Genomic DNA, 67120 nt, shown 5'->3' on the forward strand with positions numbered 1-67120 from the left:
AAAAAAATAAATACCTTAAACCCGGCTTTAATCAAGAAACAAGGGGAGATAACCCTTGTGCTTCAAGCCCCAAAATCAAACCGAACTGGACTAGATCTCCCGGCTCAAAGAAGGATTACACATTCAAAATTTTATACTTGGAGAGATTCTTTATTTAGAGAGAGAGAATTAGAAAAAACCTTCATGGGGCCATATTCCTTCTCCCAAATTTTCTTCTCCCCCCTTTTGGAAGAGAGGAAGGGTTATTCTTATAGCTTTGGGACTTGGGACAATTCTCTCTTATTTCCGATGTGGGACTAAAAAACTAGAGAGAATCGTCCAAAAAGGCTTACTTTTGGACAAAGGGGTTTGGGAGCCATGTGGCACTCTTTGGTTTCTCGAAATGGAATTTGATACCGAACTTTGGAGTCAACTTTCGGGGATCATATCTTTCAAACCGTTTGTCAGAATTCGACGTAGAATATTTCGTTAGAAAGCTCAGTCTAAGCACTATCCAATGATGTGAGACACGATTGTAGTCTTGACCGGGAACCTTTACAAAAATATGCATAAAGTAGGGACCCAGATCATATAATGAAAGAGAGAATCGGATGTCGATTCGCATAGTTCTCACATCAAAGTGTAATGTCTGACTTGAGGGAACAAACAACGATAATCCACAACATCAAATTCTAATTTTTGAAAACATTTTCTCTTGAAAGTTTATAGAAAAAAAATGGTCATTTTCTACTCTAAGTTTGAAAATTCTCCTAGCCTAAACTATTCAACATGTAATCCTTCATATTATCATCATTGCCGGGGGGTGACAAAATTTGATGTCTACAGATTGCCTCTCTTTGACCGAGACCTGTGTAATGGTCGAAAGGCAAAGAAAAGAACACACCATTTTGTCACCAAGAGCAATGTACTGCCGACATCCGACTCAAGGATGGTGGAGGTGCAAATGCAAATGCAAAAGCAAAACGAGCGATAAGACCAAAGGGAGGAAATGTCGATCAACAACACATGCGAAATCAGGTAGCGTGTTGATGCTACTATGATTGAAAACCTTCCGCGGTTGGTCAATATAGAGGTAATGCCCAAACTGTGTGACGCCGAAAATTTGAGTTTCTAGCCGTGTGGCTGTCAACCTTGGGATTCTCTACAGGGGTGATTGCCCTCGCACAGCGATGCTCAGCTGGGATCAACAACGGTGCTCGATTGTGATCCTAAGGACTCTCAAAAAGTTAGTGCGGATAGTCCGTATTGGCAGTTGTGCAAGACTATGAACCTTGGGATTCTCTGCAGGGGATGATCATCCTCGCACAACGGTGCTCAGCTGGGATCAACAATGGTGCTCGGTTGTGATCCTAAGGATTCTCAAAAAGTTGGTGCGGATAGTCTGTATTGGTAGTCATGCAAGACTATGAACCTTGGGATTCTCTGCAGGGGATTGTCATCCTCGCACAGCGGTGCTCAGCTGGGATCAACAATGGTGCTCTGTTGTGATCCTAAGGATTCTCAAAAAGTTGGTGTGGATAGTCCTCACACAGCGGTGCTCAGCTAGGATCGATAGCGGTGCTCAGCTATGATCCTAAGGATTCTCGACAAATTGGTGCGGATAGTCCACCTTGGCAGTCGTGCACGACTATGAACCTTGGGATTCTCTACAGGGAATGATCATCTTCGCACAACAGTGCTTAGCTGGGATCAACAACAGTGCTCGGTTGTGATCCTAAGGATTCTCACAAAATTGGTGCCAATGATGTGTTTGGTTGTGCACCTACATTGGAATTAGCAAAGGAAAACTTGGGAGATTCTAGATCTCAAATACCTGAATAAGGACATGAAGCTTGGCAAAGTTAGCAACAAAAAACTACATTGAATTTAAGAGATCGCAATGGTGTTCAAGATGCCATCACATGCCGAATCCACGAGAGGTCTAGATCCGAAAGCCAAGGGGCTTGGAAAGAGCACCATCATACGAAGATTAGTGGTTAGTAAAAACACACAAAGCCCATATGTTCATGAAGGAGAATGTTGCTAGTAGATTGATCATCATAAAGGACAAAGTCTTTTCATTGAAAGGAAAAAAAATGGCGCCACGGCTACTACAAGTTTTGAAAAGCAGAAAGGTGGGGAACGACTCCTCAGTAAAGCTGCCCAGACCAAAGATCTTCAATTTGACAACCTTAACCTAGGCGAGCCAAATGGTTCCACGAGGCTGAAATGGAATTCACCAAACCTTCTGTTAAAGCCTCTGTAATAGGCGCGGTACCCACATCCCCTAGAGCACTCTAAGGTAAACCGAATTGACTCATGAAGCAAGCCGGTACGTAGAAGGAGGTATGGGATATGCCTAACAACCTGACATAGTCACAGCTAGAAGTGTGTAAAACAGGGTTCCGAACTGACCACCAATGGACTTCCCACCTGATGCTTCGCTCCGTGAGGGCTCCCAGTCGCTCAGGCCAATTTGTTGCATCGTGGTAGCTAAAGGTCTGAGATGACCGCGTTCATGTCTGGGCCCAAACCCTAAACTAAAACAGATGTTAAGACACACATACTGAAGGAAACTAACCCGATGGTTCTGCCACAGGTAGAGTAGGGATACTACTTTGGATAGCGACCTCACGAGAGGGATCACGCTGACTAAAGAAAAAGTTAAGCTAAAAGAGGGGCTATTGAAAACTCTTGGGAACCGTCGAATAGGAGAACTGTGGATGGAGTCTTTGAGCCAGATGAAGACAATTATTTGCAAGGATGACGAGCTCACAGGAGAAATCACGTCAATCAAGATAGTCATTTTGAAAAAAAGGACTAAAGATGAAAACTCTTTGGAATTCGCCGAATTTGAGAGACGGTGGGAAGAGTTCTTAGTCAGACTCGATCACCTCCTGATGATAAGAGTAGCGAGAAACCATTTGTCTGAAAGGGGAAAGGGATAGCTAAAAATGGAAAATTAGGTCCAACCCGCTCTGAGGTGTGGCAGAAACTGACTGAGCTCAATTTTAACTTTCAAGCTACCTACGTATCCTAAAAATTTAGGAATCAGGTCGTGCATAGTTCATGCCTCAAAGGCAGTTTTCCTTCATTGCATTCCTTTTTTTTTTTTTTAATGCGGAGGCTAAACATAATACTTTTTCAGCTGATCTAAGTTGGTCAGGTACTACAGTTCTTGACCATCAAGATCTACAAGGCGTATTGCCTTCCCCGGGAGGATTTCCTTCACCGCAAAAGGGCCACTCCAGTTTGGCCTAAACTTGCCCCTTGGGTCATGAATGGGTGCTCTCTGCCCTTTTAAAACCAAATCTCCAACTTCCAAGGAACGTGGGTGGACTTTTTTGTTGAAAGCCCTTGCAACTCGCAGTTGATACTTCTTAATGTTGTCCATTGCCTTCATCCTTTTTTCATCAATGAGGTTCAACTTCTCATACCTTGACTTGAGCTAATCCGCTTCTGGAATCTGACTCTCCATAAGGATTCTAAGAGAGGGGACCTCTAGCTCAACCGGTAGGACTGCTTCCATCCCATATACTACAGAGTACGGAGTTGCCCCAATTGGAGTTCTAATAGAAGTCCGATAAGCCCATAAGGCATAAGGTAATTTGTCAGTCCAATCATTGTTCCTATCAGCCATCTTCTGGAGTATGACCTTTATGTTTTTGTTTGCGCTTCAACCGCTCCATTAGTTTAAGGGCGATAAGGAGAAGACATTTGCCTTGCAATCCTGAATTGGTCACATAACTCCTGTATCTTGCCCCTAAAATGTTGACCTTGGTCAGAAATCACCTCATGGGGCATCCCATGTCGGCAAATGATATGTTCTTGCAAAAATTTGGCCACCTTTGCCGCTGTGAGTTTTACGTATGACTAAGCCTCTACCCATTTGGTGAAGCAATCAATAGCTACCAACACAAACTCGTGCCCGTTCGAAGCTTTGGGGTTAATTTTTTCGATCACATCGATACCCCAAGTGGAAAAAGGCTATGGAGAACTCAGCGTGTGCAATTCTGTTGGGGGCACATGGATGAGGTTGGCAAAAATTTGACATTTATGGCATTTCTTCACAAATTCTGTGCAATCAGCTTCTAGTGTATTCCAAAAATACCCTAAGCAGAGAATTTTCTTAGCCAACATACGGGCATTCATGTGAGGGCCACAGATTCCCTGATGTACTTGGTTCAAGATTGTCTGTGCTTGATCTTCATCCATGCACACTAGTTGTACACCATCAAAAGATTGCTTGTATAAAATATCTTCGTGTAATATGAATTGGGTGGCATAACGCCTCAGGAACCTTTTATCTCTTTGGGTAGCATCTGCAGGGTACTTCCCCTCTCTGATAAAATCCACAATATGGGCAAACCAAGGCCTACCATCTACTGTCAGAGCATTGATGAAGCCTTGATGTGAAGGATGATCTCTCCGATCTATAATGAATGGTTGTATTTGCTCACCCGGACCAAAATCAACCATTGATGCGAGAGTAGCCAAAGCATAGGCAAACCTATTATTGTCCCTCTGGAAATAGTCAAAACTAATTTCTGTGAACTGCTTCATTAGAGACTCTACACATCCTTGGTATGGTTTTAACTTTTCCTCCTTTGTTTTCCACTTACCTTGGACTTGGCGTATGACAATCGACGAATCTCCATATACTTCCAATCTTTTGACCCCAATAGAGATGGCTGCTTTCAATCCCATGAGGCAAGCTTCATACTCGGCCATATTGTTGGTGCACTCAAAGTCCAACCTATATGCCATGGGCATGTTCAACCCTTCAGGAGTTATAAGTAGAACTCCGGCTCCTCATCCTTTGTGATTGGCGACTCCATCAAAGAACATTTGCCAAATGCCAACCTCATCTTCAATCTCAATAGAAACTACATCTTCATCTGGAAATATGTCATTCAAAGGCCTTGTATCAACAACTGGATGTGCGGATAGGTGTTCAGCGATGACACTACCCTTGATGGACTTCTGGGTGACATCCACAATGTCGAACTCCGCTAAGAGCAATAACCAACGTTCTAATCTGCCCGTCAACGCGGGTTTCTCAAAAAGGTACTTGATGGGATCCATTCTGGATACTAAAAAGACTGAATAGGTCAACATGTAATGTCTCAACCTCCTTGTTGCCCAAACCAAAGCTGCACAAGTCTTCTCCAGGGTTGTGTACCTTGTCTCATAGTCTGTGAACTTCTTACTAAGGTAATAAATTGCTTGCTCAGTGTGCCCATCTAGACCATGCTGAGCCACCATCGATCCCATGGAGGTTTCTAACACAGAGAGATACAACAACAATGGCCTTCCTGGAGTAGGGGAATGAGGATTGGTGGGTTTACCAGGTAGCTCTTGATGCGATCAAAAGCCAATTGGCAGTGAGGATTCCACCTCTTAGGTTGATCCTTTTTCAGTAATTTGAAGATCGATTCACATATCGCTGTCAGTTGAGAAATGAACCGACTAATCTATTGGATCCTTCCTAAAAACCCTCGAATTTCCTTCTCCGTTTGAGGAGGTGACATTTTTGTTATCGCTTTGATTTTGGATGGGTCAATCTCAATGCCTCTCTTACTTACTATGAACCCCAAAAGCATACCACCTGTCACCCCAAATACACATTTTTGTGGGTTCAGTCTCATTTTGAACTCCTTGATCCTCTCAAAGAAAACCCTCAAAGCCTTAAAGTGCCCTTCTCGATTAATCAACTTAACAGTCATGTCATCTACATACACCTCCACCTCTTTCTGTATCAAATCATGCAAGATAGTGGTGGCGGCCCTTTGGTAGGTAGCACCGGCATCCTTCAAACCAAAAGGCATCACCCTGTATCTATAAGTGCCCTAATCCGTAGTGAAAGACGTCTTGTCTTTATCTTTGGGATTCATTTGGATCTGATTGTAACCAGAAAACCCATCCATGAATGATAGAAGCGCATGCCTCACAGTATTATCCACTAAAAGATCGATGTGTGGTAAGGGAAAATTATCTTTGGGGCTCGCCCTATTAATGTCCCTATAATCCACACATACCCTGATCCCACCATCCTTCTTTGGTACGACTACGACATTTGCCAACCATTCAGTATACCTCGTCACCTCAATGAACCCTACACTGAGTTGCTTGGCAATCTCTTCTTTTACCATCAAAGCCCAATCCGGACGCATGTGCCGAATCTTTTGTTGGAACGGCTTTGCATCAGAGAAAAGAGGGAGATCATGTTGAACTATACTGGCATCAATACCGGGCATATCGACGTATGAACAAGCAAACACCTCCTCAAATTCTTTTAAGAGCTCGATTAATTGGGTTGTCTTTTGCTCATCAAGGGACATGCCAAGTCTAACCTCCCGGGGATCATGTTCTAACCCCAAATTTATCAACCTGAAATCCTCACAGATAGGTTTGGCCTTCTTTTCCTTTAAAGCTTTTAATGATTTGAGAAATTCATAAAGGTCGATGGGTAATCGCAACATTTAGCATCAGGAGATGGAGGGGATAGGGAAGAGGAAGAAGCAATATACTTGGAAGAATTCATTTCATTAATAACTGGGACAATTACATCAGACTTAGCTCCGACCGGAACCAACACTGCATAAGTGAAATACCTTCTCCGACATGGAGAGAAACAGAAGGAGAAACAACTAGTGGACTGCCTACACACTTAAAGGACTTAGGCCCAGACATGGCCGACACTTCAGGTACAAATTTCAGCTCCTCAGGGTAAACAAACTCATCCAAACAGCTCCAGTTAGGAATGACGCCCTCAGCACGATGAATCAACAAGTGGGATGAAGGTGTCTCAGATTCATTGGTCCCACCAATCATCATAATCTCCTCATCGAAGAGACCGCTAACATCTAGGTCTTCCATCAACTCTGACTCTACAGGCTCTTTTAAACTATAAGTGACAACATCAGCCAGAAGGGGGAAAGTAAATCCGCTAAGATCTCCAACGTTGGTCGTCTCTGCTTGGCTATTCTTCACTGATAGAGAAATGATACTGGAAGTCGGGTCAAAATTTCCTAAATCTTCCTGCAAGGCATTAACTGTTCGATGCTGAGGAAGGGGATTTGTGGCAACATTGAGTCGTTTGACCCGGATTTTGAACTTCCTTGCATCAAGCATATCTTGTATTGCCCCCTGCAACTTGTAACATCTATCTGTTGCATGACCTTGCTGAGAATGGTAGTCACAAAACAGGTTTGGATTGAACCAATCAGGTTTCCGCTCAGGTAAGAGTCTAGGCTCTGGCTTGACTATAAGACCGGCCTGAAGCAAACGATTCAAAATTGAACTCAAAGAAGTCCCCAAGTCAGTGAACTAACTTCAAGGACGACGGGGAGCGGGGTTTGCATCTTGTTCAATCATAAATGGCATTGCTAGAGTAGGCAAGGCCGGCGCTGTGGGAAGAATCGCCATTGTGGCATTAGACCCTGAATTCCTCTGTTGGGTAGGAGGTTTTCTGTTGCTACTAGCCTCCTTAGCAAGTTTGCTGTACTTGGGGAGCTCTTCTTGGGCGAGGGCATCTTCGACCTGTTGGGCTGCCATTCTGAGTCCATCAAATGTCAATATTGCCTGGCCAAACAACACATCCTTGTAAGTACCACACATCGACCTCATGATCATGGCAATCTGATCTCGCTCACTTGGTCGATCCCTCTTCATGGATGCTTTGTCACGGAAACGCCTCAAATACTCGGTGAACCCTTCATTTGGCATTTGCCTTGTCGTTTCCAATTCTCTTCTTGTTAATTCCTCTTCAGTATTGTAGCCATACTGTTTGGTGAAAGCTCTCATAATGTCCTCCCAAGTGCGAGAGGATGCCTTGTCTAAAGACATAAGCCAATGGTGAGCCGCAACGGTTAGAGAGAATTGAAAAGCTTGACCCAACATTTCATTTGTGAACCACTTTATCCTCAACTGTCCAATGAAAGACTTCAAGTGGGTACAGGGATCCCCAGTTCCATCGAACTTGTCACATGTTCACTTGAACCTTTCTGGCAAGATTGCTTGGGAAAAAAGCATAGTTTCTCAGTATCAAAAATTTGGTCTTTTGTCCCTTTCATATTCCTTATAATGTGCTCCAAACGGTTGACCTGATCCTTCAATTCCTTTTTCTCTTGATCCTCAACTACCCTAGCGGCAGGAGCATTGGCATAGAAGTCATACTCATCCTCGGCCAGGTAGGGAGGTTGCGGAACAAACCTAGGAGCTTGAGGGCTACTCCATTGATCCGAAACCACTTCCGTGAGGTTGGCCATCATTTCCTCTAGCATGGCCATTCGACCATCCATGTTATCCAAAGGTGGTTGTGGAGGAATGCCTGCCATCGAGAACCACTGAATGATGGTCCCGAGAGGTTGCTAGGGCAATCACAACTAAGTGGGATGAACGAGAAAGGCTGATTGGGGAAAGATGTTGGCGGCACTGACTAGTACCGAAAAAGGACAAATATAGACAATGAGATGGCAATACACAACACTCTCCTACTTAAACACAAGACTAGCCAAACATATGCAAACAAGGGCGACCAGACCAAACAAGAGTTAGCTCAAATGAGAGTGGCATCAACTTAGTGGCATACTTAAAGAAGTGTGCCTAAGTTGAAGAGACTCTCAAGTGATGGATCAAGCAAAGGTGGTTCCTGTAAGAACACTTATGTAGGCGACTCTACACTGAATCAATCACCAAAAACCGTGGTGGACGAATTTGGGTCCACCATTAACATCGAGAAAGCATGTGTGAAACCTATACCACATCGGACTGGTGGTGTTAGCATATAGCCATGGTACCAATCATACAGTGCAGTTGTAAAAATCAACAACTGGTGTAGTTATAAACACTAGCACCTTTAATGTTAATGATAAATCCAATCCTTCCGTTGGTGGATGGTAAATTGAGACGGGTAAAAAATGACTACAAGGGGTTCCAACATGAACCGCAAACAATATTACATTAGTTGTGTTGATCCTAGTCATTGGTTCTATGTCCAAGTACATGATGCATGTTGGCTAGGTTTAGGACCGGTAAGGCTACCTTGACAAGATCGATATACCTATCACCCGTATACACGGAATGAATCAAAGGCACATGGACCCTTTGTTATACCAATAGGGGAATAGCTCGAGCAAATCGATCTCAGAGTGTTAACCAATAGCGTCTCTTTGGGCACACCTAAATGTGTGTGATCTCCCTCAAGCACGCAATGTAACACCCTCGCCAATAAGTTCTGTGTTCTATGCCCAAATGGCACGGTATCAAGGGGTGTGATGAAACTGGGGGCGGCCCAAACATATGTGAGGGACCCTGGCAGCTACACCACGGATGTGAATAAGGGTAAGGCATGCTGTGCTCAATGCAAGAAGTGTATGCAAGTGATGAAAAGTGAAAAATAACATGTCAATATACAAACAATAAGGTACTAACAAAGCAATACAAACAATGGTCAATCAAGAGTCTGATTTCCCCAGCAGAGTCACCACTATAGGTATCATGGACCTCCGCCCGGGATCACGATATGGCGCGTAGTGCCTGTACACAAGCTGGGGTTCGACCCTAATGAGATGAGATAGTGTCCCTTGGTCATCAAATGCCAAGGGGGGGATACACGTTATGGGTATAAGGGAGTCGCCACCTAGAAAAGGTCTAGGACCCATAAATGTCTCCCCCAATCAAGGGAGAGAGACTAATGACTCTGATGGATAATGCTGGTTTGCACCAAGATTCTGGACAAGTGTCAAGTGACAGACTGGGAAGGTGTTAGGCACCCAGTCTGCCCGGCCCTAAGGCCGGTCTCTTTTTATTTGACCAAAGTTTGTACCCTACTAACCAGTCCTAAATCTAGGTCACTGAAAACCCTAAACTAGGTATCTAAGCATAACATGTGAAGACCCTAAACCAAGTGTCTAAATTATGCTAGCTAGGTTATGATGCAAATAATGAAATGATTACACTAATTGAATAAGCCTAAATGATTTAATTAATGTATTATGAGTCTTAGATTAAGCTAATTAAATAAGCCTAAACCTAGGATTAATTTAGCAACTTATGAAACCCTAAATTAAACTAATTCGATTAATTGAGCCTAACCTAGATGGATGATTAATAGATTATGAAATCTTAAATTGAATTAATTAAAATGATTAATCATAATCCCTAATAATTTGTGAAATAAATTATTGCAATCCTACTTAATCTAATTGATAAAAATGTTTTTAAATTAAATGGGGCCTAATTAAATTAGAAAAGTTAAATGGGCTAATTACATTAAATGGAAGCATTTTACTAGTCTACCTAATCTAGTTTAGGAAGATTAAACTGAACCTATGTTTTAATTAAATAAATTATGAAACCTAATTGCCCTAATTATGTTTATCTTGAGCTAATCCTAAAATAAATTAAGCTTTTTAACATCGAATCATCAAGTATAAAAAAAAAGACATGTTAATAAACACGAAGCATGGCAAACATGATATTGATTAACCTATCTAAATCTAATGATTATCAATATGGCAAGATATTCGAATCTAAATTATATACACAATTAATTCTAAAGGGACCCACTATTTGAGATAAAAATAAATGGACCGAAACGAGTTCATTTTTGTTAACCCGAGAACCCAAGTAACACACCTAATGCTACAAGCCGGTTTGAGGGGGCCCAGCCACGCCCATACTGACCTATGTCCTAGACTACGGCCCATAGACCCATTTGCTGATTCAAAACCCTAATTTAATAGAAATTAGTGAAACCCTATGGTTATCATATGATTCAAAAATAATGAGCAAAACCCAATCGGTTTCAACCCTTGATCCTAAGGGGCTGGATTAGAGTGACCCTAGGACTCCATATGGAATCCCCTAAAAGTATTAATTGAAACACGGCAAAGGCAAAGGTGAAATAGGAGAAATATCACACAATGATAGGGGTTGGGGAGCATATTACAATTTGAAATACAAAAATAAATAAATAAATAAAATAACAAACTGGAATGAATAAATAAAAGAAAATGAACACAAAAAATGAAAAGAAAATAAAAAGAGATAGAAGAGAAGGAGATGGGGTTTCGGCCATAGTAAAAGAGAAAAGAAGAGAGGAAGAAGAAGAAGAAAAAGAAGAAGAAGAAGGAGAAGTTGCAGGTTCGGTGGCTGCCGGTTAGTGGTTGCAGCAGGTGGAGTCACGGGTGCAGAAGAGGCTGAAAATGGTGAAGACAAACTGGAACTGGAAGAATACAGGTTGGGAAAAGAAGAGACGCTTGTTGCAGCCGCAGACGAGGAAGGTGGTAAAGGAACTCCAAGCAAAGAGGAAGAAAATGCCGGAGTAGACTTACCCATAGAAGCTGAAGTTGAAGAAACCCCAAACATCGAAGCAGAAGGAGCAGTAGAAGCTGCAGCAGTTGAGGAAGTTCCAAACATCGTAGAAGCAGCGAAAGCCGGGACAGCAGTTGCAGCAGAACCTGAAGTAAAAGAAGATCCGAACGGCGGACCCGTACTTGGTCCAGATGCAGAACAGGCTGGGGCAGTAGTCGCTGTAGAACCTGAAGTTGAAGAAGCTCCGAACGGCGAAGGCGACGAAGTGACACCAAACAGAGGCGAACCGGTACTCGCTCCAGATGCAAAACTCGAAGGAAATCCAAATCCCAAAGGAGCAGTGGAACCCGAAGAAGCAGAACCAGAAGTTAATCCTAAGGTAGGGCTCAAAGTTGACGATCCCGATGATGATGAAGAACAACCAAATGGAAAAGATAATTTTGCTGCAGAAGAGGCCTGAGATTCACCAAAAATATTAGACGTAGTAGAAGATGGAGCTGTGGCTGCAGTACCTGCAGAGGACAAAGAACCAAAGAGTGATGTCCCCATTGAGGAGCTGCCAGTGGATGGAGCGGCAGAACCAAATAGAGATGAAGAAGGTGAAGAGGTTGATCCGAAAGTAAACCGTGATAAAGCTTGTTGCGATGAAGTGGAGGTGGTGGTGTTGGGGAAGGGAGAGAAAGAAGGAGTTGCGATGAGAATGGCGAGGAAGAAGAAGAGATGGGCAAGGAGAAGCCCTGAGATTGAGAAAATGAAAATGCTGTAAAGAAGGGGGAAGATGATGAAGAGAAAGAGGATGATGGCTTAGGATTTCGGTCATTGAGGAAGAAAGGGACTGTAGAGGGGCGACTGGAGAAGAAAGATGGAAGAGAGGAAGAAGAAAAAAAAATAGTGGGATTAGGTTAGGGCTGAGATCCTAATCTAAGGGTCTAGATTAAAAGAACAGAAAACAATTTAAAAAAAAAACTAAACCAAATCAAATCTACTTAAGTAAACATGTTAAAAAAAAAATCAATTAAACCTAATTAATCTAAAAGAATCAATTAAATCTAAATACCTTTAATTGGACCAGAATAAATCAACTCACATCTAATAAACCATATTGAACAAAACTGAAACTAATTAAACATAATTAATCTAAATAAATCAATTATTAATGAATTAGAAACTAATCTATTAAATTAAACTAATTCTAAATCGCTATTGGGAAAAAAGAAGAAAAAATAAATAAATATCTTAAACCCGGCTTTAATCAAGAAACAAGGGGAGATAACCCTGTACTTCAAGCCCCAAAATCGAACCGAACCGGACTAAGCCTCCCGGCTCAAGGAAGGATTACACATTCAAAATTTTATACTTGGAGAGATTCTTTATTTAGAGAGAGAAAATTAGAAAAAACCTTCATGGGGCCATATTCCTTCTCCTAAATTTTCTTCTCCCCCCTTTTGGAAGAGAGGAAGGGCTATTCTTATAGCCTTGGGACTTGGGATAATTCTCTCTTATTTCCGATGTGGGACTAAAAAACTAGAGAGAATTGTCCAAAAAGGCTTACTTTTGGACAAAGGGGTTTGGGCGCCATGTGGCACTCTTTGGTTGCTCGGAATGAAATCTGATACTGAACTTTGGAGTCAACTTTTGGGGGTCATATCTTTCAAACCGTTTGTCGGAATTCGACGTATAATATGTCGTTAGAAAGTTCAATCCGAGCACTATCCAATGATTTGAGACATGATTATAGTCTCGACCAGGAACCTTTACGAAAATATGCATAAAATAGGGACCCGGATCATATATTGAAAGAGAGAATCGGGTGTCGATTCGCATAGTTCTCGCATCAAAGTGTAATGTTCGACTTGAGGGGATGAACAACAATAATCCACATCAAATTCTAATTTTTGAAAACATTTTCTCTTGAAAGTTTATAGAAAAAAAAATGGTCATTTTCTACTCTAAGTTTGAAAATTCTCGAAGTCTAAACTATCCAACCTGTAATCTTTCATATTGTCATCATTGCCGGGGGTTGAAAAAATTCGGTGTCTACAGTTATCACCCCTTGTTTCTTGATTAAAGCCGATTTTAAGGTATTTTTTTTTCTCCCAATAGCGATTTAGAATTAGTTTACTTAATAGATTAGGTTCTGATTTATTAATCGATTCGTTTAGATTTAATTAGGTTCAATTAGGTTTAATGTGTTTTGTTAAATGTGAATTGGTTTATTCTGGTTCAATTGGGTTTATTTTGTTTTAATTGGGTTCAACATAGTTTGATTTGGGTCGTTGGGTCCAACCGTTGATTTTTGCTAATCCATTTTTTTTTTCTTTTTTTAATTTGGTTTGTTTTCTATTACTATTATATCTTGGTTTAATGAATCAATTTTATTTGTGGCTTAATATATTTACATCACTAGGTTCGATTTGATTTAGTTTTCTTTTTATTGCTTTTTTTTTTGGACCCTTAGATCAGAATCCTACATGTAACCTAATCCCGCTATTTCTTCTTCCTCGTCTCTTCTTCTTTTTCTCTGCTGCAACTAATAACCTGTAACTCACCTTTTTCCTCCTTTCTCCTCCTTTCTTCTTCTTCTCCTCATCTTCTGTTCCTCCTGACCGAACCTGCAAGCGAACACCTCTTCTCCTTCTCTCCTTCTTCTTTTTCTTTTCTGTTCCTTGCTGCCGTATCCACGAACCTGCAACCACCTATTCACCTCCTCCTCCTTCTTCTTCTTCTTCTTCTCTTCTTCCTTAACCGAATCTGCAACTCACCTTTCTCCTCCTTTCTTCTTGTGTCCTCTTCTTCTTCTCCTTCATTCTCTCCTCTTCTGTGCTCCCATCTCCTTCCCTTTGCCAAAATCCCCCTCTTGCCCTTTTGTCCCCTCTTTCGTTTTTTCTTTCTTCTTTTCTCCTTTTGTTTCCATTTTTTTTATTTTTTATTTTATTTTCAGTGAAATTCTTGACTATGGCCGAAACCCCATCTCCTTCTCTTCTATCTCTTTTTTATTTTTTTTTCTTTTTTTTTTTTGTGTTCATTTTCTTTTGTTTATTCATTTCATTATTTATTTATTTATTTATTTATTTTTGTAATTCAAATTGTAATATGCTCCCCAACCCCTATCATTGTGTGATATTTCTCCTATTTCACCTTTGCCTTCGCCGTGTTTCAATTAATTCACCGTGTTTCAATTAATACTTTTAGGGGATTCCATATGGAGTCCTAGGGTCACTCTAATCCAGCCCCTTAGGATCAGGGGCTGAAACCGATTGGGTTTTGCTCATTATTTTTGAATCATATGATAACCATAGGGTTTCACTAATTTCTATTAAATTAGGGTTTTGAATCAGCAAATGGGTCTATGGGCCGTAGTCTAGGACGTAGGTCAGTACGGGCGTGGCTGGCCCTTCAAACTGGCTTGTATCATTAGGCCGTATTTGGGAGGATTGGGTTTGTGTTATCATTTCTTTCTTTTTTAGGGCTTTTCACTCTATTTCTTTAAATGCAATAAAAAAAAAATCAAATCTTGTTAAAGTACTGCAATTAGTATACTTGTAGTCCAACTCATCTAATGTTCCCTTCTTTTAGTTTGTTTAGCTTCCTTTAATCATTGCATTTAGCTACTTTGATTAGTTTACGCTCATGTATAATTTTTCACTAGTGCTTTTCTTTATCGTAATTAGTTGTTTTAATTATTTAATGGGTTCAATTAATATAGCATTTAGACTCTAACATAATATAGGTATAGCATAAAATAATCATTAGACATTTTTAACTTAGAAGATAATCAACATTGCATTTATTTAGTTAAAATATTCCTTTCTCATTAGCTTAATTAGGGTCTATGTTAAAAAGTTTAACTCATTTTAGGATTAGCTCAAGATAAACCTAATTAGTTTTCAAAATTTATTTAATTAAACCTTAAGTTTAGTTTAATCTTCCTAAACTAGATCAGGTGGACTAGTAAAATGCATCCATTTAATGTAATTAGTCCATTTAATTTTTCTAATTTAATTAGGCCCCTTTTAATTTAAAAATATTTTTTTTACCGATTAGGTTAATTAGGGTTGCAATAATTCATTCATAAATTATTAGGGATTAGGATTAAGCCTCTTTATTAGTTTCAATTTAGGGTTTTATAAACTTGTCAATCATCCATCTAGGTTAGGCTCAATTAATCCTAGGTCTAGGCTTACTTAACCAGTTTAATTTAAAATTTCATAATACATTAGTTTAAATCATTAGGGTTTTTTAATCTTCAATTAACATAATCATTTCATTATTTGCATTACAACCTAAGCTAGCATAATTTAGACACTTGGCTTAGGGTTTTCACATGTCATACTTAGATACTTAGTTTAGGGTTTCCAATGACCTAGATTTAGGACTAGTTAGTAGGGTACAAATAAATTTTGGTCAAACAAAAAGAGACCGGCCTTAGGGTCGGGCAGACTGGGTGCCTAACACCTTCCCAGTCTGTCACTTGACACTTGTCCAGAATCTTGGTGCAAACCAGCCTTATCCATCAGAGTCATTAGTCTCTCTCCCTTGATTGGGTGAGTCCTAGACCCTTTCTAGGTGGCGACTCTCTTTTACCCATAACGTGTATCCCCCCTTGGCATTTGATGCCTAGGGGATCTCATCTCATTACGAACCCTAGCGTATGTACACGCGCTACACGCCATATCGTGATCCCGGCGGAGGTCCATGATACCTACACCAATGGCGGGTGACCCAGTATCTTCTGGGTCAGAGTATGGTGTGAGCGACTGGTGGATGCCAGAAGTGGAGGAGCACGATCAGGACTGTGCTTTCGACCACTGTGCTTATGTCGCATCGTGAGATTGTACATCATATTTTGATACTTGGGTATAACTGTGGATTGTATAATTTTTGATATTATATTATATGTCATGGATGAATGTAACAGAATAACTCGATTATTGCTATTATATTATCATTAGATGTTTCCCCATTTTATTTATGATTCCACCACTATACTCTGATTCTGCTGCTTATGTTGGTTTTTGATGTGAGATTGTAAAAATATTAAGGTACTGCTATCAGAGATCCTAGTAGGTTTGTAAGACAGGAACGTGTTTTACTCACACCGCCGGTATTCCTAATGGTAAGCTGGGTCTACTGGAATTGGGGTGTGACATCCATAATTCTCCCTAGAATATGACTATACCACCTCAACTGGCTCTCGCGGAGCTTATATGGAATCGATGTGACCCCCAGTTTGTTTCTGATTCATACATTCGTTACTTATCCCTCCTAGTCTTATCACACATCCCTCGTAACATCCTTATCTCTGCTATGTTAACCATGTTACGTGTGTGTGGCAAGACCAGGAGGGATAAATTAAGGAATGATTGTATGAGAAACAAAGTAGTGCACTGACTCAGGGCAAGCTTTGTGAGAGCCAGTTGAGGTGGTATGGTCATGTTCCACGGAAACCTATTGTCACACCCCACTTCTAGTAGACCCAACTTATCATTAGGAATACTGACAGTGTGAGTAAGACACGTACCTGTCTTACAAACCTACTAGGATCTCTGATAATAGTACTTTAACATTTAACAATCTCACATCACAAACCAACCAAAAGCAGCGGAATCAAAGTATAATAGTGGAATCATCAGAAATAAATTGGAAAATTATCTAATGATAAGCATAATATCAATAACCGAGTTATTCTATTTACAATCCTCCAAGATTTACACATATCAAATTAAAAAAAACATAATATCCACAAACTTGCACCAAAATAATCAAAAATATGCTGAACACCTCATGGTGCCACGTATGCACAAAAGTCACAAGCACAGTCCTGGCCATGCTCCTCTGCATCCGGCATCCACCAGTCACTCATTCCATTATTAGTTCCAGAGGAAAGAGAATCACTAGCTATAGGCATGACTGTACCTGCATCATCATCTAAAAAGTGTGTATACATGGGGTGAGCTTTCCAAGTCTCTCACTGAGGGTGGGGTTCAAGCACATCCAAGTATAACAATCGTAGTAATAATTTATGATGTATAATTGCAGAAATTAAACACATAGTCCATGATGCTCGTGATGCAATTCATTCATTTTATTATCCACCTAACAATACAACTAAGTTTGGTAATTACTTCTACGTCACATTAGGCTATATCCCTCGTCTCGAAACGGCCATAAACTACGCAGGGATACAAACCCTAGCTATGAATAGAAGCCTTCCGATCCCCATATGCGTCCATGGGTCACCCAGTAAATCCTTGATAACCCCCTCCTGGCAGTCACGATATCGGTACATCATCGGCCATATCGGACAGGTTCCCACCTCCGACAACAATTACATCGTACTGCAGGTGTGGCATTCCGAAAGGGCACATCGAACATATCACAATGGGTTATCCAACACCTTAACCCCTATTGGCAAGGGTTCGTAGCATAGGGAGTGATACCTAACCACATATTTGCTACATGCTTTCATAATGATACAGTTAGTATGAATTACATGATATCGCCAAGACCTCGGCCACAAAATGTGATATATCTCCAAATACAGTCCTGAGCACACGATATCGGTAACACATCAGCCACAAAGTGAAACCCAAGACCGTTTACCTAATCTAGAATGCACATAATGGTTGAGTATGGACTACGCAACACTGGTACCAATCGTCAGCTATGAAGCGTATCCATTTTCAAATATAGTCCCGGAGCACACGATATCGATAACACATAGGTGACAAAGTGTAATCCGTGACTAAAACTAACTCTAATGCACATAATCAATACATGAATACAACATACATACGGCAATCACAGCATCGGTACCACCTCGGCCATGTCGGATTCCATCTGATATATACAACCAAACACACGGCAATCAAGGTACCGGTACCACCTCGGCCACACTGGATCCCACCATACATATCCATAAACATCTCATATCATAATCATAAAATGTAACATGTGATAGAACATCATCATTGGAACATTTAATAATCATGTATAATCCTACACATATGAGAAGTTCTATAATAACAAAACAATCCAAAAATAAAGCAACCATCCCTCACCTTGTTGATCTCTGCTTGTGTAAGGGTTCAAATAAGGCCACCGATCAATCCACTCAGTTTTGGTCTTGGGGCTCATACACGTCACTGTCCTAGACACAAGGGAAATCGTACATCACTATGTGTCAGAAAGATTGGGAGAGGCCCACCTGGGTCACCCCCAAAAAGGTACAGACAAGGTTTCCCAATGACAGTAATGTCATCGGAAACACCCACCAAAAAATGGATATTTCTACCAGAAATATCAGTGTTATTTTTTGTGGTGGTGACAGGGAGCTCACAAGTCTCTGTGGTTCATCGAAAACAACCCATCGGAAGTAGGTCCAGTGGATCCGGTGGCTTACTTCCGGTGGCAATACAGATTGTCCACTCGAATTGGGGATTTCTGACTAAGGCCCGATCATCGGGATTTGTTCCATAGAGTTTGTAAGGAATGTTCCTAGTATCATTCTAAGCCAATAAAATCCTGATTCCACTGAGCCGTTTGGGAGATATATCGATCGAACGATCGAAACCTTAGTTGGTTATTTGGCACTACTTGTTGCCGGAGCTCACTGGGCTTGGTTTAAGCTCGACAACAACACCAGGAGGGTGGAATACGCATTCCCCAACCTCAACACGGTTTGTACACTAAGATTTCGTCCAAACTTAGCTTAATCTAGGTCAAAATGAAGAGAGAGAGTGGTGGAAGTGAGTGCACTTACCTTCGGCAATGATTCCGACGACTAGGCGGCAGCTGACACCAAGGTAAGACTTCCTCCTTTTCTTCCTGTTTTTCTTCTTCCTTCCTCTCCTCTTTCTCTCCTCTTCTACGTTGAGCACAAAGGAAATGAGGAAATGAAATCCTCCTTTCCTAATATGTTAAGTTAGACCTTATTCGGACCGATCGGGTTAATACACCTTTCGGAGCCTGAGAACCTGACTACTTAGGTCCGCAATGTGCTCACGTCATGAGAAAGATGTGGAGGATGATTTGGGATCATCCGAGACTATCTACAATGCGAGTAGCGGGACCCACTAGCATCGAAACCTTGACAGCAGCTTGTATTGCTCACCGAAAATAGCCCACCGGATTCAGGCCCAGTTCTTCTGGTGGCATATTTTCGATGGTCATTGACTGCTTGCTGTCCACCAACTGGCCTTGCATGGGTGGTTGCTCTCGATCGTGCTCATAGTTTTTTGGCAACTTTGATACGTGCCAGGATTATGTGTGAGGAGTCAGGTCACTTATCGTCTGGGATCGGAAGGTACGAACCCCCTCCAGTTAGATTAACACACGATGCATGAAGACTTGGGGTCATCTCTCCCCCTTCGGAAATGGATGGCCGCAAGTCAAAACTAGGCAGTGCTTCCAATCTCAGGTTTAAGACCTACCACAACGGTTCAAATTAGATCGAGTTAGGGAACGGGCATAACACCTATGGATGCCCCAGTTTGTAAAAGTGACAGAATGCAAATAGAAGGTTCTAGAAGAGGTAGGGGTAGACCTAAAATGACTATCGAAAGTGATAAGGAAAGATATGCATATGGTAAGGAAAATTGGCAACCGGTTGATGTGCAAATTGGTTGGTATCAAGTTGGATATAAATCCTACAACACTCTTATAGGTATTATTGCTAGACCTTATTAAGTTACTGAGATTACTTGTCAAATAATTTGCACGACTTTTAAGTTACTGTGGATACTTTTCATATAATTGTAGATTTTTTAAGTTATTGAGTGTACTTGTCATATCTGAGATCTGCCACCTCAGCTCAGATGGTGATCACTCCAACAAAAGCTCACGAGTCCACAACAGCAAGGATGGCTACCAGCTAGCCAATAGGAAGAGTCACCGACCACTATATAAAGAATACTTAAACTGATTTTTAGGGTAAGACAGTCAGAACACTCAGAGCTCTGCCTACTCTCCCTTCTATTTTTATCAGAATACTAACTTAGACATCGGCACCTTCTTCCTGGGGTCACCCTTCGAGCCAGTTTCATTTCTATGGTTTGTTGGTTTTAACTGAGTGATAAATTGTAGCAACATGTATTATTTGACTTTTCTGGTTTTGTCTCTATTATGTTCCTCGTCAACATTGCTGCAAGAGAGCCTCTAATAGAGTTCCAATGTAACTAATGCAAGTTTGATGTCAAATCTTCACAACTACATAGCACACCCTACAACACCACTCAAAGACGAGCACTTTGAAAATTAGCCGAATGATGCTTCAAGCTCTCCACATATATCTCGATTGAAAATCCCCACAGATATGTCTCTTATCTATAGCTCATATAATTTTAACACATTTAAATTTAAGTTTATCTATTGACTTCTATTTTTTTTGTGGTTCTTAGTCATCAAGAATCATATACCTACACGCACTTGGTCAATATGAGAGTTGAATAAGCCAAAATTCACAAATATTGAGGTTTCCTAAGAATTTTTAGCTACATCATCGGTAGACTTCAAGTGTATGATATGTGCTTCACTTATTTAGGGGTGAGAATATTTGTTCTATTGTGCTAGGAGCCTTATTCCTATGCTATAATATTTTGTCTATACTTACCCCTTCCTTACTTCTTTCTTATCTTGGTCCGTCCGATAGGCAATTTGAAGAACACGTTTATTCTAAACTATCTCTGACTCGACTATTTCATATCAAGATACAAGCATATACAAATCTGCAACATTCTTATATGCATCATTGCTTAGACCTTCTTAAGTTACTGAGATTACTTGTCATATAATTTGCACGAATTTTAAGTTATTGTGAGTACTTTTCATATAATTGTAGCACTTTTAAGTTATTGAGTGTACTTATCATATATGAGATCTGCCACCTCAGCTCAGATGGTGATCGCTCCATCAAAGCTCACGAGTCCACATCAACAAGGATGGCAACCAACCAGCTAATGGGAAGAGTCACCGACCACTATATAAAGAACACTTAAACTGATTTTTAGTGTAAGACACTCAGAACACTGACTACTCACTCAGAACACTGACTACTCTCCCTTCCATTGTTATCAGAATACTGACTTAGGCATCAGAGCCTGCTTCTCGAGGTCACCCACTAGGCCAGTTTCTTATTTGTGGTTTGCAAGTTCTAACTGAGCAAAAAACTTCAGCAACATTGAGCGAACACTCGAAGATGAGCAGTTTGAAAATTAGCTGAATGATGCTTCCAACTCTCCACATCTGTCTCAGTTGAAAATCCCAACAGATATGTCACTTATCTATTGCTCATACAATTTCAACACTTTTAAATTTAATTTTATGTATCGGCTTCTATTGTTCTGAGGCTCTTAGTCATCAAAGACATATACCTACACACACTTGGTCAACATGAGATTGATTCAGTCAAAATTCATAAATATTAAGGTTTCCTAAGAACTTTTACTCTTTGGAGTCAAAATTAGCTAAATGATATTGAAACTCAAAATATGGTTGAACTCTCATGGTAATTACAATTTTCTTATTGAAAACTTACAACTTATATAAGGAGGAAGGAGAGTCCTTATTGTCTTTTAACCAGCCACCTTCCTCCTTACCACATTTTAACCAGCCCCCTTCACCTAATACCTCATTGTTTGTATTGTATTTCTTGGTATTTGCTCCGCTCAACATTGTTTAGCTATATGTTAATTCGTAGATCCAAATTGATTGTGTGGCTTGTACCATTATTTTATTTTTTTTGTATTTCTACTTCACAACATTATTTAGCTATTTGTTTATAGTTGACTCGAACTAAATTTAACATTATAATTTCTTGCTACATTATTAGTAGACTTCAAGTGTATGATATGTACTTTGCTCGTTTAGGGGTATGAATATTTGTTCTATTGTGCTAGGAGCCCTATTCCTATGCTATAATATTTTGTCTATACTTACCCATCTCTTACTTATTTCTTATCTTGGTCCGTCTGATAGGCAATTTGAAAAACATATTTGTTCTAAACTATCTCCAACTCGACTATTTCATATCAAGATACAAGCAGATACAAATCCTGCAACATTCTTATAGGTATTATTGCTAGACCTTCTTAAGTTACTGAGATTACTTGTCATATTATTTGCACGACTTTTAAGTTATTGTGATTACTTTTCATATAATTGCAGCTCTTTTAAGTTATTGAGTGCACATGTCATTTATGAGATCTGCCACCTCAGTTCATACGGTGATCGCTACATCAAAAGCTTAAGAGTCCACATCAACAAAGATGGCAAATAGCCAGCCAATGGGAAGAGTCACCGACCACTATATAAAGAAGGCTTAAACTAATTTTTAAGGTAAGACACTGAGAACACTCAGAGCTTTGCCTACTCTCCCTTCCATTTTTATCAGAATACTAACTTAGACATCGGAGCCTTCTCCCCGGGGTCACCCTCCAAGCCAATTTCTTATATATGGTTTACAGGTTCTAACTGAGCGGGAAACTTCAATAACATTGGTCGAACACTTGAAGACGAGCACTTAGAAAATTATACGAACATTGCTTTCATCTCTCCACATCTGTCTCGATAGGAAATCCCAACAGATATGTTTCTTACTTATTGCTCATTCAATTTTAACACATTTAAATTTAATTTTACGTATCGGTTTTTATTATTTTGAGGCTCTTAGTCATCAAGGATCATATATACCTACACACATTTGGTCAACATGAGATTTATTCAGCCAAAATTTAAAAATATTGAGCTTTCCTTATAATTTTTACTCTTTGGAGTCAAAATTAGAGAAATGATATGGAAACTCAAAATATGGTTGAACTCTAATTGTATTTACAATTTATTTATTGAAAACTTACAACTTATACAAAGAGGAAGGAGATGCGGCCTCATCTCATTCCTCCTTATTACCTTCTAACCAGCCACCTTCCTCCATGTTGCCTTATTTCCTTCCTCCTTACCACCTTCTAAGTAGTCCCCTTCCCGTACTACATCATCGCTTATATTATATTTCTTTGTATTTTTGCTCCGCTCAACCTTGGTTAGCTATGTGTTAATTCGTAGACCCAAATTGAATTTATGGTTTGTACCATTATTTATTTTTATACTTCTGTTTCACAACATTGTTTAGCTATTTGTTTATAATTGACTCTAATTGAATTTAACATTATAAGTTTTTGCTACATCATTGGTAGTCTTCAAGTGTATGATATGTACTTCGCTTGTTTAGGGGTGAGAATATTTATTCTATTGTGCTAGGGGCCCTATTCCTATGCTATAATATTCTGTCTATACTTACCCTTCTCTTACTTCTTATCTTGGTCCGTCTGATAGGCAATTCGAAGAATATGTTTGTTATAAACTATCTTTGACTCAACTATGTTATATCAAGATACAAGCATATACAAATCCTTCAACATTCTTATAGGTATTATTGCTAAACCTTAGTAAGTTACTGATATTACTTGTTATATAATTTACACGACTTTTAAGTTACTATGAGTACTTTTCATATAATTGCAGCTCTTTTAATTTATTGAATGTACTTGTCATATATGAGATATGCCACCTCAACTCAGATGGTGATCGCTCCATCAAAAGCTCACGAGTCCACATAAGCAAGGATGGCAACCAGCCAACCAATGGGAATATTCACTAACCACTATATAAAGAAGGCTTAAACTGATTTTTTGGGGAAGACACTCAGAATACTCAAAGCCCTGCACTCACCCTTCCATTTTTATCAGAATTTTGACTTAGTTATTGCAGCCTTCTTCCCGGGGTCGCCCTCCAGGCTAGTTTCTTATCTTTGGTTTGCAGGTTCTAATTGAGTGGAAAACTGCTGCAACATTGGCCGAACACTCAAAGACAAGCACTTTGAAAATTAGCCGAACGATGCTTCCAACTCTCCACATCTGTCTCGGTTGAAAATCTCAACAGATATGTCTCCGTATTGATCATACAATTTCAACATATTTAAATTTAAGTTTATGTATCGGCTTTTATTGTTTTGAGGCTCTTAGTCATCAAGGATCATATACCTACACACATTTGGTCAATATGAGATTGATATAGCCAAAGTTCATAAATATTGATGTTTCCTTAGAATTTTTACTCTTTGGAGTCGAAATTAGGGAAATGATACCGAAACTCAAAATATGGCTGAGCTCACATCATAATTGTAATTTTTTTATTGAAAACTTACAACTTATAAAAGGAGAAAGGAGATGAGGCCTCATCTCCTTCCTCCTTGTTGCCTTCTAACCGGCCACTTCCCTCCCTGTTGTCTCATCTCTTTTCACCTTACCACCTTCTAACTAGTCCCCTTCCCCTACTACCTCATCACTTATAATGTATTTTTTTGTATTTTTGCTCCGCTCAACATTGTTTAGCTATGTATTAATTAGGAGACCCTAATTGATTGTGCGGTTTGTACCCTTTTTTTTTGTACTTCTACTTCACAACATTGTTTAGCTATTTGTTTATGGTTGACTCTAACTGAATTTAACATTATAATTCCTTGTTACATCATTGGTAGACCTCAAATGTATGATATGTACTTCACTCATTTATGGGTGAGAATATTTGTTCTATTGTGCTAGGAGCCCTATTCCTATGCTATAATATTCTGTCAATACTTGCCACTCTCTTACTTATTTATTATCTTGGTCCGTTTGATAGGAAATTTGAAGAACATATTTGTTCTAAACTGTCTCTGACTCAACTATTTCATATCAAGATGCAAGCAGATACAAATCCTACAACATTCTTATAGGTATTATTGCTAGACCTTCTCAATTTACTTAGATTACATGTCATATAATTTGCATGAATTTTAAGTTACTATGATTACTTTTAATATACTTGCAGCTCTTTTAAGTTATTGAATGTACTTGTTATATATGAGATTTGCCACTTTAGCTCAGATGGTGATTGCTCCATCTAATGCTCACTAGTCCACATCAACAAGGATGCCCACCAGCCATCCAATGGGAAGAGTTACCGACCACTATATAAAGAAGACTTAAACTAATTTTTAGGGTAAGACACTTAGAACACTCAGAGCTCTGCCTACTCTCCCTTCCATTTTTATCAGAATATTGACTTAGGAATCGGAGCCTTCTTCCCGTGGTCACCCTCTAGGCTAGTTTCTTATCTGTGGTTTGTAGGTTCTAACTAAGCGGGAAACTTCAGCTACATTGGCCAGAAGATAAGCACTTTAAAAATTAGCCGAACAACGCTTTTATCTCTCCACATCTGTCTCGGCTGAAACTTGTAATATGTCTCTCATAAATTTCTTATACAATTTCAACATATTTAAATTTAAGTTTTTGCATCCGCTTTTATTGCTTTGAGGCTTTTAGTTGTCAATGATCGTATACCTAAACGCAATTGGTCAATATGAGATTGATACGGCCAAACTTCACAAATATTGAGGTTTCCTAAGAGTTTTTACTCTTTAGAGTCAAAATTTGCGAAATGATACCAAAACTCAAAATATGATTGAACTCTCATCATAATTGTAATTTTTTTATTGAAAACTTACAATTTATACAAAAGGTTTGACCGAAACATAATGGACCCAGTAATTATAAAGAGCCAGTACATCACCTAATACAAAAGTGTATCACAGAGAGAGTGCTCATTAATTTTTCTATAATTTAATTGCACAAAAAATATTTTTTTTATAATATCATAAACATAATGGTCAAATATCCAAATATAAATTTGAACAAGTTTTTAACATAATCCAAAAATATATGCACATGAATCTTACAAACTGATATAAAAAAATAATATACTCTAAATATTTCCTATTATCATGCTAAAATAAAAATGATTATGCAATCATATCTTTAAAGGGAACAAAAAGAGAAATGCCTAAATAAATTAGGCAATTTCATATAATATGAATCAAATACATGGTTAAACACCATAATGTGATTTGAATACCTGAATAACTAAGGCATCTATAGGTCTCCCTAGAACATAACCATACCACCTCAATCGGCTCTCGCGGAGCTTATACGGAATCAGTGTAACCTTCACTATGTTTCTGATTCATACATTAGTTACTTATCCCTCCTGGTCTTACCACACATTCCTCGTAACATCCTCATCTCTTCTACACCCAGAGATGAGGATGGTACGTGGGATCCTCATCTCTGGGTGTAGCAGAGATGACGATGTTACGTACGTGCGGCAAGACCAGGAGGGATAAATTAAGGAATGATTGTATGAGAAACAAAGTGGGGGTCACACCGACTCTGGGCAAGCTTTGTGGGAGCCAGTTGAGGTGGTATGGTCATGTTCCACGGAGATCTATGGATGCCTCAGTTTGGAAGAGTGACCAAATGTAAATAGAGGGTTCCAGAAGAGATAGGGGTAGACCTAAAATGACTATCAACAAGTGGTAAAGAAATATATGCATACAGTAAGGAAAAGTGGAAACCAGACGATGTGCAAATTGGTTGGTATCAGGTTGGATACAAATCTTGCAACATTCTTATAAGTATTATTGATAGACCTTCTTAAGTTATTGGGTTTACTTGTCATATAATTTGCACGTCTTTTAAGTTACTGAGAGTACTTTTCATATAATTTGCAACTCTTTTAAGTTATTGAGTGTACTTGTCATATATGAGATCTGCACCTTAGCTCAGATAGTGATCACTCCATTAAGAAGCTCAGGAATCCACATCAAGAAGGAAAGGAAATAGCTAGCCAATGGGAAGAGTCACCGACCACTATATAAAGAACACTTAAACTAATTTTTAGGGTAAGAGACTCAGAACATTCAGAGCACTACCTATGCTCCCCTTCATTTTTATTAGAATACTAACTTAGGCATCAGAGCCTTCTTCCTGGGGTTGCACTTTGGGCCAGTTTCTTATCTATGTTTTGTACGTTCGATTTGAGCAGTAAACTGTAGCAACATGTATTATTTGGCTTTTCTGGTTTAGTCTCCATTATGTTCTTTGTCAACATCGCTGCAAGAGAGCCTCTTATAGAGCTCCAACAAGACTAGTGCAAGTATGGTGTCAAATCCTCACAACTACATAGCACTCCCTGCAACACCACTCGAAGATGAGCACTTTGAAAATTAGCCGAATGACTCTTTAAGCTCTCCACATATGTCACGATTAAAACTCCTAGCAGATATATTTTTTACCTATAGCTCATATAATTTTAATACATTTAAATTTATGTTTATTTATTGGATTCTATTTTTTTGTGGCTCTTAATTGTTATGAATCATATAGCTACACGCACTCGGTCAATATGAGAGTTGATTAGGCCAAAATTCACAAATATTAAAGTTTCCTAAATTTTTTTACCCTTTTTAGTTGAAATTAGCAAAATGATACCAAAACTCAAAATATGGTTGAACTCTCATCTTAATTACAGTTTTCTTATTGAAAACTTACAACTTCTAGAAGGATGAAAGAGATGAGGCCTCATCTCCTTCCTCCTTGTTGCCTTCTAACCAACCACCTCCCTCCTTGTTGCCTCATCTCTTTCCTCCTTTCCACCTTCTAACCAGCTCGTTTCCCCTAATACCTCATCGTTTGTATTGTATTTCTTTGTATTTTTGCTCCACTCAACATTGTTTAACTATGTGTTAATTAGTAGACCCTAATTGATTGTGTGGTTTGTACCATTAATTTTCTTTTTGTACTTCTGCTTTATAACATTGTTTAGTTATTTATTAATTGTTGACTGTAACTGAATTCAACATTATAATTCCTTGCTACATCATTGGTTAATTTCAACTGTATGATATGTACTTCGCTCGTTTAAGGGTGAAAATATTTATTCTATTATGCTATGAGCCCTATTCTAATGCTATAATATTCTATTTATATTTACCCCTTTCTTACTTATTTCTTATCTCCGTCCGTCTGATAGGCAATTTGAAGAACAATTGTTACACCTATGCCCTGACCCAGTCTAATTTGAAATGTTGTGATAGGTCTCGGACCAGAGATCGAGAGTACAGTCGGGTTTTGGCTTGCGGCCGCCCATTACTGAAGGAGAAGAAATGACCCTACATGTTCGTGCATTACATGCCAATCCAACTGGAGGGGATTCGTACCTTTTGATCCCAGACTGTAAGTGACCCGACTCCCCACACATAAATCCTGGCACGTATCAAAATTTCTAGAAGACTATGAGCACGGCCTAGGGCAACTACCCGTGTGGGGCCAAATGGTAGACAGCATGCAGCCAAGACAGCAGACTGTCTTGACCACCAAAAATATTCTACTGAAAACAGCCATGGCCTGAGTTCGGTGACCAAACAAGTTGCTGTCAAGGTTTCGATGCCCATGGGTCCCGCCACTCACATCGTAGATAGTCCCGGATGATCACAAATCCTCCCCCATATTTTTCTCTTGATATGAACACCTTATGACTAAAGTAGTCGGGTCCTCATGCTCTGAAAGTCGCCTGATCAAATTGAATGGGGTACAACCAAACATGCCCTAAGGCCCAACTTAACTCATAAGTTAGAAATGAGGATTTTATTTCCTCATTTCTCATTATGTACAAGGACTTACCTTGGTCCCAGCTGCCACCTCATTGTCGAAAATCCCTGCCCGAGGTAAGTACAACCTCCCATATAACTCTCTCTTTTGATTTTGACCTAGGTCAAGCTAGGTTATGATGTAATCTTAGTGTACAAACCATGTTGAGCTCGGGGAATGCATGTTCCACCTCCTCGGTGCCATTGTCGAGCTGAAACTGAGTCCGGTGAGCTCCAGTAGTGAGATTGGCCAAATGACCAACTAGGGTTTCGATTGTTTGATCGACGTATCTCCCAAACGGCTCGATGGAATTGGAATTTTATTAGCTTAGAATGATGCTAGGAAAATCCCCCATTAACTCCATGGAATAAATCCCGATGATCCGACCCAAGCTGAAAAACCTTAATTTGTGTGGACAGTTACTGTACTGCCACCAGAAGCAAGCCATCGGAAACACTGGGCCTGCATTCGGTGAACCCCTGAGCCTTAGGAACTCACTGCCACCTTCACCGGAGACAACACTAATATTTTAGGTGGGAAGTGTCTATTTTCGGTGGGTGTTTCCGATGACATTACTGTCACCAATGGACTTTGTTTGTACCCTTTGGGGTGACCTATGTGTGCGCCTCCCGGTGTTTCTGACACGTATTGATGTACGGTTGCCTTTATGTCTAGGATAGTGACACACACATGCCCCGAAGTTAGGATTGAGTTGATTGACTGGTGGTCGTACTTAAACCCTAACACACACAAGCATAAACAAGGTGAGGGATGGTTGCTTTATTTTTTTGGGATGTTTATTATTTATAAGTTTTCACTTGTGTAGAATTATACATGTTTATTATATTGTTCACATGATAACGATGATCTATCACATATTACACTTATGAATTGGATATAAAATATTTATGGATATGCAAGGCGGGATTCGGTGTGGCCGAGGTGGTGCTGATACTATGATCGCCGTGTGTTTGTTGTATGTATGAGACGGAATTCGGTGTGGCCAAGGTAGTACCAGTGTCGTGATTACTGTATGTATGTTGCATTCATGCATTGATTATATGCATTAGAGTTAGTTGTGGTCGTGGATTACACTTTGTGGTCGATGTGTTATCGGTATCTGTACTCCAAGACTGCATTTGGAAATGATACGCTTTGTGGCCGATGATTGGTACCAGTGTTGCATAGTCCATACTCAACTGTTATATGCATGCTAGATTAGGTAAACAGTTGTGGGTTACACTTTGTGGCCGAGGTGTTACCGGTATTGTGTACCCCAGAATTGTACTTGGAGATGGATTACATTTTATGGCAAATGTGTTACCGGTATCATGTAATTCATACTAACTGTATCATTATGAAGGCATATAGGATATTTGTGGTTAGGTATCACTCTCTATGCTATGAACCCTTGCCAATAGGGGTTAAGGTGTTGGATAACCCATTATGGTATGATCGATGTACCTTTCCGGAATGCCACACCCGTGGTATGATGTGATTGTTGTCGGAGGTTGAAACTTGTCAGGTGTGGCTGATGATTGGTATCGGTTCTGTGACAGCTAGGAGGGGGTTATCAGGGGTTTGTTGGGTGACCCATGGAAGCATACAGGGACCTATAGGCATTTATTCACGGCTAGGGTTTGTGTCCCTATATAGTCGATGGTGGTTCCGAGACGAGGGATACAACCTAAGCTGTAGTAGCATTTGCTAGACTTAAGTGGATAGTAAAATAAATGAATTGCATCATGAGCATCGTGGACTATGTGTTTAATTTCTATAATCATCCATCATAAATTATTATTGCGACTGCTTATTTGGATGTGCATGAACCTCACCCCTCACTAAGCGAGTTGAAAAGCTCACCCCATGTATACACCCCTTTTTAAATGATGATGCAGGTACAATCATGCCTGTGGCTAGTGATTCTCTTTCCTTTGGACCCGAGTACGGAGTGAGGGACTGGTGGATGCCAGAAGCAGAGGAGCATGGTCAAGATTGTGCTTGTGATTTTTGTGCATATGGGGCACCATAAGATGTTCGACATATTTTTAGTTATTTTGGTATGAGCTTGTGGATAGTATATGTTACACCCATGCCCTAATTCGGTCTAATTTGAAATTGTTATGACAGGCCTCAGATCAGAGATCAGATGTACGACCAGGTTTTGGCTCGCGGTTGCACATTACTGAAGAGGTAGAGATGACCCCACATGTTTGTGTATTGCATGCCTATCTAACTGGAGGGGATTCATACCTTCTGATCCCATATGGTAAGTAAGCTGACTCTCCACACTTGATTTTCGATACGCATCATAATTTCTAAAAAGGCCTTGAGCATGTCTAAGGGCAACCACCCATGTGAGGCCAACCATGGGACAACAAGCTATCTTGGCCACCAAAAATAAGCCACCGAAAGTAGCCTGGGCATGAATCCGGTGCCTGTTTTCGGTGGGTCCACAGGCTGCTGTTGAGGTTCTGATGCCTGTGGGTCCCGTCAATTGTATCGTTAATGGTTTCGAATGATCCCAAATCATCCTCCACACCTTCCTTTTGATGTGAACACATTATGGACTAAACGTGTGGGTCCCCGTGCCCCGAAACTCATTTTAACTCAATTGGTTCAAAAGAGGCCCAATCTAAACAGACCTTCATTTCCTCATTTCCCTTGTGCCCAACGTAGGAGAGGAGAGAAAGAGGAGAGGAAGGACGAAGAAGAGGAAGAAGGAGGGGATTGAAGGCCTATTTTGGTGCCAGTTGTCGCCTTGTTGTCAAAATCATTGCCAGAGGTAAGTGCAACCTCCCATGTTTTGACCTAAAAAAAGCTAGGTATGGATGGGATCTTGGTGGACACACTATGTTAGGGTTGTAGGATGGGTGTTCTACCCGCTCGGTGTTGTTGCAGAGCTCGAACCAAGCCCGGTGAGCTCTGGTAACATGTAATGCCAAAAGACCAACTTAGGTTTCGATCGTTCGATCGATGAATCTCCCAAACGACTTAGTGGAAATGGAATTTTCTTAGCTTAGAATGATGCTAGGGACTTCTCCTACAAACTCCATAAAACAAATCCTGATAATCGGGCCCAAGCTGAAAAGCCCCAAATTGTTGGACTGCCCTGTACCTCCACTAGATCCATTGGGTCTGTTTTCGGTGGCATATTTTCTAATGGACTTGGAGCCTTTTGTGCTCTCTGTCACCTCCACTGAAACAGGTCTGATATTTTCGATGAAAATGCCTTGTTTCCGGTGGTTGTTTCTGGTGACAGTACTGTCACTTAGGGATAGTGTCTGTACGTTATAGGGGGTGACCTGTGTGGGTCCCTCCCAATGTTTTCGATACATACTGATGTATGATTCCCTTCTGTCTAGGACAGTGACGTGCATGTGCCTCGAAGCCAGAATCAAATTGATTGATCGGTGGCTATACTTGAACCAAAACACAACCGATCGTAAAATAGGTGAGGGATGGACTATGTTTATTTTGTTAAATGTTTATTAATTATTTAATTTCTCACGTGCTTAGAATTATATGTTTAATTGAAATTTTCATTTTATGATCATGATATGATTTGTATGGAAATATATGACGGGATTCGGTGTAACCGCGGTGATACCGGTACCATGATCTCTGTGTGTTTGGATGGGTGTGTGTGTGTGAGACAGAATCTGATGTGGTCGAGGTGGTACCAGTGCCATGATTGCGTATGCATATTGCATTCATGCATTGATTATGTGCATTAGAGTTAATTGTAGTGGCGGATTACACTTTGTGGCCAAGGTCTCACTGGTATCATGTACCTTGGGACTACATTTGCAAATGGATACGCTTCATGGCTGAGGTCTTGCCGATGTTGCGTAGTCCATACTCAACTGTTCTTGCATGCTAGATTAGGTAAATGGTCTCGGGTTTCACTTTGTGGCCAAGGTCTCTCTGGTATCGTGTACCCGGGACTGTATTTGGAGATGGGTTACACTTTGTAGCTGAGGTCTCTCCGGTATCGTGTAATCCATACTAACTGTATCATTATGAAGGCATGTAGTATACATGTGGTTACTCCCTATGCTACGCACCCTTGCCAATAGGGGTTGAGGTGTTGGATAACCCATTATGGTATATTTGATGAGCCTTTCCGAAGTGCCACTCCCATGGTACGATGTGATTGTTGCCAGAGGCGGGAACTTATCCGGCGTGGCTGATGTGTTACCGGTGCCATGACAGCCAGGAAGGGGTTATCAGGGGTTTGCTGGGTGACCCATGGACGCATATGGGGACCGGTAGGCTTCTAATCATTGCTAGGGTTTGTATCGCTGTGTAGTCGAAGTCATTTCCAAGATGAGTGATATAGCCTAATGCGCCATAGTAGCATTCACCAGACTTAGTTTGTATTGTTAGGTGGATAATAAACAAATGAACTGCATCACGAGTATTATGGACTATATGTTTAATTTATGCAATCATGCATCATAAATTATTATTTCCATCGTCTTCCTTGGATGTGTTTGACCCCACCCCTCACTGAGCGAGTTGGAAAACTCACCCTACGTATACACCCCTTTTTAGATGATGATGTAGGTACCGTGGTGCTGATGGCTGGTGATCCAGTATCTTCTGGGTCAGAGTACGGTGTGAGTGACTGGTGGATGCCAGAAGTGGAGGAGCATGATCAGGACTATGCTTGCAACCACTGTGCTTATGTTGCTGAAGTTTCTCACTCAGTTTGAGCCTGCAAACCACAGATAAGAAACAGACCCGAAGGGTGACCCCGAGATAAAGGCTCCGATGCCTAATTCAGTATTCTAATAAAAATGGAAGGGAGAGTAGGCAAAGCTTTGAGTGTTTTGAGTGTCTTACCCTAAAAATCAGTTTAAACCTTCTTTATATAGTGGTCGGTGACTCTTCCCATTGGCTGGCTAGTTGCCATCCTTGCTTATGTGGACTCATGAGATTTTGATAAAGCTATCACCATCTGAGCTAAGGTGGCAGATCTCATATATGACAAGTGCACTCAATAACTTAAAAGCGATGCAATTATATGAAAAGTACTCACGGTTACTTAAAATTCGTGCAAAATATATGACAAGTAATCTCAGTAATTTAAGAAGGTCTAGCAATCTATAAGAATGTTGTAGGATTTGTATCTACTTGTATCTTGATATGAAATAGTTTAGTTAGAGACAGTTTAGAACAAACATGTTTCAGTTGCAGATTAGGCTTTTCCCCTGTATTCTAATTCTAACTTCTAGAGCTTGTTGGAATAGTCTATCCACTCGTCCAACATTAAATTGGACAGTCATAGGAAATATGCACTCTTGTTGGACAATATCTCAAGAGTGGACTGTGATGTTCATCAACAAGGTCAATGATGCAAGTAAAACCCAACTAGGCTTATTTTAATAGGAATAAGATTTGGTTGCTTCAAGTATGTGTTGGGCCTTTGATCCAATGTATTTTCATTGTAATGGGCCACTTCAATGGGCCTAAAATATGAGTAGAAGATAAGACTACACAATTAGTTGAGTACCTTTATTTCTTTATTTTAATTATCAAATGTTTTAGTTAGGCTAGATTAGGATTCTATAAGTCCAGTCCTATTTTGAGTTACTTTCATAGTCACTTTATGTTACCTTATTAGTTAAGGATTGGTTTAGGCCTTTCCATTTTAGTGTTTGGGTATGTTTTGAGTCTTCTGTATAAGTTTGTAAGGGGGTCCAGCCTTGTACTCAAATTTGATTAATGAGATTTTGGCTTTAGCCCTTTCTTTATCCTTAGAGCTTTAGATTTGCTGTGAGATGCAGTATTATGTTGGCAGGAAGCCAACAGTGGCTGGTGGAATTCCTGTTGAGGCTGGGAGGGATGCTTAGTCATATCTTCTTCTTCATTCTTCCTTCTCCATCCTACTTTAAGAAATAAAATTTAATAACTTTTAACCATCGGATTCACTTGATAATTTGATATCTTGTCTGATAGCCTAGGAACTATTGTTGACCAGAATCTTAGCTCCCTCAGTTCTTTATTTTCTGAGACATCTTCATTCGTAGTTTTTAGAATCTTAAGTTACTAATTCTGTAACAGTGGTGGTTCTTGAGATCCAACCATTGGATCGAGCCCATCTTTAGAAGAGTTGTTCCTTGTTATTTATTAACTTCATATCATAATTTCACAATCATCTGAGTTGCTGATCTAGTGATATTAAATATTCTTGAATTCTGGTCATTATTTATTCACTGTGATTCTGGTTTGTATTGTGTTTCTGACCATAATTCTTAGGTGTCTAGAAACCTATCAGCCAACTTCTGACTAAAAGATTGCCTCAGGTAAAGCATCTAATGGTGGTGTTCCAACCACCAATAAACATGCTGCATATACACTACACAACACAGGAAGCTAGATTGTTTCTACTGATCTTGCACTATACCTCTAATGATGTTCATATAATTTACAATATTTGCTGGGAAAAAAAAAGAGATACATGCATTTACACAAATTGTAAACAAGTACCATGTATGTGATGTATAGTCACAAATGCAGTACACTACACTGATAAAAATTACATAACATTCATCAGTCTAGCCAGCCCAAAATTGGAGCACATTCAATGTAGTGGAAATCATAATATAAGGAAATATAATCCTTGCTATGTTAACATATGAATCACCCAGAAGGAAGAGAAAGGGAGAAAAACTCAAGGAACATTTGCAATATCCAAATTCAAAGCATACATTACTTTTAAGGCAGGCCCTGATATATCCTTTCTGGGGTAGACACCATTTATGGTACACTGAATGGTGAAGAATAACTGTGATGAAAAACAATTAAAGGGGTTAGTTTCCAGTGGAGAGTTAAATAAGAAATAGATTTTTAAAATTTCTGTAAGAGTTAGTACCATATGTTCCATCAGCTTCCCTTCTCCAATACTGCTGCAGCAGTAAATCTCTCCTTTTCATAGCCCTGAAATCTAACCTTGTTCTATTAAAACAGGAATATTGCTAAATACTTAAGAATTGACTCCGCATCACTAAAAAAAAATTTAGAAGAGCATCTGAGAATTGACCAAGGCATCCAGTCACTCTTCAACTGCGGACAATATTGGAATGACCATCAAGATGTTTGATCACACTACCTCGGTAAATGCAAAAGTCCCATCTACAAGAACATTGGTAGATTTTATTGGGGGAGACTCCATCGTCAAGGAAGAAAGACAGAGTTAGAAGCATATTCGTTGAATCATCTCCCTCCCCCTCCAAGTGGTTCGGACCTAGGTCCTCCACTTTGAGAACACTAAATCTCAACTTCGATTGATTGTCATCCGTAATGCAACTACTCAACGACCTATGACATTGCAAGGAATTGGATTCAAGTTATCTAAGGTATGATCATTTTGGCTACTGCTTACATCTCTTTGGCTTCATCATCAAGGGTGGAGAGATCCAGCTATTACTATAGGATGTATCTATTCAAGCAGCAACAATTAAGTTTCACTATTGCAACATGTTGGTCACAGGTTCAAAACTTGGAAACAGCATCTCCTGCAAAGCAGGGGGTAAGGCTGCGTACATTTGCATGTTTGCCAGGCAAGGTTGAAAAATTACTAACTGTTCCAGCAATGAAGAGAGAGATAGAAGAATATATGCATATTCATTTAGATATGCAATGGGTGTTTTAACTTTTATACCTCCTAAAAAGAGAAAAAAAAAAAATGGAAAAGTAGTGAACATTTGTAGGACTCACCTTCAATTGACATCAGCTCTGCAGGAGTCCAAGAGAAGCACACAAGGGTTTCCCAGATTCTCAACATGCACATAAACCTTTGTTATGACTTGAAGCAATGAAGTGGTTTATTGACAATGCAACAAGGAAATATCACCTCCAAATATTGTCCAGACTTTTGGTCTAGTTCAATTTATTTGCAGTCAACTACACATGAGAGAATGCATCAGTACAGATGGATATGATCTGTCTAAAATGTAAAACCATGATGTTCAAGATATGAAGGAGAAAGTAGGATGGTGTTTTCTAATATTTTCCAAGGAGGTTTGGGGGTCAGGAGAGTCGTTAGGATCTCTGAATGCTCCAGATTCAGATATTCCAATGGATTGGCAAACCTAGAATGGTCATTGGGTTCTTTCCAATGGGGTTAGAGGTGAGGAACAATAAAGACAGACAGTCTAAAGAACTCTGGTTGCACATGTTAACTGATTCAGACATGCCAACAGAAACCCACTTACGATGTCTCAAAGCCCCAGAATCACTATTTAGGAAATGTTCATACACATCCCTTTTAAGCTCTATATAGTAAGAAAACAGTCTTGAATGTAAAATCAGACAAAGTCCCAACTACTGAGCTCCTCTATACTCATCCATGATAAATGTGGGGAAGATTACTCAGTTGCAACTGCAACAACCAAAATATTCTTCTAGCCAATGATGAACATATGGGGTGCAGCAGCCAAAGTTGGGTATGAGATTTCCAATGATAGAGAGGTGACCATGGATACACCAACCACAAATTTCTCCATCAGATCATCCTCCATGAGATCAAGCACCTCTGGATGAAAACTGAGCCATTTTCATACACGGAGAGTACAACAAGATAATTCGAGAAGGATCTTATTCTGAGTTTTGCTAGGAGAACAGGCTCATAAGATCACACCTTGGCACCTTTCTTGGTGAGCTCCACAGGGATAATTATTTAAATAGTACTCTTGTTAATCGTGGTTGGAATCTAGTTCCAATTCTTCTTATAATTTAGGCTCAACTTAATTCAAAATTTATCAATTTCCCAACCCAACCGGGCTTGCGGTCCTCAATCCAAGAAACATTCAGAAGGTGTAGAATTAAATGAAACAATTCATTAAGGAACAAATCAATTCTTCCGCTTTTTTAAAATGTACAGTACAATAGGTAACTTCGATAACTACCATATTGTGGGTTAATTAGTTGAGTTCTGATACTACCATTTTGTTCTCAGATGTATCCTAATCTGTGACCTATCAGCTAGGGTATATAGTTATGGTTGTTGTAACTTTGTGTGGGGCATTTTTTTTTATTTTTATGGAGTGACACATTGATCCTGCCTAAGTTTAGGTTTAGTTTGTTGAGACCTAGCCTTAAATTACTTTAAGGTTGCAAACATGCATAAAATCAAATGTGGGAAATCAAGTCTCAACTTATTATACGGGAATGTATGTCTTCCGAGCAAATCACCGATTAGAAAAACATTCCATCTGCTCTGTAATTCCCAAATCGAAGCTACTCCAATAAAATATAGGAAGAAAGAAAGCTAAATATTTATGTGTGTCTACACCTAGACACTGCAGCAGCGGAAAGACTGTGCGACTTCTGCGCTGAAGATGCTCCTGCACGCTGGAGTGTGCCTACGCCAGCAGGGTAGCATTCTCTTGCCCTAAAATAGAATTAACAGATTTCACATCTTTCTTACAAGATAAAACCTGCAAGGGATTGGCAGCACCTATTCTACAAGCTATCAATATTCTATAGCGATAATCCTTTCCCAAACTGTGCATACAAATATAAAATAAAAATAGAAAAAAAATAACTTACTAGGAATAAGGAGGAAAAGTGGATGAACCAATACTTCAATATGAAAAGTGGATGATTAGTTAACCACTACTTCAATGAAGAAATTATTAAGTGGAACTCCAAGGGAAATTTTTTCCTCATGAGGTTGAGGAACGAACAAGTTACAAGATCAAACCTTATTAAGTGGATGATTAGAAAACCACTACTTCAATAAATCGGAAGGGGATAAGGAAGGAATGATAAAGCAAGTATTGTATGAAATCACTCATAGATGCAAGAGTATGTAAGCATCCGAGCCTCTTTTCTCCTTTAAAAAATATATTAAACCCTAGATTGGATTCGTGCTCCTCTTTGGCATTGCGAATAAGCTTTTGTTACTTTCTTGGATTTGCGAGAGATCTCCTATTTTAACCTAAATCAAGAATTCTCCAAATTGAGAACCCTGCAGCCTTATTTGACTCAGGTTTGAAATTGGTTCAGCCCAAAGGGGGGTCACCATCAATAAAGACCTTATTCCCATGAGCTGTCTAACCCCAACCTTCGCCCCCACCCCAAGTATTATATGAAACCACTTACAGATGCATGAGTATGTAACCATACGAGCCTCTTTTCTCCTTAAAAAAATAGATCAAATCCTAGTTTGGATTTGAGTTTCTCCTTGGTGTTGCGAATAAGGTTTTGTTACTTTCTTGGATTTGCAAGAGATCTCCTATTTTAACCTCAATCAAAGATTCTCCAAACTGAGAACCCTGCAGCCTTATTTGACTTAGGTTTGAAACTGGTTCAGCCCAAGGGGGGTCACCATCAATGAAGAGACCTTATTCCCATGAGTTGGTTAACCCCAACCCTTCACCCCCGCCCCAACTCTCACTTAGCCGTGGTCCATCTCTCCATCAAATCCTCTACCTTGGCCCACCAAACTGAGAACCGTACAACCTTATTTGACTCAGGTTTGAAACTGGTTCAACCCAAAGGGGGTTACCATCAATAAAGACCTTATTCTCATAAGTTGTCTAACCCCAACCCTTCGCCCCCACCCCAACTCTCACTTAGTCCTGGCCCATCTCCCCATCAAATCCTTTACGTTGGCCCACTTAGCCAACCCCCAACCTCACTTCCTCTTCAGATCCAGCTTCCCAGGTCTAAATGTGGACCCCCTGACCCTTCCCCTATTCTTCTCCCTTTCATTCCTCTGCCAATAATCCTAATCCTGGATTGGAATCTCCAACCCAAATCAGCATCCATCTTTGTCCCACCGATCCCCACCATCCTCCCATGGCACCCTTCCTGTCTACCATCACTGTGACTCTAACTCCCCTCCCTACCCCAAGAAGCGGCCACACAAAGTTTGGGTTGCGTGCTTTCATTGAGGTTTGGGCTGGTTTCTGTGTTGTAGTTAGGATTTTTCCTTATTCTAGTGTGTTGTCTCTAGTTGGGGCTGGTTTCTTCTCTATCTCTTTCCGTTTCTCTCTCCCAGCTCCTCCTTCCATCTGCACCTCCCTCCATCTCTCTTCATCTGCTTCTCTCTCGTGGTGGCAGCTTCTTAAACCACCAAGAGGGTTTCTAGCCTCCATCTATCCTTCCCCTGGGCTCGAAGACTCTCTTGTACAATGATTTGAGAGACCCAAATCCTTTTGTTAACATTGTTTTTAGTGTTTTATTTTTTATTTTTCCCTAAAAATTATTTTTCCATTGTCAGGATGCTCTTTCCCTGCTCGTTGCTCTAATCATCCTAATGTTTATTGCAATTGGTGCTCCTTATCCTTGTAGTGGTATATACCAACTTATCCTTGTAGTGGTATGTACCAAACACTTTTCTGTTTGAGGTCTCTGTTTAGAGCTATCCCAAAAAAAAATGATTTCTCAGGGTTTTTTCCCTGATTTATGGGTTTTTGCAGCCTTTTTCTAGGTTTTTTTTTTTTTTTTGCTTTCTCTATCTCCGGTTGGTGTCTCCTCTATTTGCATAGCCCCCTTAAGTAGCAACCATATCTACCAGCTCGTCTGTTTCTACTGGAAAAGACACCACTACTCTTTTTACCTTTCCTCCTTATGCTATCAAGCTTGATGGCACAAACTACCTGTGGTCACACTCGATCTGCATCTTCATCAAGTCCCGTGGCTATTACGGGTATCTCACTAGAACCTCGAAGCATCCGACCACCGGTCCTAAGATTGACAAGTGAGAGTGTGCCAAATCTCTGGTTATGGCCTTCCTTGTCAACTCCACATTGCCACAACTTTCATGTGGCTATCTCCTCCTTGACTCCACTGCGAAGATCTGGAAGTGTGTCTAGGATATATATTCCTAAGGGGGAATGATGCTCAAGTATTTGAGCTTCTCTAGAAGGTTTGTGATTTGAGGCAGAGTGGGCTCACTCTATCACAATACTACTATGAGTTGCGGACACAATAGACTAAGCTAGACTTCTATGAGGAGTATACTCCTTCCACCCTTACAGATGTCACCAATTTTCAGAATTAAGAGAACAAGATCCGGGTCTATGACTTTCTTGAAGGTCTGAATGTGGAGTTTGATCAACTGCGGTCCCAAGTTTTTTACTTCTAATCCCACATGACAAATCATGGATAACTACTCAAAAAAAGGAAAGGTATTAAAGTCCTAATTCAACAAGGCAACGGAAGTTGGATTCTAACACTGAAAAGGTCTACATAAACCCAAATTATCCACAAATCTTTCTAATCACAAGTCCATACTCCCTCTCTCTCTTCTATTTTTTCATCAATAGCTCTATCCCTTTTTTTTTATTGGGTAGTTTGCTCATACCAGTGATATAAATCCCACTCTCATCTTCTAATTGGGTTATATGAATTCCACCACTCATGGCTGCACCATTTCAGTAAGATGAACAAAAAACCACCTTAAGAACCATTTTCCAGTCGCACTTACCTAGGGACGTTCGATGGCAAAGTGTATCATATCCTCAGGATTAACCTCTAGTCAATCATATCCCAACTTAGCCTTTGTAACAGCCTAAAAGACAAAAGGAAAATAAGAATCATATTTTCAGAACAATAATCCAAAATTAAGGGGATAAATCCAGAGCAATTTACAAAGTTTAATAAGAAAAGTCAATCAACAAAACTAGCAAAATTTTAAAAATGGTAATTCAAATGTACTAGCTGATAAAATATGAAATTCATGAACTTTATGACACATATCATAGTATCTGATAAATCAAAATTGGTCCTTGAGTTGAAAAATCTAATATTATTGCCACCATGTTTCAAAGGTTTGGAGATGTCAGCAATTATTTGCAATCTTCACACTGTCAAGATACCAAAACAGAGTTCTATGTAGGAGAAAGAAAAAGATACCAAGACAGTTTGTAACAGAAAAACTTATTTGTTCTTATTTGTGAGATTTTTAATAAACTGATAGAGGAAAGTTATGCAACTTCTATTTTAATGATATGAAGAGATTTCCACAATTTTTTTTTCAATGAAACCACTGTAGGTGTAACTTTCTCAGTAAATTTTGAGACCAATAGCAAGTTTTAGATTTGATGGAACATAAGAAGCATAACAAGGTTAAAGAAATGGATAAATGAATGAGTCATAGTTAGCTCCAACATGATTACTATGGGTAACAAATCATGACTATAAGTGAAGCATCATCTGTAACTCCACTAACTGTTTTCTGTCACACCAGTACTTCTAGACACCGCACAATTTTGGATAAGAACTTCCTGAGTAAATCCACATGACTACCACTCAAGCAAAGCTCCACCACCCTCCTTATAACATGCAGGCAGCCTAATTCGAGCCTGGGAAAAATGTCTTTATTGTTGAAGGCCAGGCCAAGCTTACATGCAATTAAGAAGTGGTAAGTTAATCAACATGATTGATAGAAAATTGCATGTTTTAACAGAAATATCAAATATAAGATGAGAGAAACAATGCTGCATGAAACCCCCCCTTTTTTTTTGCTAACTCATGAAAACCCTATTCTTTTGACAGGCAAAAGCATGAGTAAACCAATAAATAAGTGTTCAGTGAATTTCCAAAACAAAACAAGGAGAAGGAAGAGGGGAGGACTAAATTTCTTGTTTATTTTTTTTTTTAATTTTTAAGACAAGTGTGGTTAGAGGACTAGTAGTGGTTACATTATGATAAATGGTAGTCACTGAATGTATAACTAGTCAAATTTTTAGATTAATAACAGAGGCATAAATTTATAAGAGAATTTGAACTCAAATCTTGCTAAAGAACTTATTAATCAAATTCTTATGGGTTTTATTATAGGGCTAGTCCAAAATATGAACAACAATGCAGTCCAGAGTCCACACTATTATTGACGAAGCAGTAGTTTTGGGGAAAGAAGAGCCTTCAACTAGGACCAGATAAGAGCAGGTAATTTGGATATTGTGGTCAGTATATCCATCTGGTTCAATAGCACATGTACAGCAGGGATCACCCTCCCTTCCCCCATGAGATGCTAATTGATTTGCATTTGGAATCCCATTAACTCTACAAGTTCAGCATACAACCATGTTAAGGAAAGTGCCACAGGCATGCAATTTGCAGCTGGACACTCAAAACTTTAACACATCACCAATATCAAAGGAGCCTGGAAGATGTTGAGAAACATATGCAGGTACACCTACAAACAGAGTAAACAGTACACTTATATACTGATCAGCAAGGATATAGAAAATGATGTTTTTATTTTTCAATTCGAAAACAGAAGAACTAAACTATGTACAACAGATAAACATACATGAAAATAAGGTTGATAACAAATCATTATCAATAGGAATGAATATGTTCAGTTTTAATACATTTTTTACGACTGCCAATTTAAGGGCTGAAATAAACAAGATGGCTGAATTAAGTTAAAAAGACTGATTACTTATTCTGGATGTCAACAAACAACATCAATAAAAAGGAGATTCTACTCCATTATATTAAATATGTAGACTACCTGAAAGACGTTAAAGCAAAGAAACAAAAATATAGAAGAGATAAATATTGAGGGCAACACCCCCATCGGTAATTTGAAAATATGCACCACCAGATAAAACGAAAAGAGGAAAAGAAAGGGAAAACAAAAAGATCAGATCAGACTTTCAAAATATTCACACCACCACAAAAATAAAATTTCCAGTAAAGACAACTAAATAAAAAAGTTTATAACCGGAACAGAAAATTGCCTTAAGTTGTTGCTTGGATTTTGTGACCACCCTCATTTACTAGGAAACATGACACTAAGATAGGCCAGATCCATCTCAGAATCTTTATGATTTCTCTATTTTTCAGTCATGTCACTTGGATTGTGTGACCATGAATCATGTGAACCATAAAATGATTAGCCCTTCTGTGTCCGATCCTAGTTATTTAATTCAGCGAATATAATTATTCCGCATTATATGAATTTTTCTGTCTAAATCCATTCTTAAAATAAAAATAGGTAAAATTCATGGATTTTTGGAATACGGTTAAAAATTGTGAATAAGATGGGCCGAACCGAATAAAATTTGAATAATTCCACTAAAACCCAAATTTAACTTTTAACCATTTCGATTTAGGGAATGGGTTTTCCAAACTCCTTCCCCATCTTCCATTAGTTTGACTGTTTGTGAGACAGAGTCGGAGAGAAGCAAGAGCCAAAAACCACAACAACCAACTCCAGCAGTCCGGCAACTCCAGCGACTCTGACCACTGCTACAAACCACAACTCCAAACATGTATGCTGTATGCACCCTCCCTTTTCTCTCTGGTTTCACTTCTCCCTTCGATTTTATTTTTCCTTTTGAATAGTGAGAGTTTGCCGACTCCGCCCTTCTAATGGCCTCTTCGTAGCACTCAAATATTGTGACAAAATTCTCTTTTGGATTCCCAGACCAACAGGCTTCAGTTCAAGAGTTCACCTTGATTCTAGAAGATTGGGTTATTTCCTCCAGGGCCCTCCGAGTAACTTCAACCCCTTCCCATGTATTGTTTTATAAATTTCAGTTTTTAGCCAACCATCAAGGTAAAGTGATTCCTAATTTTTATTGTTTGCAAATTTTGGTCTTCTGGTGGGTGAGATTTCAATCATATGATCAAGCCAACCATCAAGGGAATTTATGCGACTCCATTTATTTAACATCCATGAATAATTGGGATGGGAAGTGCATTTCATTAATCATTTTGTTTTGTCTGTGACCACATTCATCCTAGCATAAAATTTCCCATCAATTGAACAAAATGACTTGACATGATCAAAAAGGTAGAAGAGTACCTCCCTAAGTCACAGAGGAGTGCAGATGGCTACTGGCCAACCTTCTATATGTTAGCAAGGGAACCTTAAAAGGGATAGGTGGATCTCCTACTAAGTACTAACCAACACCAACCACCTCATCTGGTCCTCCCCCTTCAATTTCTTTATCCTTAGTCATTGGACCTCATTAGAATACAAAATTTCCTATCGACCAACAAATGTTATGGACCATCTCTTTGAATGCAGCCAACAGTGCTTCTCTTATTTAGCATTCTGAACCCACAGAGAATAACTTTATAACATCTTTATTCATATACAGCTGCCATTGATTATTTTTGCTTAGAGCATTATATATTGTGAAAGCAATCTTTGCTCGTATTTTTCTAATCCAGCTATAGCATTGATGTAATGACATCAGCAATGGAAAAATAAGACTCAACAGTCATATGCATACAAATGGATACATATATTGTACAAATTAATCCAACTAAGACCACCAAGCAGATGAAACACATAAGCTCCCTGGAATTTCACTGATCAATAGAAATTAATGTAATGAATAAGATCTATTTCAATCAGAACTCAAAATGACCATGAAATGCATAATCACAACCAAGTACACATCATTTTTTTTAATAGGGGTTCAAGAGCTATACTTCCTTTTTTTCTTTTTTTTAATACCATAGATGTTAAAGGCAAGAGAAGTTTTTCCTCGGATCTGTTATGTTTTGTCACTTGTTGGTTCTCAACTGGACATCAAGACTACGCAGTTCCATTACCACTCTCCAGATGTCTAGTAATTATCTCAAATGCTTTATGTTTCTCCTCTCATTTGGAGAGAGGTATCTAAGATGCTGCAAACGGATTCATTGACTAAGCTTATGGAAGATCCCCCTGTTCAAAGATGTAAGTATCACCGGATGCAATGTATGATTAATAATACTGTAGAGAAGAACCCAGAGAATGGTGCAAGTGTAGCAACCATTTCCATAAACAAAGCAAACAGGACTAATTATACAAAAGTTTTTTTTCCTGGGATAGGAGGGGGTGGGAACAGAATCGTCAATCATTCGATGAGGATAGCCACATAGATTCATTCAGTAAAATTCATCCTTGTATAAATCTTCTAGGTTCAATTAAAATGTGTAAACTTAAGAATCTGAAATAATATAGAAGCCATAACATCACCAAGCTAAGCATGACCACCTCATAAACTGAACAAAATAATAAGGGGAAAAAACAAGGAAAGTACAAGAAGAAAATCCCCAAGTTAACTGAAAGCATCCAAAATGATTAGTCTAAACTTTAGGGGTAGGGTACACCAAAGAAGAAAGATATATATATGTCAGATTACCTTAAAAAAAAAATAATATGATTCAAAGGTAACTAAAGTTGTTTATAGGTTCCCTTGCTGCAAGCTATTGCTAGGTCTGCTTCCCCATCATGTGATCCTAATATCCTCCCTGGTTTGGACCTTCCCCCTGCGGTAGCTTCCTACAGTAGGGCCATGCCATGGCGTCTACAACTTACCCTTCTGTAGCTCCCCTACGACAAGGCAACTCCATGACTTCAATATCTACCCCAGCTGTTGCTTCCTTACTGCTGGGCCTTCCCACTACCCCTACAACTTCCCCTGATGTAGCTTCCCTATGGCAAGGCCATGCCACGTCTTCTCCAACTTCCCCTATTACGACAATGTGATCACCCATGCTGTAGCTTCAATTCGGCAAGGCCATTCTATGGCTTCAACATCTTCCCCCGTTGTAGCTTCCCTACGGCTGCGCATTACCATTGTTGATGCAACTTTCCCTGCTATAGTTTCTTTATGACAGGGCCATGCTATGTCTTCTCCAACCTCCCTTGCTACAACAACTGTGATCACTGCCCAGCTGAGCAGCCATCAGGGTACTAGGTCACTGCAACTAGGTGCATCCCCATTTGTTGCTCCAAAGAAAAAATCAAAGAACTCCAGAGCTCGGAAGCAGCCCATCTCTGTCTTGGCCAATCCATTCCTCGGATCCTCCACTAAGTCCATCCTTCATTCCAAAACCTCTGGCTCCAGAAAGTAAAAAACCAAACCTTCTATGTCCAAGCCTTCGACTCCCCCTCCTCCTTTCCCGCTCCTCTACCCATGCCGATTGCCATCCATACCTCCCCCCATCCCCGGCTGTTCTGGAATACTGTAGGTGCAAATGTAAGTTTGCACCCCACCTGTCCTCCCCTGCTGCCTCTTTAAGGTTTAGTTGCCCCCACCATTCTCCCCCTCCATGAATTGCTGGTCCATTTGGAATGTTCGGGGCCTTAAGTCACTAACTGAGCATGCAAAAATCCGTTCTTGTCTCAAGGACTCTCGAGCCATCCTTTGCTGCCTCCTTGAGATGAGAGTCTTAGAACCCAATGCCTGCCGCATCGCCTCCTTAATTGCCCCTTCATGGTCCTTCCTCTCCAACTATTCCTCTTGTCCCAATGGCCACATCTGGATCCTTTGGAACCATTCTAAGATTCAGCTCACCCCTGTCTTCTCCTCTCCCCAACTAATCCACCTATCCATCTCCCACCCCAACTAATCCACCTATCCATCTCCCACCCCAATGGTGGCCCCTCTTTCTTTTCCTTCATCTATGGCCTCAACTGCTCCTTTGATAAATCCTCCCTCTGGGATAACCTGAGATCCCTTGCTCCTGGGGTAAACTCCTCCCCCTAGGGGTGGGGAGGTGACTTCAATGTGGTGCAATATAGCCATAAAAAGCTTGGTGGCTTGTCCATTGATTCTAACTCGGTGAACTCCTTTAATTTTTGTCTTTAGGACATCGGCATTGATGACCTTAGATGGTCTTGCCTAAAATTCTCTTGGTATAATAGGAGATTTGGCCCTGATCATATTGCTTGCAAATAGGGTAGGGTCTCAGTTAGCGAGGTATGGCTCTCTTACTTCCTCTCCTCCCACACTTCCTTTGACAACCCCTCTATCTCCAACCACAGCCCCATCTCCCTTCATGTTCAACCCTACGTCTCCTTTGGGCCCAAACCTTTTAAATTCTTCAATATGTGGACTTCCCACCTAGGATTCCTATATGTTGTTCACTCCACCTGGCTCAAGCCCATCTATTCCTTCGACTCCCCCTTATTGCCTTTGTCCATAAGTTAAGAAATGTGAAGTTTGACCTTAAGGCCTAGAACATTTCTACCTTTGGGCTCATTTTGACTTGTGTCTCCTCTTGTAAAGACAATCTTTACCCTTACCCGATCCCACCCTCAATTGGACCTTCAGAACCCTTCTGAGTAAAGGTAAAATCAAAAGCTTTGGTAGAAAAAAGTCATTCTCTTTGTATCTAGCATTCATGATTCTATTAGAATAAGTGTATTAGGGGTACATTAGGAACTGTTTTATCTTAAGTTGTCCTTACATATAATTTCTCTTAGTTTCTTTATTTCTGTTTCACCTCCTTAAGGGAGGAATATGTAATTCCCTAAACTAATATTTGAATGTAATATGGGTGAGATAAACAGAGCTCATTCACGATTTTGCTCCCACCGTAACTCCTCTTTACCTCTTCTTCTCTCCTTCTTCTTCCTTCGTCTCCTCTATCTTCTTCCCTCATCTCTAACCATGGTACTTCTTATTTCTAACTTGGTATCAGAGCCAATACATAGGTTTGAGAGTCGACCAATCCCTTCTAGTTCCATTCTTTAAGTCTCTCTTGGAACCCTAAAAGAAAGAGGGTTCCATTAGAGGCTATACTATGTAAAAATGTATACAAGAAAGCCTAATGGAGTTGTCAAAACAGGTTGAAGACACTTGGAGGGAGATTTAAAGGCTACAAAGACAGTTTGGAGCTCACAAAGAGAGAAGAAACTATCCACAGCATTACCGCCCCTGCCTAGTTTGATTCTTTTTTTCTCTCTCATCCATGCTAGGTTGGGAGATTGGAATAGCTCAATAGGATCACCCAGGGGTCTATATTTGACTCCCCAAGCCTCACTCCCTATTTTTTATGTTGTTGGAGTTCTACTCCATTCTCCATGTGCTGCCCGGTATCGCCTGGTTCCTTTTTTCAGATTTTATGGTCTGAAATGGATGGTAGATTATGTTTTGGCTGTGTTTGCTAGATGTTCCCTCTCATACGATGCTTGTATGTGGTTGTTGGATGATTCTCCATAGTTAAAGTTTTTTTTTATTGGCTTTGCCTCAAGTCTCTATGGGTACTAGCTTGCTATTTTTTAAAGTTCCGAGAAGAAGACCTTTTTTGGGGCTGGTGTTCTCCTTTGCTTTGGATTCCCCAGTGGAGTGTTGTTTAGGGACATCCTTACATTATGTCTGATCTCACGGAACCTTTGGAAGCTATATCGGGTGGGTTAAGTAGTACCAACCCCAGTTCGATTATTTTTGACAATCCTAACACCCAGATTTCTTTTGTGAAGTTGGATAGTACTAACTACTTGGATTGGTCACACTCTGTGAAGCTATCCTTATAGAGTAGAGGGAAGCTAGGATATATTACTGGGGCTATCAAGGCTCCCGCTGTCGCAAACCCCGGGTACCAAAGATAAGAAACTACAAACTGCACTGTCATGACTTGGCTACTTTTCTTCATAAAACCTAAGATAGGTAGGAGATTTATACCGAAGGAAACTGCTAAGGATATTTGGGATGGTGTCTCTAGGACTTGTGATAGGGTAGGTGACTCTGTGAAGGTCCCCAGCTTCTTCAACAGGAACTCCTCATGAAGCAGGGCACTAAGTCCATTTTTTGCTACTATAACACTGTTATAGGACTCTGGGAGGAGTATGACCATTACTGAGATCTTCATTTGACTAATCCTGATGATGAAGCTAAGGTCTATAGATCTCTTGAAAAAGAGCGTGCTCTGATACTTGTAGGTGGGATAAATTCATAATATGAGCAGATCCGACTATAGATTTTGGGCCAGTCACCCCTACCTATACTTGATGAGGTGTGTAGCTACCTCCTGAGTGAGGAAACCAGGAGAGGTGCCATGGGTTCTACACCTTCACTTGAGCGCTCTGCTCCTTCCTCCACTTCTCACAGAGAATGGCGTGGAGGCGGCCGAGGTCAAAAGACTCCCATGGAGATGACAAGGATAGACGATAGTGTGATCATTGTGGGAAACCTGAACATACTCGAGATAAGTGTTGGGTTCTTCATGGCCATCCTAGTATACGTGGTGGATCTACTGGCACACATGGTGGGTGCAGAGGAGGGGCTACGACCCATGCTACTATGACAGAGACTGATACTAGAGACTCCTCACAGGCAGATACTAGCTCCTTCTCTAGGGATGATATTACAGTGCTTCACTGGTTCATGTCTCAGCTTGATAGCCCGTCTACCTCACAAGATGCCTCAGCTTCTGCTATACATGTCACCACCTCTGCACCTTCCACAGCTCCATCATAGGTTATTGAGTCTAATGCCACTAACCATATCACCGGTATGTCCCATTACTATGACTCCTACTCTATTTGCTCTAGTAAGGATAAAGTTCGAGTAGCTAATGGTACTTTCTCCTCTATCTCTAATAAAGGCAATATTCCCATTACCTTTTCCACTTCACTTACTTCTGTTCTTCATGTCTCTAACCTTACCTTGAACCTATTGTCTATGAGCACTTTAACTAAGACCTTAAATTGTTGTATCACATTTTTTCCTTCTCATTACCTTTTTCAGGATTTGGGGATGAAGAGGATTATTGGCAGTGGACTTGAGGAGGGAGGCCTATACCGTCTTGAGCTGCGGTTACCTTTTTTATCTACACCATGTCCTATGCATGTGGTCGTAGTGATGCTATCTCTACAGACTCTATGATGCTTTGGCATCAGCGTTTGGGACATCCATCTTTTGTTGTTATGAGGAAACAGTTTCCTCATTTGTTTACATCTTTTTCTTCTACTCATGTATTTCATTGTGAACTATGTACTTTTGCTAAACATTATCATTCATCTTATCTCTATTATGGTAATAGATCTGTCGTTCCTTTTCATATTGTGCATACTAATGTTTAGGGACCTTGTCCCACCACCTCCCTATTTGGCCATCGCTATTTTGTTTCTTTTGTGTATGACTTTTCTCATTGTACTTGGACTATTCTTATGAAGAAGCATAAGAGTGATATTTATGATGCCTTCAAAAATTTTTATCAAATGGTCCATACCCAGTTTGAAACCAAGATCAAAATTGTCCAGTCTGATAAAGGGGGGGAGTACATGTATGGTGGTTTACAAGACTTTTTTACTGACAATAGTATTATCCACCAGCTTGCTTGTGTTGATACACCCCAATAGAATGGGGTAGCTGAGAGGAAAAACCATTACTTGTTAGAAGTTGGTATAAGTCTTTTATTTGGTATGCATGTGCCTTTTTGGTCTGAAGTTATTCTTACTGTAACTTTCCTCATTAATTGCATGCCTATAAATATTCTTGGGTCTCAAAACCCAATTGCACTCCTCAATCTCCTGCTTTCACTCTTCTTCCAAAGGTGTTTGGTTGTGTTTATTATATGCATGTTAACAAATCCTCCCGCACCAAACTTGATCCCAAGGCTCTAAAATGCCTCTTCCTTGGGTATTCTTCCACTACCGAAGGCTACAAGTGTTATCACCCTTCATCTCATAGGTGATTTCTTTCCAAAGGTGTCATCTTTCTTGAGTTTGTCCCTTATTTTGCACCTCATTAGCATCCTCTTAAGGGGGAGAATTGAAATGAAGGTGAAAAGGCTGCTGATGCCATTCCATTTCTTACCCCATTGCTTCTTATTCTTTTTTCCTTTGATATTGGTAATCATAAAGAGGTGGATGATGTTGCTACTGTGGATGAACTTTATATAGAGAAGGCTCCTGTTATTGTGTACACAAGAAGGACAAAGAAGACCTACCAAGAGTCCTCTTTGTCTCCACATCCTGAGCTTTCTCTTCCTTAGTCAGGTAACATCTCCTCCCCTCATTTGGAGTTGGATCTTCCTATTTCTGTTCATAAGGGTAAGAGAGTTTGTACTAATCCTATAGTGTAATTTGTTTCCTATGATTCTCTCTCTCCTACAGGTGTTGCTTTTACAGCTGCTCTTTCCTCTGCTTCCATCCCTAAAACTGTTACTGAGGCTATATCAGACCCTAGGTCGAAACAAGCCATGTCAGAGGAAATGATGGCTCTTGAGAAGAATTGTACCTAGAAACTGGTTGACCTTCCCAGGGGGAGAATCCCAGTTGGATGCAGATGGGTCTACATGGTCAAGTACCAATCAGATGGTGCTATTGAGAGGTACAAAGCAAGATTGGTGGCCAAAGGGTACAGTCAAGTGTATGAGATTGACTATTAGGAGACATTTACTCCTATGGCCAAATATAACTCTATAAGAGTTCTTTTATCTGTGGCAGCAAACAGAGATTGGCCCCTATATCAGTTAGATGTGAAGAATGCCTTTCTCCATGGAGATTTATAGTAGGAAGTGTATATGCAGCCCCTCCTGGCTTCAATTTTTTGGGAGCCGATGGGAAGGTATATCTCCTAAAAAAGACACTAGATGGTCTGAAGCAGTCACCAAAGGCTTGGTTTGAGAGGTTCAGACAAGCCATTCTAAAAAATGGGTACTCCCATAGTCAAGCAGATCACACATTATTTATCCAGAGAGGTAATGGCACCATCACAGCATTGATTGTGTATGTTGATGATATTGTGGTGACTGGAGATGATAATGAGGAGGTAACTAGGCTGAAAGCTTATTTGGCTAAATAATTTGAGATCAAAGATCTAAGACACTTGAAATATTTCTTGGGTATTGAAGTGTCAAGATCTAAGAAGGGAATCAATGTATGCCAAAGAAAATTTGTTCTAGATCTGTTGAAGAAAACAGGAATGTTGGGATGCAAACCAGTAAGTTCTCCTATTAAGCAAAATTATAAGCTAGGAGAGGATTGTGTCCCTTCCCTTGTTGACGCAGGGAAATACTAGAGGCTATTGGGGAAGCTGATTTATCTATCTCTAACTCGCACAGACATTTCTTATGCAGTGGGAGTTGTGAGCCAGTTTATGCATACACCTAAGAGTGGGCACTTGGATGTTGTGTACCATATCCTCAGATACTTGAAGTCCTCTCCAGGAAAAGGAATTTTGAATGCCAAGAACAATCACTTGAGGATTGAAGGCTATTCCGATGATGATTGGGCTGGATCCATTTATGACAGGAGATCTACATCTGATTATTGCACATTCATGGGTGGCAACTTGTTTACATGGAGAAGTAAGAAACAGTCGGTTGTAGCCAGATCCAGTGCAGAGGCTGAGTACAGAGCAATGGTTCATACTGTTTGTGAGCTCACTTGGTTGCATCGGTTGGTTCTCGAGTTGGGGTATGTCACTAAAGGACCTATGAGACTCTACTGTGACAACAAAGCAACAATAAGCATTGCTCACAATCTAGTACAACATAATAGAACAAAGCACATTGAAGTAGACCAGCATTTCATCAAGGAGAAGATTGATTTTGGTAACATTTGCACACCCTTTGTGAGGACAGGTGATCAATTGGTGGATATCTTCACCAAAGGACTCATTCCTCACCAGTTCAGTACCCTCTTATGCAAGTTGGGAATGCATGATATTTATTCTCCAGCTTGAGGGGGAGTGTTAGAATATGTGTTAGGGGTACATTAGGAACTATTTTATCTTAAGTTGTCCTTACATGTAATTTCTCTTATTTTCCTTATTTCTCTTTCACCTCCCCAAGGGAGGAATATGTAATTCCCTAAACTAATATTTGAATGTAATATGGGTGAGATGAGCAAGAGCTCATTCACAATTTTGCTCCCACCGTAACTCCTCTTTCTCTCTTCTTCTCTCCTTCTTCTTCCTTCATCTCCTCTATCTTCTTCCCTCATCTCTAACCTTGGTACTTCTTATTTCTAACTGATTCTAGTTCAATAAATACAAGCTTGTAAGATTTAAATGAGCAAGGAAAATAGAGTTAAAAATATTAGAATGAGTTCCTTGATTAAAAGTTTTATAACCCTCTCTTTCCATCCAATCTACAATTCAAAGCCAAATTAATGGAAACAATGTATTACAGTTTATTTCTTGTTTCCAGGACACAAAAAAAGAAACTAAACTCATAAAACATTAAAAATTCAGTCAAATAAGAAAAAGAATTTGCACAGTCTAGAGATGGAAATCCCTTGGATAATTCTAGAAAGTTATTCAGAGTTACAAAAGAATAAGTATACAACATGAAAGATATCTAAATATAGAAAGCAATAAAATCGAGAGAGAGAGAAAGAGAGAGAGAGAGAGAGAGAGAGAGAGAGAGAGAGAGAGAGAGAGAGAGAGAGAGAGATTTGGACAAAAAAACAAGCATTATAGTCAGATTTGAACATCCTGGTTATCAAAAGAAAAAGAAAAATCTTCCCCACATCAGGCAATGTCCTTAAGATATTTTTTTGAGAACTACAAATTTAAGGTCAAAAAGAAAAAAAAAATTCTTAGAAAGCCACACTAAATATCAACGTAAATTCATAGAACTTGGGGGTGCACTACACTTGATTAGCACAGGACCTTTTGTATGAGGAAGAAAACATTGTATTGTCAGATGATTGATCAATTCTATTATTGTATTGTCCCCCAACTTCATACCCAACCGTAGCCTAAAAGAAAAACTTGTAGTATTTTGATACGTCTCCCATCCTTGGTGGTATATTCCCAACCATCTAATACAACAGAATCATCGACAGCCTGCACACATTTCCCACACAACACACAACCACAACTTTGACAATGATAGAAAAGGCTAAACTCAGTCAAGTGTGTTTCACATTTACACCCCCTTAGAGGAAGCACCAAGCAGAGGGGACAACAGGTAGGAGAAATGAAAATTTGGGCTCTAGGAGGATTTGGTTTTGCTCACATTTTTACAAGAGATGCTTACCTATAAATCAGATCACATCAGAGCTCGTCAGAAAGTACTTGGGACTACGATCATTGGAAAAACAATACCTAATCATTTACATCATATTGTCTGGCATCCATACTTCCCTATAGATATTGGATAAATCAATTCCACTCCAAGGGATCCAAGATCTAACTTTACCTATCGGATCTAAAAGTGAACTATCAGGCATTCCGTACAATCACTCTCTCCAACAATCAGAACATCTACAAAAATTTTCTTCTTCTTTTAAGGACTATTTTACTCCTTGTTATCAAGATGGTAAAAAAGTCTGAAAAATAAAAATTAAGAGTTGGTCGCAAATCTACAAATTTCTTTTGAAAGACTAGTTTTTATTTTGACCAAAAAATGTATTCAAAACCACCAAACCCACAATAAAAACAGTGAGTGATTTCTCAACGAATTTAGGGGAGGACAACGTCAGAGGTTTTTTTGTAACCCTAAAAAAATGATGGAAGAACCTCTTAAATACCTTACTGGAGACTGAAAAGGGTTATAAGCAATTCTAGACTTCTAGTGTCTCAAATAAACAAGTAAAATTTCAAGGATCAAGTCAACAAAAGACAGCATGAAACATATATTGTAATATCAAATCAAATAGTAGAATAGTATATTGGTTGACAAAAAAATCCACTTTCAGTTTCAATAACATATGGGAAGAAACAGGTTCTCTAATTCAACTGCTACAACAACAGCAATGGCAAAAAATTCTAAATAAGATCTGCAAATCAATCCCTGAATCGTCAAGAATAAATTAGAGGAAAGATTCAGGCATCAAGTGACCAAAACCCAATTCAAAAAAATTGGGAGACAATAGGGAGAAAAAGGTAAACCGCCTAATTTCTTAAATCAAAAGTTATGAGGCAGACCAACCAAGACACACCAGAAATTCAAAAATCATAGCTACCCGTTTCAGTTCTTCACAACAAAAATCTCAGAAAAATTGCACCACTTTTTAAAGATTTTCTCAAAACAAAACAAAACAAAAATTAAAGAGAAAGAAGAACTCATCTGATATGGGTAATCCGGTATACGAGAAGCAATAGCAGAAGGAGAAGAAACACAGAGGAGATTCGTATCTCAAAGACACCACAACCCACTACTTTCCTCTTATCTTTCCAAGTGAAGCTTTCATTTCCTGCTCGGAAAAAAAAAAAAAGAATACACATTTAATAAAAAAACTGCTCCAAAGTTAAGAACACAATGAAATATACCAGAGGAGTAGGGTATTTGGAAAGCGATGAAGGACGGGATGCTGACGACGGAGACAACTGCGGCAAAGCAATACACTTTTACATGATTACCATCTTTAAGGAATAGATCAAAGTATGAAAAGAGTGTATTGAAATAAATAAAAACCCATGTTAACATATTCTACGATAGACTTTATGAGAAAGAAATACAAATAGATAAAAAGAAGTAGAATATGAGCCTATCTATCATTGTAAGTGAGAAGGACAAAGAGGGGTTCGGTTTTACCAGAGAAGACGTCAGCACCGGTAACTGAGGTTGTTTTGCAAGTGGGCTTCCAAGTGATTGTGTGATCACAGAGTACTAGGCTTTGAACCACCAAGTATTACAAAAAAAAAAGGGACCATAAAAGCTTTCATTCTGTCTTCATATCCAAGTTAGTTCATTTATTGCTAGTTGTGAATATCCAGTGCTTCTGAAATCTATAGCATATTACTAATGCAACAACAATAACTGAAGAAATGACTCTATTGTGGTCAATATGCAACAATTCAGATTAACAACCTCATCCATGCTGATGGCCTAAATGCAATCTGGTTCACCAACAATTCAGCCACTCATATGAAGCAGGCAAGGAAGAGAAATTAAAGTAAGGAGGCCAATCCAGCTGATGGCCTAGAAGCCACTCTTCTCGGTCCTAATAGTGGCTTGACGAAAGATGTTTCAGACTTGAAAGATTTGCTCTTTGGTGAACCATATTTTCTTTTGGAAAAGTTTAAAGGAAGGAAACTCAATGATTCTATCTTCACCATCTTATTATATACATCAAAAACAAGAAAACCCTTAACTCATGGATGATCTAATGGCCAAAAAGGGGATAGTGAAACCTATGTGATCTAGATCTTTAGGATTTTCTGGGACCCTCCCCCTCACTTCTTTCTTCCCTACCTCTTGAGGTGGGCCCTATGTATTCTTTTGTTTTCTTTTCTTTCCCCTTTTGTTTTTTCCTCTCTTTGGTAATGAATAATTTATTCACATAAAAAAAATTGGGAAAATTTTTAACCTTAAATCACTTCATCTTTTTTGCTTTTCCTTTTGTACAGGTTGGATAAGAGGTTGAAACTTAAATGCAAATGAGAAAAACATAAGTAATGACACAATAACAACGAACATAAAGGGCCAAAGAACCTGATCTGTCCACATTACAAACTGGTAAAAGTCCCAAGAATCAAGCCTTTTCCCATATCTGGATAATCAAATTCATTAAACAAAGTAGATATGAAGGAACCAAAATTTGGTAATAAATGAGCCATATATAACTTGAAATCATAAAGTACCTCCTCAAAAATGAACTAAACTTAGGTAATAAATGAGCTATATATAACTTAAAAAGCATAAAATATCTCTCCAAAAATATGATTCATTAAAAAAATCCAAGTCCATATCAAAACCTTTATTACTTAAAGTGTAAGAAAATATTCAGCACAAGCATATTTGTATAGTTTGATTGCTTCCAATGCAATGCTTGAAGAAATTGGATGCCCAAAATAAGTAAATCCATGGGAAATGAACTTAAAGGTAACACAATTAGGAGCAATACTCAATAAAGATGAATAAGAGGATTACCAATCAGGTCAAAGAATTAGAAGTTTACCTAATTTGTTGATTTTAGAGGATATGACTTACAAATATTAGGCATTACAAGATTGCATCAATGAGCATGTACAAGGACAGAGAGCCTGACAAACAGTTCATAGATGTAGGGAAATAATATTAAGAAATTTCCTTTATTGATATGGAATGATTTCCGTCCATATTTCCTAAATTTGAGCTAGTCTGAGATTTACTTTGTGGTGGCGCTTTACAAGGACATGAAATATAGGTAATGAGTGTTGTGCTATGTTATGGGCGTCAAGCTGTCAAGTATCACTGGGCGGCAGAGAAGTTCTATATAAACTATTGAAAGAGTGATCGAGCTTCTTTAAAACACTTCGGTTCTCACATCCCACTCTCCATCTGTGATTACAAAAAGATAAGATAACAAAAAAAAGTAATAAAAGTGAAAATGGAAACTATTCACTCTTCTCACTTTGCTGTGGTAAACATCATAATAAAGGGTCCAATAGAGAGACATCTATACAAAATTCTCCATCTTCCAAGTGATTCTCTAAATGTTGTCCAAGATGGTATTTTTAAACCTTCAAAAACGTCATAATAAAGGGTCCAATAAAGAGACATCTATACAAAATTCTCCATCTTCCAAATGGAAATCCAGAAGCTTTGGTAGCAAAAGGTATTTTCTTTGTATCTAGCTTTTATTATTCTAGTTCGATTGGGTACCAGAACAATAAATGGATTTGGGATTGGATATGTTTTCTATGAATGAAATAAAGATAGAATAATCAGGAAGAGCATTTTGACTTTGTTTTTAGCATTTCACTTTTCAATAAATATAAGCTTGTAAGATTTGAATGAGCAACAAAAACAGAGGTAAGGATATTAGAATGAGTTATTTGATCAAAAGTTTTACAACCCTCTTTTTCCATCCCATCTCCAATTCAAAGCCAAAATAGCGGAAACAATGTATACAAGTTCATTCTTGTTGCCTCTCCAAAAAAAGAAGCAAAAACTCAGAAAACATAAAAAATTCAGTCGAACAGGAGATGGAAATCCCCTTTATAATTTTAGAAATTTATTAAGAGTTGTGTGAGAATAAGGACACAGCATGAAAGATATCTAAATACAGAAAAGGATAATATCAAGAGAGAGAGAGAGAGAGAGAGAGAGAGAGAGAGAGATCTTGACCAAAAAACAAGCAGCATGCTCAGATTTGAATATCCTAGCAATCAAGAGAAAAAGAAAAATCTTCCCAACATCAGGCAATGTCCTTACAATCTTTTTTTGAGAAGTACAAATTTAGAGTCAAGGAAAACAAAATCTTAGAAAACCAAATTAAACATTAATATTGATTCATAGAGATTGGGAGGGGCACTACACTTGATCAGCGCCAAACCTTTTTCTAGGTAATCTGTATGAGGAAGAAACTACTTTCTCCTTATTTAAACAAACTCATGCTTTGGGCTGGTGCATTTCTATTACTTCTTATGGCTTAAGGAATGAATTTCTATTACTTAGTTGATTTTCTATACCTCATCATATTCAAGGAAATTGTAATCAATAACTCTTCATAATAAGCCGGAGGAGGAAAACAAATCAAAAACACTATTTTGAGAATCTAACGGCTACTGTACCGTGTCACACCGGTCCCTCGGATATGGACAATCCATCAGAGCAATAGTTAGTGGTTTCTAAATCCTCACATTCTATTCTCAGCCTTTATAAATTGGACATAGTCTCTTGACCAAGGAAAGCATCATTCTGAAACCCAGGATTTCCCATCTGTGCCTGTTGTACAGAAAATCTTGATCTAGGAGTGAGAGTCATTCTATAAGGGCTTCCCTGTGGACTTAAACCTCCGGACTTGACATTGTAAAAAGATCATACCTAACACTAACACTACTTGAATCTATATTAGAAACATCTTGGTAGTATACATTTGATGGTCTAAGAAAATGCTTCCTAATCTCCTCTCCATCTTCCTCATCACTCATACATTCATATGAAATGGAGATATGAAACATCAATGATGCATCAGTGAAAATAAACAAATTTGTTGGACAAAGTGCATTAGGAAAAGAACTCAAAGGCCACCTATGGCACAATTTACAAACTAAACACGAAATTTTATTTTTTTCTTGCTCATTTGGACAAAAAACTAATGGAAGTAAAAAAATACCTGGTAAAGAGCATTGAAAAGAAAGTGAGACAAGTGACTAATAGAACATTTTGTACTATTGGTAGCCACTGCATGGGGAGAAGAATCATGACCTTTTGCCTCAAGAAAGTGTGTGAGATGATCACTCTGAAACATTTTTTCTATTATTTTCATCATTTTAAAAATTTCACTATTCTACAAATGTTCTTCTTCGAACTATTTTACTCATTATTAAGAAGGTAAAAAATCTACAAAAATGAAAACATAGAGTTGGTCAGAAATCAATGAATCTTTTGAAAAAAATTATATTTTTCTTTTCATAAAAAATGATTTGAAACCAACAAACCCACAATAAAAACAGTGACTGATTTCTCAAGGAATTTGGTGGAGGACAAAGTTAGAGGTTTGGTTTTAACGCTCCAAAAAAAGATGGAAAAAACTCTTAAATCCCTTATTGGAGAGTGAAAAGGGTCATAAGCAGTTCATAATGTCTCAAACAAACAAGTAAAATATCAGAGATCAAGTCAATAAAAGAAAGCATGAGTCATATATTATTTACGTCAAACCAAACAGTAGATTGGTTAACACCAACACCACATCAGTTTCAATAATAGATGGGAGGAACAGGTTCCCAAATTCACCTACCACAGCAAAAACAATCCAGAAATCTGAAATAAGATCTACGCCTGAATCATCTAGAATAAATCTGAGGAACGATTCGGGCATCAAATAAGAAAAACCAAATTCAAAAAACATGAGAGACGATAAGGAGAGAAAGGTGATCTGTCTAATTTCTTAAATCAATAGTTATGAAGAAGCCCAACCAAAATAGGCAAAAAATCCCAGGATCATAACTACCCATTTCAGCTTTTCATGAAAAAAATCTCAGAAAAATTGTGCCACTATTTAAAATATTTCCTCTAAACAAACAAAAAAACAACAATAACAACAACAAAGCCATATCCCAACTTAAAACAGTAACGAAGTAGAACATAGCTAGATGGGGTCCGCTACATGATCCTAGCCCTATTTCCTCGAAACAAAACAAAACAAAAATCAAGGAAAGGAAGAAGAACTCATCTGATGTGGGTGATCCGTAAAATAATGGGGCGTATGAGAAGCATTAGCAGATTGACAAGAAACACAGAGAAGGCAGCCTTTCTTGGTATCGATTTGTATCTCAAACGATACCACAACCCTCTACTATCCTCCTATCTTTATTGGTGAAGCTTCATTCCCAACTTGGAAAAAAATCGCATTTAAGAAAAATCAGCCCCAAGGCTAAGAACACCATGAAATATACCAGAAAGTGGGGGATTTGGAGAGTGATGAAGGAAGGGATGCTGATGTCTATGAAGACTGCAGCAAAGCAATACATTTTTACATGACTACCATCTTTAAGGAACATATCAAAGTATGGATAAGATTGTACTAAAAGACCTAAGAAAACCGATATCAACATGTTCTACAATAAACTTTCCGAGAAAGAAATACAAATAGATAACATGAAGTAGAATATGGACCTATTTTTCATTGTAAGCGAGCCAGAGAGAGAAAGAGAGGGTTGGGTTTTACCAAAAATGACACTGGCACCGGTGATTGAGGCTGTTTTGCAAGTGGGCTTCCAAAAGGCGATATAGAGTATTAGGGTTTTGAAGGACTAAGTATTACAGAAAAGGGCTCATATAAGCTTCAGTTCTGCAAGCATATCCAAGTTAGCTTATTTATTAATTGCTAGCTGTGAATATGCAGTGCTTCTTAATTCTGTAGCATATTACTAATGCAACAACAATTAATTGGAAAATGCATGACGGTGCTAAAAAAAATTACACTATTGTAGTCAATATGCAACAATTCTGATTAACCAACTCATCCATGTCAAAGAACTAATACTAAGCAGGCAATGAGGAGGCCAGTCATTGCAGAAAAAAATTAAAATGACAAAATTACTAAAAACATTGAGGACAAAATAATATTTCATGACACAATGATATAGAATCAACAGACATTGTGGATGGTATTTGTATGTTTTGTTTAAGGACAACAGCTTATTCAATGTTTGACTAATTTATATTTTGAATAAAGGATTACTATTCAAGAATATATAAATGAATTTAAAAAAAAAAAAAATGGAAAGACCTTGGCACCACATGTTCTTGCTGCCATGTTAACTAATCCACACATAATAAGAAGAGGTTCTAATATAGGGGAGCAATATTATTATTTCATACAACAATACATATTTGATTTAATATACACAACGATGTACTTCCATTAATTTTGTATCTGCTGTTAATCATGTATATCAGCATAAACATAAACCTGTCAGAGTGCAAGTGATAATGAAAATTCCAGAAAGAGACAAGATCAAATGGTCCCAAGAACCCACGCTGTATCAAAACTTTTAAAAAGTTATAGTAAATTGTATTCTATTTTGTATTTGCCTTATACTTTGAGTATCAAAATCATATCATATGGTTAATCCAAGTCTTGCAGAACATCTTTTTGGGATCATAGATGGGCTACTTTGCGGAAAAGTCCTAACATAAAAAGAGAAAGATAATGAGATGAGACGAAACTTGCTTTCATTTCGATTGAGAGTAATTTGCAAAAGAAAAACTGCGCAGGATATGCGCTGAGATTTCCCATTGAAGCAAAAGTCATGATGACAAAGAGGAAAGACAGAATGAACACAAGAACTAAAAATTACATATACCAACCATGGTCAATGTCCATCAGTTCAACAAAGCAGAGATTTTCCCCCTCCAACCACTTTTCCCAACTTTCTCACATTGAAGGTTTTTACAGTGCAAGTCAGAAAGTTGATTTCAATGAAAAAGACAATGACCCACAACCTTCACCAGAAGTGGTTCGATTTGGTCTAAAGGATGTGCCTACAGCTGGACACTCAAAACTCTGACACATCACCAATATACAAAGGAGTCTAGAAGATGTTGAGAAACATTTGCAAGCTGAAAACAGAGGAAATAGTTCACTGATAAACTGATCAACAAGGATTTGGGAGTTGATTTTTTTTGCAATCCTAAATCAGAAGAACTAAACTATGTATAACATATAAACAAACATGAAAATCAGGTTGATAACAATTCATTATCAATAGGAATGAATCTGTTCAGTTGTAATGCATTTTTTACAAACTACCAATGTATAGGCTGAAATAAACAAGATGGCAGAATTAAGTTAAAAAGACTGATGACTGATTCTGGATGTCAACAAACAATGTCAATAAAAAGGAGATGCTACTCCGGAAAAATTTTACATTATAACTGTTATGTCATCAGATTCTTTATGAGGTTGGTTCATTGACCAAGAAATGACATATTCATTATATTAAGTCTGTAGACCACTTAACAGAAGCAAAAAATTGAAGACAAATAATATTGATGGCAGCTCCCAATCAACAAGCTGAAAATATACACCGCCAAATAAGAAAAAGAAAAAAGAAAAAGAAAGGGAAAATAAAAAGATCAGACTTTCAAAACATTCATAGTACCGCAAAAATAAACTTGTCTGTAAAGGCAACTTAGTAAAAAAAGTTTATAACCGGAATAGTTAAATGCCTCAAGTTGATGTAAAATATCAACTGATGCATCTAGATCACCCTCATTTACCAACAAACATGATGTCAAGTTATGCCAAACCCTCACTTGTTGGTTCTCAGATAGAGATTTGGTTCTATTTTGTCACTTGTTGGTTCTCAGATGGAGATTTAGCTAGGCAGTTCCATTACCACTCTCCGGATGCCCAGAAATTATCTCATTTTTCTCCTCTCATTAGGAGAGAGGTATCTAAGATGATGCATACTGAAGGACAAGGTTCTTGCATCATTGTCTAAGCTTATGGAAGATCTCCCTGTTTAAAGATGTTAGCATCACCAGATGGAACACATGATTAATATTGTAGAATAGAACCCAGAGAATGGTGTGAGTGTAGCAGCCATTTCAATAAACAAAGCAAACAGGACTATTAATTTAAAGGTTTTTTTTTTTTTTTTTTTGGGGGGGGAGAGGGGGTGAGGGGTTGGAAACGGAGTCTGCAATCATTAGATCAGGATAGCCACATCAATTCATTTCGTAAAATTCATCATTCTATACAAAGCTTCCAGGTTCAAATAAAATGTGTAACCTTAAGACGCTGAAATGATTAGAAGTCCATAACAATCAGATGTATGAAGAAATCACCAAGATAAGCATGACCACCTCATTTACTGAACAACAAAATAACAGGAAAAACAAGGAAAAGCCAGCCTTAACCAACAAATAGTTCTATTTCAAATTTGAACCTGAAAAATAAGAAACATTGCACATCTCCAAGTACATGGTCCAACAAATCTTACATTACCATGAAGAGAGGCCTTATTGAACATTAGGATACCTTTCCCATGAAGAGGCAAGAGTAAAATCATCAAATCCTTCAAGCTGCATCATTAAGTTAGGAAACCATAAGTCTATTGCTGCCAGTAAATTTTCTAAAAAAATATATTTACTGATCAGTTAGACTTAAAACACATTAAGCAATAACACCAACAACATGAGTTATAAGAGCCAAAACCAATGCCAAAACTATACATAGTTGAATATAAATATCAAATGCACTACAACCCTATCCTCCTCCTACACATTATGGGTGCACCACATCCTTGTTTATTATTATTGATCTGTTGATTTACTTTCCAAGAAGATAAGAGTTAGTGTTGCTGAGTTTATTGTAAATAAATAAATAAATTTTATTTCATTATTGGAACAATCAAGTTGGGTAAGGCTATGCTAGTTTACACACAAGAATTTACAAATCTACCTCCACTCCTTCACCAAAACAGTTATCATGACTGATGAGCATATCTTCTTGCTCAAGTGTTCTCGATCCTGAAGAATTGTCTTTCATAACTAAAGGATTCAGTAAAACAAAGACCATCTTCCCCACTGCTCTACTATCAAAGAAAATAGCAGAGAAATCTAAATCCTATGGAAATCTTCTACACCAATGCCATCCAATGGTAGTGCTTAGCCTACACAATGCATGCTATTATTTAAAAAAGAAAAACACTTGAATTTAACACAAGGTCATTATCAAATCCTTGATTTCCGTAACCCGGAAGCCAAAAAGAAATGTAACTTTTGATGTTGAAACACGAAGAAGATAATGATTCAATTGAGACAAGCATGTTCATGCTAACTTTATAACACAAAAATATGATTCCTCTGTCATTCATAAGTTACCTTAATAACACAACCTTCACTGATAACACTATCTGTAACATCAGCATCAAGCGTCTTGGAAGGTGGTAAATATCGTGGTTGTGTATAAATTGGAGATGAACAATCATAGAAGCTGCATTTAAAGTACATCTTAAATAAGAATTTGAGGTAAGGAATAAAAGCTGTCGGTATCATACACTTTATTGGGAGAATGAATCTCTATAGAATTCAAAACTACCTGAAATCTATCTCTGGCTTTTTGGTAATCCCTAGATTTGCATTATAAAATGCTTCATTGGCACCAATTTCTTCCCAGTAGCCATCATACAAGTAAGCTTGCACCTGAAGAAGTACCATTAAGATGCCTCAAAATCAGACTCTGATCATATGAATGCAAGGGAATAGTAAATGAAGATCATAATTGAATTGTTGAATTGAAACTTCAATTTTGGAGGTTTAAGTGACTTCGAATGAATGAAATCCATGTCTGTAAGAAGTTGAAAACCATAAAAATAACTAAGATATATTTTAACTTGGGATCCAGATACATAACACGTATATTGAAACTTCTAGCACTACACAGGGGACTATTTCGTGATTCATGGTCAAACAAGATGAGGCCAACAATGAGTTAGTAATCCCTTCTTGTAGCCATACCAGTGGAGCAGAAGAGTTGTAAATCCTGCCAACATGATCTCAAAGGCCAATTACTGACCTAAGAATGGTTCATAATTAAGCAAAACAAGGCCCAGCACAAGCCTGTGATCCTTAGCAACACCTCTGTAACGGAAGACGGGTTGGGACATAACCATTGTATACATCCCACCTAGTTAATCTCAAACGCCAATTATTGAACTAAGAATGATACTCATGGTTAAACAGGATAAGGCCAGGTAATCCTAGTCGTAGACTGGAGCAGAATATGGGTTGGGACCCAGCATTCTATTTCTAATCAGCTCAACAAGGTGATCTGAGAATGGTTGACCAAAGCAAATGAACATATGCATTCTTTAGGACAGTAAGGAAAAGATGTGGAAAACAGTTCAAAAGGCAGCAGTCCAGAAAATGAAAAGAAAAGGGAACACATTTAAAGTCATAAAATGATATATACAGACAGAAATAATACACCCTTGAGAACTAGTCTAATGCATGATTTAAATCAAAGGGAAAAGAATGGAAATGAGACATACCCTCATTCCAATGGAAGTTGCACCCAGAATGACTTCACTTCCAAAATCATTGGCTCCAGGGAACTTCTTACTGAGTAAGTCCAACATGACATCTTTGCTGACAACACATATACCCGTACTGGAGATGTAAGGCATCTCTTTTGCTCTCTTATCATCAAGGCCTAAGATGGTAGTATCAACTTGAAGTAAATTTGACAAAGTCAAGTCCAGAAGGAAAATGCACCATTAATATGCTAAAAAGTATAATCCTATGTCATTGAGAATACAGAGTAACATATAGCAAAATATATATAAATCCATCTCATAGAATCTACCTTCATTGCCTTCAATTGTTCTCCTTTTGGCTTCTCTGCAAATTCAACTATTCATCCTTCTTCATTAATCTTCATGAGGCCAAATGCAGTGGCATGGTTTTCATCCATCGGAAGTGCAGCCAGAGTAATATCAGCATCAGTTTCTTGGTGTGCTTGAATGAACCTCTCATAGTTCATTCAGTATAAATGATCTCCAGCAAGAGCCAGAAATTCCATTACATTACGTTCCTCAAACAGCCATAAATACTGCCTCACAGCATCAGCAGTACCCTGCAATTTATGAAAATTCAATGAGAGAGCCATCTACAAAGAGGAGGGCAAATCCAACTGGTTTTCCTTTTAAACAACAATGTTTTAGGTGGCAAAATGAAAGCCCAGTGACGAAAGGATGGCATGTCTGCATCCTCCAACTAGGTAAATATTTTTTAGAAAAAGAACTCTGAATAATTTAATTTCTTATGTCTAAATCAAATGGATTAAAACCAAACTGACATGAAGTCTGAAATCTCATTGAGAAAATCAGGTCATTGGAAGCAAATTAGGGACATTTCAAGCCAAGCTTGCAAATATATCTATACAGTTACTGATTCTGATGAGATCATACTGAAACTAGCAAAAGAGACAGAATGCAGAGTCAGGGTTTTTTTATTACCTGGAACAAGTTCGGGTTCTCTGGGCTCTGCTGAGCGGCAAGAACTTCAACAAAACCTTCATTCTGGTACCTTCCAACGTCACTGGCATAAGACCGTGAAAGATGGCGATTGAGAGATGCAGAATTGAACTAGGGAATGTAGATTTTTGTTACATTACTGTTCAAGCAATTGCTCACAGGAATGTCAATCAGCCTGTAGTTTGCTCCCAGTGGAACAGCAGGCTTTGCTCTCTTCTTGGTAAGAGGATATAG

General features: G+C 38.8%; 1 long non-coding RNA gene and 1 pseudogene across 3 annotated transcripts; both read right to left on the reverse strand.

Moving 5' to 3' along the window:
- Positions 1–33378: 33378 nt before the first annotated feature.
- On the reverse strand, positions 33379–58133 carry LOC122057920. 3 transcript variants are annotated; one of them, XR_006133650.1, is made up of 6 exons: positions 42863–58130; positions 41263–41346; positions 36543–36728; positions 35698–35762; positions 33666–35610; positions 33379–33537 (listed from the first exon to the last, which is right to left on the reverse strand). It is a non-coding gene; the product is annotated as an uncharacterized LOC122057920 (long non-coding RNA). The 3 variants fall into 3 exon arrangements; XR_006133651.1 differs by having other exon boundaries at positions 35698–35769; positions 41263–58133; XR_006133649.1 differs by having other exon boundaries at positions 41263–58130.
- A 5388-nt stretch (positions 58134–63521) lies between these two features.
- The window catches only part of LOC122057626, a 5151-nt pseudogene continuing 1552 nt past the window's right edge, over positions 63522–67120 (reverse strand).

This window comes from Macadamia integrifolia, chromosome 12 (genome assembly GCF_013358625.1).
Source record: "Macadamia integrifolia cultivar HAES 741 chromosome 12, SCU_Mint_v3, whole genome shotgun sequence".
Classification (NCBI taxonomy): domain Eukaryota; kingdom Viridiplantae; phylum Streptophyta; class Magnoliopsida; order Proteales; family Proteaceae; genus Macadamia; species Macadamia integrifolia.